Genomic DNA, 53,178 nt, shown 5'->3' with positions numbered 1-53,178 from the left:
CCTTGGGATGACTGGTTAAGGAATCAGGAACACAAGTAGTGTTCTTCTCTATCCTTCTAGTTGAGGGAATGATGGCAAAGAAACAGGAAGAGGCAGCAGATCAATACCTGGCTCTGACCCTGGTGTCACAGGCAGAATTTTTGGGTTTTTGATTATGGGTTGGTCTACACAACACTAGGCCTGCTGGCAACAGCCAGGGTACACCTGTGTCAAAAAGGAAAAAGGATGTTTGTACAGGAATCAGCAGGGCTTATTAAAAGGGCTTTAAAATAGATTTGAAGAGGAAAAGAGATTATCTCTTAGAGATAAGCCTGGGGGTGGCACACCAGTGTTTGAGGGACAGTGTGCTAGTGAGGTCCTTGGTCTGCCATCTCAGTGATGAAGGTGATAGAGATCCACGCGGCAGCAAAGACACAAGGGTAATTGACGTGTTGTAAACCATGGTAGCAGCTGAGAACACTCACATAGGAATTAGGGCTTCTTCCCCCAAAAGATAGTGGGACCAATAGCCCAACTGAAGGGCATCTACATCAGTGCACGCAGCATGGGCAACAAACAGGAGGAACTGGAAGCCATTGTGCAGCTGGAAAACTATGATAAAGTTGCAATCATGGAAATATGGTGGGATGACTCACAACTGGAGTGCTGCAAAGGGTGGCTATAAAGTCTTCAGAAGGGATAGGCAAGGAAGTAGAGGTGTGGCATAGGGGAGTGTTTTGACTGTCTAAAGCTTGACAATGGGGTGAAAGGGTTGAGTGCTTATCTGTGAGAATCACAGATAAGGCCATGAAGGCTGATACCAAGGTGGGAGCCTGTCATAGATCACCCAACCAGGATGAAGAGACAGATGAAATATTCTGTAAGCAGCTGGGAGAAGTCTCAGGATCGCTAGCCCTAGCCGTGGGGGACTTCAACTTACCAGATGTCTGTTGGAAATACAATACAGTGAAGAGGTAGCAGTCTAGGAGGTTCAAGTGTGTGGAAGATAACTTCCTGACAAAGCTGGTGAGGCAGCCAGCTAGGAACATGCCTTACTGGACCTGGTGTTGGTGAACCGATAGGGACTTGTGTGATCACCCAACCAGGATGAAGAGACAGATGAAATATTCTGTAAGCAGCTGGGAGAAGTCTCAGGATCGCTAGCCCTAGCCGTGGGGGACTTCAACTTACCAGATGTCTGTTGGAAATACAATACAGTGAAGAGGTAGCAGTCTAGGAGGTTCAAGTGTGTGGAAGATAACTTCCTGACAAAGCTGGTGAGGCAGCCAGCTAGGAACATGCCTTACTGGACCTGGTGTTGGTGAACCGATAGGGACTTGTGTGTGATGTGATGGTTGGAGGCCATCTTGGGCACAGCAATTGTGAAATGACAGTTTTCAATTCTCGGAGAAGTAAGCAGGGGGGTTAGCAGAACTGCCGCCTTGGACTTCTGGAGGGCAGATATTGGCCTGTTTAGGAGCCTGGTTGACAGAGTCCCTTGAGAGGCAGTCCTGAAGGGCAAAGGAGTCCAGGAAGTCTGGACATCCTTCAAGAAGGAAATCTTCAAGGTGCAGAAGCAGGACATATCCCGCTGGCAGGGAAGAAGACCAGCCTGGCTGAACAGAGGGCTTTGGGCAGGAACTCAGGGCAAAAAAGAGAGTTGATGACCTTTGGAAGGGGCAAGCAACTCAGGAGGACTCAGGATGTTTTGAGGTTATGGAGGGAGAAAATAAGAAGGGCCAAAGCCCAACTAGAACTTAATCTGGCTACTGTGTAAAAGACGATTAAAAATGTTTCCGTAAATACATTTGCAACAAGAGGTGGGCTAAGGAGAATCCCCATCCTTTGTTAGATGTGAGGGGAAGCATAGTGACAAACAATAAGGAAAAGGCTGAGGTACTTAATACCTTCTTTCCCTCGGTCTTTCACGGTAAGACCAGTTGGAGTTTGACAAGGCCAGGTGCTGGGTCCTGTACTCAGGTCACACCACCACCATGCAGCGATACAGGCTTGGAGAGTTGTTGCTGGAAGGCCACCTTTTGGAAAAGGACCTGAGGGTGTTGGTCAACAGCTGGCTGACTATGAGCCAGCAGTGTGCCCAGGTGGCCAAGAATGCTAACAGCATCCTGGCCTGTATCAGAAATAACATGGCCAGCAGGACTAGGGAAGTGATAGTTCCCCTGTACTCTTACCTCGAGTGCCGTGTCCAGTTCTGGGCCCCTCACTGCAAGAAAGACATCGAGGTGCTGGAGCATGTCCAGAGAAGGGCAATGAAGTTGGTGAGGGGTCTGGAGAACAGGTCTTTTGAGGAGTGACTGAGGGAGCTGGGATTGTTTAGTCTGGAGCAAAGGAGGCTGAGATATGACAAGATAGGACAAAAGGAAATGGCCTCAAGCTGCGCCAGGGGACATTTAGATTGATTATTAGGAAAGAATTCTTCACTGAAAGGGTTGTCAAAAATTGGAACAAGCTGCCCAGGGAAGTGGTTAAGTCACTATCCCTAGAGGCATTTAAAGGATGTGTAAACGTGGCACTTGGGGATGTGGTTAGTGGGACTTGGCAGTGTAAAGTTTGTGGTTTGACTTGATGATCTTAAAAGATCTTTTCCAACCTATATGATTCCGTCTTCCTAGACCTTTGTAACAAATTTCCCAGAGAAGACTGAAATAAGCCAGTGGCAGCCAATATAAATAAAAAGGCTTTGTACAGAGTTCTGCCATATCCCTGTGGATTTGCAGATCACTTCATCTTTCCAGGCAAGAGACTGAGCTGTACAACAAAGGATGTCCAAGGCCCTCTAGCCTTTGTGAAGTTTCTTCTCCAAAACTTGGTTTGGCTGCTCCTGCTTCTTTTCAAAGGGTTCTGTTTCTGCGTGAGCTGCAGGTTCCCGGGTCCAGGCTGTGGCTGTTGCCTCTTTCTCTGTGTGCAGTTTCTGTGGTGTCTGGAGCCTACTTTCCAAATGGTGATCTTCCCAGAGCAGCAGAGATACTTCTGCTATAGGGAGTCTCAGATGACTTAGTCTTCACAAGGACTTAATAGTGTAACAACCGAAGGGGCCATAGTGGGGTGGAGGGGGGTAAGGAACAGATGGCACAAATGCTGTCCATCATGTAGTCTCATTCTAGCCCTGCGTTCTTAACCTGACCAACGTGCCACGCTCCTTCTTTGGTATGAGTTGCTAGAACAAGGCATGTTCCTTTTGTTTGCTTTGAAGTAATAGATTCCCAGATGTTACATATCCTGAGTCACCTTTAGACAGACATTGGGGCTTCTTTTAATTTCACAATCGTATTGATTTTTATTTCTTTATTAAAGATACATGACTTGCAAATGAAGGAAAAGGTATTACGAGATTCCAGGAAGAAGGAAGCAAGACCTGAGGTAGTGAAAGGGAAAAAAAATCTTCTGTGTGGAAAATGCAAAGCATATGCCTGCAGTACAGATGACATCAGAATTATAAAGGTATGTCCCTGTATGGAAACCTACATCCATGAACATCACAGAAGTGAGCATTATTGAACTAGCAGCATTGATTATCAGTGTGGAAAGTAGGCTATTTTGTGCAAAATGGAGCATAAATTCTGAGTGTGTATTATATATTGTATACATATAGTATATGAAGTATTCTTGGTCATGTCCAAGGTGTGTAAATATGTGATATGATAGGCACTTCAGTTCTCCTGTAGCCCCTTCTGCTAGAAATTGATGAATTTTGTGGAAAACCATGTGATCTTCAATGACATAATCTACTGGTGTAACTGCCGGATATTTACTTTCTCAATTAGCATAAGATTGGAAGTCTTCGTGCAGCTGAGAGATTTCTTCCACCATTTCTGTTGACTAAAAATTATCTGTACAAAGTACAGATCCCTGTTTAGCTCCTAATATGAGCTCACTGTTTAGCTCCTTGGCTTATGGGCCAGTTTTCAGTTTTGATAGGCAAGGCAAACCACAGTTTTACAAGAGGAGCCCTTTTATTCTTCAGTATTAGGTAGTTCACATTGCTTCTACGTATCTCATGGGGATATTTTTATTGTACTCTTTCTGAAACGGAAGAATTTCTTCATTATGGAAGATAGCCTTTTCTGGGCACTTTGAGCCTTCTAGTTCTGAAATTTGTTCTTTTGAGCTGCTTCTATTTGTGCTACTCTGAAAAGTGCAGTTGTGATGTGACATGGGGCTTTAGGCCACAGCTGACCATTACAGAGTGCTTGCCTAAAGGCAGTTCCCTTTTTAATCGAGAAAATCTTTTTTTTCTTTACCAGCTGTTTTTGGAACGTAGATGGAGTTCACTACTCCTCTGCACAGGGAAGGTCCACAATCAAGGAGCTGGGAATAGCTCAGCCTTGTGAAAACCTAGTTACATTTCTTTTACAAATAACACGGGAAACGTAATACGCACCTCTGATCCTTACTCCATTTTATGCTGCTGGCTTATCACCTATACCTGTGCAAAGAGACCTGAAAGTTCAAAAAACTATTCAAAAAGAGGTCTGGGTTAGTACTCTGCAAATAGTCCCTCACAATATTTTAAATAATCCCTACAAACTGAGTTGTCATAGTTTAGCCTACATATTTAACTGAAGTTGCATTTCCAGGAGGAAGTAGCGTTTTCAGCTCAACTTGTACATAAGCTTTCAAATTAAGTTATTTATTAAGTTGTTAATTTTTTAAATCTTGATTATATGTGTTACAAACAACAACTGTAACTCCTTTACCTTGTTAGGGTTACTTTTTCTACCACTCCAAAATAATTGCCTCACCCCTCATGGAAAGCTGGGGTCAGACAGTTAAAATCAGTGGGAAGCAGAAGTCTCTCAAGTTGTCTGTTGTCTGGATGACCGGTAGTTTTATGCACAAGGCTCAAATACTGCAAGCATGTTTTTTAGAGAAGCTAAATAAGTTCAAGTATGTATAAGATGGTGATTGGTGATATATAGTAGTTTTGGTTTTGATAAGTCCAGGCCTGGACCTTTGTAGTACCTGGTATTCAATGAAGGGGGAAAAAAAGAGCAATGAGCCAAAGAGGCTGGAAGGTGAGCCTCCTGAATGACAGGACGCACTTGACCAGGGAAATGGTATTTGTGAGGGGAAAGGGAATGTCAGGGGAAAAAAAAAAGAGGAATGATGGTTTTACTTATTAAGTGCTTCTGTCCTGTGTTGTTTCAGGAATCACATCACACTGTCCTAGGAGACGCGTTCAAGGCGCGCTACATAACAAAGCCTCACCACAAAGCAATCCGCTTTGATTGTTTTGAGAAAAAATGCAAGATGCATTGCCAAAATGCTAGTTGCCAGCATGACTGGGGAATCACAGTGAAGTACAAGACATTTGATAATCTACCAGTGATCAAAATCAAAAGCTTTGTAGTAGAGGATGTTGAAACTGGGACACAAATGGACTTTCAGAAATGGAAAAATATTAATTTTTCTTTGAAGAATTTTGATGAAGAAACATACAGCTGAACTCAGCAGTTTAGTGAGTGTATCACCCTACTGCACTAAGCTGAAATAGTGGGTGATCTATCTATGATCTATGAAAAAATTCTTGTTCTTTATTCTGCCTGATATGCTAGGCCCCTCAAGAGCATCTGGTTAGATTTTAAAAGGCTAATATGACCATTAAAAAAAAAAAATTGCTATCATCTAATGAAATGTTTCACTAGAAGTTTTAATATAAGCAGAGACAAACAAGTGCCTAAGCATCTAGATCTTAACCCTTGCTGCTAAGAAGAAGTTGGTACTGAAAAAACAGAAAATCAAGTTGAATGACTGAAAATCTAATTTGAGGTGGCAAGCCACAACTTCAAGCTCTTCTGTGTGAATCAGAATCTTCTTTGTTACTGGTAACTCCTGATTAGATTGTACCTCCATGCAGACAACAGCGCTTATGCATACGGACACTTTAAGCACTGCTTTTGCTATTTGTAAAGCTTTTTTAAAAATTACTTGTAATGCTTTAGGCAATTTGGTATATAGAAAAGCGAGAGAAAATTTCCAGTAACTTTTCTGCAAGGAAGATACTGCATCTTTTAAACCCATCTTTAATAGAGAACGCTTCTGCAACAGTCTGAGAAAAGCAGCAGGGCTTCACCAACCCTCTTGGAGGAGGCATCTTCCAGATTAAAATGGTAGCACTGTTTTCTTCTATCACTGCACATTCATCAAGTTCCTGTTGCTGAAGTAGCAGAATGGACACCTTTCTATGTGTTGCTTAACTGAACAAGCCCCAAGGGAGACAAGGCAAGGCCCTGTAAGGTTGGTGAAGGCTTAATTTAGATAGTGATTAGCATTTATTCTGGTGTCCTGTCTCATGAATTGTCATCCAAAATCTCTCAAGACACTAAAATTAATTCTGCAGATTTCCTGCCAGAGCTGATCTCGAATTGCAACAAAGTCTAGGCATTAGTGTGTTTAAATCCCTCCTCCACACCCAGATCCCCAGACTTCTCTCAGAAAGACACAGGTATGAAACGGTTAGACTTTAAAGCACTTGCTGATTCTACATATCTTCAAGGAGCTTAACCTTCAATATTTCTGGACCCAAGATAAAGATATATTTTGTGTTCACTTTATGCATTTGATAGCGTAGTGAGGTATGTATGTAGAAGAATTGTGTCTGAAACACCTGAACTGAAGAAAACACACCACCTTGAACAGGAACCTAACTCAGAGCCCAAATATTATTTAAACTACCTAAACCTTAGTCAACGAGACTTGTGGTATTCTTTTAAGCAGTGTTTTGCGGCACTAAAAGCAAAACAACTTTTTAAGCACTGCTTCATATTCCACCCCTGTCCGTGTCTTTTACAGTGAAAGCTGTACACACTGTACAGGAAGCCTTGATCTTAGTCCTACAGTAACTTACTCTGTGCTTAGTTTTTACCTAGTAAATTTGCTGTTCTTATAGCTGCTTCCAAAAAGGAAACACAGAACAATGGATAAAGATGATTTATAGTTGGATAATGCTTCCCCTCCAAAAATACTAGGTCTCAGGTTGTCCTCATGAGAGATGCTCCAGACCCTGCAACATCTTAATGGGCTTCTGCTGGACATGCTAGAGGAGCTCCATTTGTTGCAATCAAGCAGAAGTAGCCTGTTGCAGGAACAGTACAATCTCTATCCCCTCCTTAAACCTCTTGACTTCTTTCAGAACTATTTTCATTGTTTTTTTCCAGATACAGCTGGAGTGAACTGCACTAAAAACACATTAGGAGATTACTTCACTATGTTGTTGTGGCAGTTACTCTAAATAAAGTTAAGAGTAAGAATTGGTGTCATAACCTCATTTATCTCTGAGTAAAAAGATATTTGTTATCCCTGTAAATAGAATCATGTGGTATTGTCACTGACTTCAGTGAATGCATTAGTGTAGTCCCTGGCTGCTAACTGCCATAAACATTGATGACAAGGATTGTGAAGTTGTGCCAGACTGTCTTCTTGAGGACACAAAATGGAGGGAAGTACATCACAGCAGTATTCTGTTGGGATACAGAAGACTGGCAGTATCTGACAATATTTGTATTCATCTTGTCTTGTGCAGATTATTCAAAGAAACAAGAATTAAAATATAAGTCAAAACTTGGATGACTCTGTTCCTACAGGGACAACGAAAAGAGTTTGAAGTCAAAATTTTGTTCTGCATCTCAGTACAGAGAACAACATGACAAAAACCACCAAACTTCTTGAAAATAAATTTAATTTTATGCATTAGAAATATTATCCCCAATAGGTCCGCCTTTCCACAAAGGCTTAGATTTTAAACAACAAAGTTCACATTTTTTAGAGTGAATAAACAGCTAAATAATTCATTTCAGTATTAGATTCAGATTCTGGTCAAGTGAGTAAGAAAGCGAGTCAATATAATGTAATCAGGAAGAAACAAAAATTATTTTTTATACTGTCAGTTAATTTTTGGACCACTGATAGAGCATAGAACTTAACTCCAAACTAAATGGACCAAATATATGAAATCAGCACATGATCTTAAACAGTTTCACATATTCCAGCAGTATTTTAATGACTTTTGCACTGTATTCTAAGGTAAGTCAAGCCAACCACCATACAAAACAAAATAATAAATGCTGTTCACTTTCATTGGGCAAGAGTGTCCAGTTTCCTGATACACAGAATAATTCAGCATTGTAAACAAGCCTCCTAATACAATCCATGAAAACACTGTTTACTTTGTGGTTCACACTTTCAAATTTATGATTACCATAGTTTTATTGCATTCACCAGAAGCAGGCTTGTACCTGGATGTTTTTGCTTGATGTTTTCACTTAGGATGCCATTTTACGGATCATGTAGTTCAGAATGCCACCGTTGTGGAAGTAAGTGAGCTCCACGTCAGTGTCAAATCTCATGATGGCATGAAAGGTTTTCCCAGTATCCAGCTGTTGGGGTCAAAGAAAGTCAGTCAAGCAGCAGAACCTTCCATGTGTTACATGATGTTCACAACAGTAAAATAAGGACTATTACAACTGTTTGCCATCTTAACCAAACATCATAGAAAGCTAAAGTGAACAGGCACTGGGCATCAGTGTTTCTTTCCACACTAGACTACAGCCAGCTACTTAAGGGGAAAGCGGTTTAAAACAAACCGTAATAAACATGGTATGGAGTCTCCTTGTATGGCATTTTCTGCTTTGCCTCATTTAGATTTATTGTTGATATAAGCCTAGAGGCATGAAAGATGGCCATGCTTTCAAGTGGTTATACTAATTCTTGATGTTCATTCTCCTGGCTTAGGTACAGCAGCAATACTAATTTCATTAGCCTTCTTTGAGGCTATTGTTCGGGAATCAGAAAAGCACAAAGACAAGTGCATTAAGTGAATAAAATCCATGTGTTTTACTGAAGACTCCCCTAGTCATGTACTTCCAGATGAATGCAGAATGTTCATCTGTGACTGATAAGCTGACCAACTCTTTGGGATACACTTTCTCCATTTCAGGGCAATTAATGAGGCACATGTAAACAAGTATCACTAGAAGCTAATACAGGAAGACCACCTGCATTAAATGAACATGCAGTAAGTAGATAGTTTTGCTAACAGTAGTAAAAAAGCAGACTTTGGTGCTATTTCATTAAATCATACAGTTTTACAGATGCTCCACTACAAGAATAAACAAAATTTTTGTCGTACTCGCTACTATTTTTCAAAAAAGGGCACAGGCTTGGAAGCAAAGCTAGACAAAAAGCCGTCTTTCAAATACAGGGTCTGAAGTTTAGCTAGATTTTATACTGGGTATGCTTAGACTTCACTTTGACAATTTAACTGACAGAATACTGTACGCCGCAGCATTCAATGAATTTGTTTCAGTTCATTTACATAAATTTGTTTATTTAATTTCATACTTATAGTTCATTTTTCATTGTGCTTCAAATATTTAACTCAGACAGAAAAATTTATAGTGCACTTTGAAAGACTGGCCCAAAACACAGGACTGCTGCATGCTAAATAAAACAGTTTGGACATGCTGTTTATATATTCCATTATAGCAAGTCCCTATTACAGTGACTCTTTTCATCCCCTTCACCATCTCAGTTCTTCCCCCTTGCTCAAGTGAGAGAAGCTTACTGCCATATGAAAGTGCATTGCTTAAAGAGACAGTTAATTTTGAGTGAAATAACAGTGATGCAGAAAATTCAGCCCTTAAGCGTCTCATACCTTAATCTGGATGTTCATCTGCGGTTTTAGTTTTTCAGGAATTATAATCGTGTAACGCTCCCGTCCAGTGAGTCCTAAAGTCCCTGCATCCTCTCCAGGTAAGTACTGCAGAGGAATCACTCCCATCCCTACTAGGTTGCTCCGGTGAATCCTCTCATAGCTTTCAGCAAGCACAGCCTTGACACCCTGGGAAATACACAACAGGTATAGTTATCTTCATGGCTCCAGACAGTCTTTCTGTGCTAACAGGAGGGAAATTTGCACGTTTGTGCAGGTCTGTCTGACAGCACACTGTCCGGGATGATTTGATTATACATTAACTTTCAAACATCCTTAAAAGAAGTCTGATTGTCAAAAAAATACACACGCTTTCTCAGGAATCCTGCATCCTCCTTTAACAGGTCTCACGTAGAGCATCATTAGTCATCTCTGTAACTCCTGCTAATTCAGTGTTGGCCTCCTACACTACAAGCTCCAAGGATGCATTTTAATTAGCTTCTGAATTTTTACATGTTAATACAGTTAAGACAAAAAAAAATCACCACTGGAAAAAAAACACCACAAAACATGAAAGTTTAGACAAATGTAATCTTAAACACCCACTCTTCTGATCTTTGTTTAACAATACACACAGTATTTCCTTCACAAATTCGATACCAAGAAAGCTTCAATCAGAGTTCAGGCTGGTAAACTGTGTAGGGCAGGACAGACAAAGAACAAAACAGGTATTTCATTGTATGTGGATTTCTATTAGGCTCCTATAACAATACTGCTAAACATCCCTGTAATTTGCATGGTGAAGCCATGACAAATTTCATTTTCTCTGATACTACTTTTCTCTTACCATTTCTATCTTCCCTGCTAAGTGAGCTGGAAGCAGACTGGCCTTTCTGGTATAGCCTCATGGATTTCTAGCTGGAGATCAGTCCAGGCTTCCAGTCTGAACAGGATCTATTAATATTTAAATAGCTTTTGCAACTCTGCTGTGGCTGTTGGAGGCAGCTGAGATTTCAAAATAGCTCATTCACAATTTTGGTAGCAAGAGCCACCCAAGATGTTGGTCATAAGCGAGTCTTCCCGACAAATAACGCACTTTCAAGTATTGTCCTCCTTCCAGTTTACCATAGTTACTCACCAAGAGGAATGGTCCTTTAGCTGCCCAGTCTCTGGAACTTCCTGCACCATACTCCTTTCCAGCCAGCACAATCAGAGGATGGCCAGCCTGCTTGTATCTTTCTGCAGCATCAAACACATCCAGCTGGAACGAAAATGCCAAACGCTTTATATACTTTTCGGGGGTGGCATCATAGTTCAAGGGCAACACAGAAAAAAGTGTCCCCACATAAATAGCTGAAGCCCACACTTTCTGCCAAACAGGATATTTAAGGATATTAACCATACAGTGCTTCGTGGCTTCTAACCAGATCTCTCTCACAACACAAACCTGCACCTACAGACGGTGGTTCCACTCTCCACCGATACACCTGGTAGCACCACACTACCTCGGTACGTGTGACCTGCTTCCCTAGGTCAGTACAGCTCCTGTCCCCTCATTAGCTTTACTTAAAACCTAAGCTGTAAGAAGGAAAGCCAGTACTAATCCACTCTGCTGCCAATGAGCCTCAGTTTAGAGCCACATGTGTACTTACAGTTTCCCCAGAAGGGAAATGGATGGTCTGAGGTCCCTGTTTATCGAGAAATTTGTTCACCAAGCGAATGTTTGCAAATGTTCCTCTGGCCATGACAGCATCGTTCCCTCTGCGGGAGCCGTAAGAATTGAACTCTCGAGGAGTCAAGCTGTTAAGCGAAAAGAAAACAAAAAATGAAACTCTGGTGTTTTCAGACTGAACCACTCCGGGCTTTAAAAGAAATTTAAGTAATGCACTGGTGTTTCTGAGGCAGGTATGCACATAGTTCCCATCATGGCAGTAGCATCCAGTTAGCTGATACTTTTAAGATTTTTTTGAAGGAAAAAAAATTAAAAAAAAAAAAGAAAGAAGCTTGCATACAGCTTGGTCACAGAAAGCAGCTTCCATAATGTTCTCAGCCCTCGTCCTAGAAAACAGTATCTGACAGTGATGCAAAGATACAGTTCATATTAGGTCAGAAGATGCAATACAATTCTTCTCTTAACAGCTGGCTACTGAAAATCCTCCTCATTATTTATATTACCACAGCATCTTGAACAAAGGTACAGACGCTACTGTGCCAAAAGGTAGAGAGAACCCCTGTTGCAAGTTAGAAATAGAAAAGAAAGAGTTCATTTGCAGAGATATGGGAATAAGGGGACACTCCAGCCTAACCAGTAAACAAAATATCTGCTGGAATGTGACAGAAAATTGGACTGTTTACATTGGGCTACATCCAAATAGCAGCTATGATGTTCAACATCTGTTTTGTAATGTGTGTAGGACTATTTAGATTTCAAAGTAACTGACAGAAGAGGGCCAAGGAGTCCACAGCAGATAGTTTTCAGTATATCACACTGGTTTAATCAATTCCCTCTCCAGAATTATTAGGTCTAGTGAAAATATATATATATATTAATAATGTTAGTGCTGTTCCTCAAAACACCACTGAAGCTGTAAGAAGTGCTAAACCAGAGAATAGAAGTATTATATTTTCTGTGAAGACTGAACAGGTCAACTCAGCAAGTGCTAGTCTTGCCTTAAGTTGAACCCAGAGTACTAAACTGACACACTGGCCATAAAAAAAGACCAACATTCTGCAGCAGTTTGGACTCCCAACTACAACAGCTTTGGCAGTTTTCACAGCTGGGCTGAAACCTAAGCAAGAAGAGGCGAGTATAAAATCAACTTTCCACATTAAGGACCATGATCATTTTGCTTCAATAGGGAGACAAATCCCGATTTCATTTTTTATGAATAGAATTACTGCAAACTCTAGCCTGGAAGTATCTCCTCCTCTCTCCATATAAAGGTCTTCAGCTTTTCATTGCAGCAGACATGCACACTCTATGCAAGTTCTCACACTTGGTCAGAGCTGTTGCAACAGCAGAGAAAGAAATGCTTTTCTTTCTTCTTTTATGTATTCTTCAGGGATCCATCAAGGTATACAAGCATATGTGAACAGACAGCAGGTATGTATGCTTGTAACATGGTATAGTAGCTGTGGCTCATTTCCCCTTCCCAATTTATAAGAACAAGAAGAAATAGTGCTTACCCTCTGCTGGTCAAGTAACGGGCTGCAGGACTATTTCTTGCTATATTCCCAGCTGGAGATATGTGGTCAGTTGTCACAGAATCCCCAAAACTCAACAGGACATAAGCATCTTCTATTGTTTTTGGGGTTTGAAGAGCCAGAGTCTAAACCGTCATAAATACAAACAAAATCATTAAAATATGACATAGAATTGCTTTATCTTTCTCAAAAGTGCAAATTGCAAAATAAAGTCTCCCTTTCTATATAAGTTAAAACAAAGAAAAAAACCCAACCCTATTATAAATGTCTATGTTCTTGAACAAAATATGATGTCCTGGCTGTCTATCAGGTAGTTCATGCATGAAGAAAATAGATGAGGCAAAAAAATTAGTTGAGGCTTCTCATGGTACGTTGGATGACGCATAGATGTGATCTACATGTCTATATAACCTGTAATAGCCATCTATATATCCTGTGATACATAGACGAAAAATCCAGGATTCCCAGACATCTGCATATATTGAAATCTGCATTTGCTGTTAAGTGGTATTGAAATAGCAACCTGAACACTGACCTATTTGCTGCAAAATGCAGACAGGCAGAATTGTGAGGTTTGTACCCTGTCCTTTTCCCTCACTTGCTTTGTGACTATTTAAAAGGACTTCAGCTTAAAAGGAAAAGGAGACTTTTCAAAAGCCCTGAAGTGACAGAGAATCCCTACAATTTTCAGATTCACTCAAGCCCCTCTATTAAAATGAATGTAATTCTAACATTTGAGAACCCAGGCCTCAATAGGTTATAATGGATACTCCCAGGCCCCTTGAAGTGGCTTTGTTTCACCTTAGTCAGTTAGTCAAGGTCCCTACTCACTTGGCCTTGATTCAAAGGGAAAGTGTGCACGTACCAGACCATCAAAGAAAGGTGGAGACTTGATGTAAGTTGACTTGGGATTCCAGGTGTATAGTTTATCTGAAGGAGCATCTAAGGCATTCCAAGATTTGTTTACTGTCTGAAAAACACACAAAAACATCCCATTAATTTTGAAGTTTCAGAAGCAATGGAATTACCTCAGAATCCAGGTAAAATTACACGTTAGACCCAAGGTAAAAGCCTTGTATATTTCTCAAAGCACTTCGGAAATAATACATTATGTTTGGGTTTCTTTTTTTTAAAAATGATTTTATCTATTAAAAGAGTTAAGCAAACCCTTACTTCATTACAAAATAACAGCTGCTCATCCAGTTTTCTTACAATAACCTGTATTATGTACACAGATAACACTTGATAATTCTCTTGTTTATCAGTAATCTTAAGAAGCTTTCCTAACATGTAAGCCTTAAGAATATTTTGTTTCAACACCTGAGAAAGGCTTGCAGGAAGACATTACCAAGTGCAAGTTTTTTTCTTTTTTTTCTGATGTGAATGCTATTAAGTAATGCAAATTAATTTTATGTCAGGTGAAAAAAACCAAACATCTGTGCAGCTGGAATACCTCACTTTCTAATATCAGCCTAGGATGACTGTTTAAAACACATCACCTATATGTTACATTAAAAAAATCATTAAAGAGCAATTTTCAGGACATGACTGTCTGTAAGAACAAACTGATTAACCAGAAACCACTGAAAAGAAAATCTCATTTAAATACTTGTCAGAACAGAAGCAACAGCAATACAAGGAAAAGGTTAGTTTCATTATCAAGACCAGCTTATTTAACATCTTCAGATTAGCACAGTACATCCATCAGACTACTGCCCAGGGGATTAATTCACCTCTATTTTTTGGTAGACCTCCTTGAACATCCCAGGAATAACAAATTGACGCTCAACAGCCTGAATCTCATTTCTTGTTGGCCAGATATCTTTCAGGAAAATCTTCTTCCCTGAAGCATTTATTCCTGTAGAAAATGGTATTGTTATGTTTGTTGCAAAAGTTTTCCATTAAGAAAGAAAGAAAAAGGTTATCACGGTGTCCTTCAGCTAGGTTTTCCTTCTAACCTTGTTAGCACTCATGACATACACTTTATTTCTCTTACAGAGGTCTGACAGAAGAGGGCCTCATAAACTTGATGATACCTGTACGTATGCCTTCTTTTGTGATTTCCAATGGCCTTCCAGATTAATTTACAAAATAACTGAGGATGGAAAGGATCTTTGAGGGTTGTCTAGCTGAACTATCTGCTCAAAGGAAGTTTACTAGGGCTCAGGAGAGACTGCAATCCAGATAAAAGCAAAAAGATGCCCCCGGGGAATTAGAATACTGGTCAGGTTTGGCTTCCCCCTTTCTCCATCATACAGACTCCTTGCTGCTCTGTTTCTTAACAATTGCATGCTTTGTATCCCAGAGGTACTCGGTCATTTGAAGCACCTCCCCAGGACAAATGTTTCTGAAGAGCTTATTTCCAACCAATTTAGTTTATAAACTGTGCAAGGAAGCACCCTTGACACTGTCTTACCCAAAGGCTCTTTCTCGAAGTCGATCCGGATAGTCCCTGCGATTGCATAGGCTATGACCAGTGGCGGGGAGGCTAGGTAGTTAGCACGGGTGTTGGGGTGGACGCGTCCTTCGAAATTCCTATTGCCAGATAACACGCCCACCGCTACGAGGTCTCCCTGCAGGAGAGAGTTTGAGACAAGGGTAGCTGAGATGCCTGCTGACTCCACACACCCAGCAGGTCTGCAGTATCAATGCTGTAATATCAATGACTGGACAGTCACAGAACCGCCTCCTCCCAAGCAGCCCCAAAGCACTTCCCACAGAAAGGAGAATATAGGCTGCATCCACTTTGCACACAGCTGAGAGGAGTTAGTGCACAGTACAGCACAGCCTGGAACAGCACAGAACAGAGGACAGCTCACCTAAGTAAGCTGCACAGCTGTAAGCTGCATACCTGTGTAATGGCCTCAACAACAGGCTCGGGCAGGGGTCCGCTATTGCCAATGCATGTCATACAGCCATAGCCCACCACATCAAACCTAGACAGAGCACAAAAACCATCCGTGAACAAAAGGCTATTTTGGAGCAAGACATTTAACCCTAAGGGGCAGTTGGCTAAGGTTACTTTCAGAAGATGTACTGTTTCAACAAGTGAATTGCTGCTGAAAACAGCATTTTTGAGAATGCTCAATTTTTATCATCGCAGTGACTGTCCACGTACACAGAATGAAGATCTGGGAAATGTCTTATCTCGGAAGACAAACAACAACATGGTGTCATTTATGCAATTTTAAAACCATTAGTCTTGAAAAATAACCCATTTTCCCCGCTTAAGAACATGAATCTTCAAGAAGCTATAGCAGGCAACAGCCTGCCCTCTCTCATTTGCACCAAGTCAGCCAGCACAACAGCAATGAGTTAACTCACGCAGGATCACGCCGTAGGGTACCTGCCATTTATTTTAAGCTGTACAGAGAAACAGTTATTCTATTGCATCACTTGTTGTCAATGCTTTTAGTTAGGCAGCCATAGGACAACAGTAAGAAAAGCACTCTTACCCTAGTTGGGAAAGGTAACTCATAACTCCACTCTCCCTCAGATAGTAAGTGACAACCCCGCTTCCTGGGGACAGGCTAGTTTTAATGTAGGGCTTCACTGTCAAACCAGCTTCAACAGCTTTCTTAGCAAGCAATCCTGAAAAATGCAAAGGATAGTTGCAGTTTCTCCTGTAAGTGGGACAGCTTGGTGGATCAACAGGTTAACAGAAGTACCATTAAATAACTGGAAAAGAGAAAAGGCTCAATTTCCAACAATGAAATGGTACAGCGAGCCAACAGCGCTAATCCCAGAATAACCAGCTAGCGCTCAAGTGTTCTGTTGAACTGCAGATCCAGTCTGAAATATCTCCGCCACGGGAAAGTCGTTCAAAGTCACATATAACAAGATGAACTCACACTGGGGCAGCACGTAAACATTCAAAACTCAGAACACTATTTGAAAGACAAGTATCACCAAAAAAAATGCAATGAAGAATTGTTAACTTCCCGCTTACGGTGGTCTAGTGACCCCGTGCTGAAACAACTGCCAACGTGTGACTTGTTGCCCTCAGAAGCAGATGGCTATGAGAGCACCAACTCTGGCCCTTGTCACAAACGAGCTATCTCACAATCTACAGCTGGTTGCAGGAGTGCTGTTTTACCACTCCTGGATGTGGATTCTATGTGTTGCCAGAAACATTTATCCTGAATTTATTCCTTTTAAACAAATTGCCTAAGAAAGATGACGGTTCAGAAAACAAGCCCCCTCCAGCCCTTTTCCAGGATGGACATAAAAGAAGCAGCAGCTATGCAAACTATGCAAAACCTCACAGTCCCATGCCTCCTCCTCCTCTCTCTCACACATCCGCTTAGATAAGAAAAATATATGTCAGCTCTGCTTTGATCCATCATGATCTCCAACTGGCAGTCATCATCGAACTGTTTTGTCTTTGCCAGCTGTTTGGCAGCTCTGCTAGACATGAGCTGAAGACCTCCACTTTTAAAAGTTGTCTGAAAAGACCTACACAGATAGATTCAGAGTCCTACAGATAGGTATGTGAATTTAGAAAAGCAGCCCTATCTCTGAATTTGCTGAGGCTCCTTGGCAGCCAGACAAAGCTGTGGAAACTGGAGCTCTTGGGATACTTCTGAAAATGTCACCATGAACAAACGATCATCCTACGACGTGAGAGCCTGACAACCTGTTTGAAAGTTTTCCTTCTGTTTTCCTACCAATACCAGTTCTGAAAAGATTTAAACCCATAGACTGTTCTTGACTGTCCCTCTGCTTGTGGCTCTGACTTTTGACATACTCTTCTCAGCTCTATATAACAGCTTCCGTGAATTTAAACAGGTGTCAGAGACGCTGGTTAATTCAGTTCCAGCTTGCCCTGGAAGTGCAGGAAGAACACATTTTCTTCAACCCATATTTGCAGCTATCACTTCCAGAATTCCTTCTGCTACCCCTAGGGACTAAGCTCCATTTCAGCACTCCAAATGACAAAACCAGCATTGTGCATGTAGAATTACATCAGTGTTGTATTTGTCACACAGCCAGAGCCACAGAGAAACTCCTGCAAATTAAACAAATAAACTTACCTGCTCCCAACATAACTGAAGGGTTACTGGTGTTTGTACAGCTTGTAATGGCAGCAATCACTACAGAACCGTGACCAAGCTCAAAGTCACAGCCCTCAAAATTAAATTTGACTATGTTGTTGTGTCGATCTGGGGCAATTTGGAATCCCTTGAATCCTTGCTGTAAGAGGAGAAAATAAGAATCAAAATGATGTAGTTAACATAAGTGCTTTGACTGGAAATTAGTATGGGCTGGAAATTTCACAAATGAGAAGGGCCTGTCAGTGACAATCATGCTTGCACTTTTAGGTCTGGTGGTAAAGGCTTGCATCTCCGGTCAGAAAGTGGAGGACAAAAATGATTCTTCTGGGTCTATTCTATTCTCCGTTTACCAGTAAAGAAGCAGCCTTTGCAGCAAAATGTGTTTGTATTTTCTTCCCGCATGACTATATCCTTCTTCAGATTACTCAGATCCTTCTTGCTCCCATATACTCCAGATTCCTGACCACATATAGTCTTGTTACACAAACTAGTCCTGAAATTTTAGCCATACTAGTTCAATGAACACCTTTATGTGAGAGAAGCGTCACCCCAACTTTAAACTACCCATGGTTGATGTCATCTTCTAAGCTTCATTCAGACATCCTCATTTACTTATAAATAGGCAAACGAACAGCACACAAGTTAACCCTGGAATGTAGTTCCTGAACACTAGACAACTTTTAGAAGTGTGCATTAGTTTGTATGCCCAAATGTTCCTAGTGCCTACCTTGGCTCCCAGGCAAGCCTCAAAGTCATTCTTCATATCTGACACAGCAACTTTGTCCTGTGGCCTTTTTGGTCCACTGCAGCAAGGCACGACAGTATGGAGATCCAGCTCGACAACCTATTCAGTAAGAGGAACAGAAAGCAGTTCAGCATTGCACAACAAATTGAAGCCAGTTAAGCTACAGGTATGCTTACCTCTGCTGTTGAACCAAGGCTAAGTCTGCACATCTTTCTGTTTGTTTGTAGAAATTATCAAAGAGAAGGGAAAGATCAGAAGAAAAGGAACAGTTCTACTTTTAGACCCTGACAGCTCCCAGGTATGGCTCCCAAGAGTACCCCAGTTCCTGAAAACCCAGTGTGTGACTAAAGCCTCTAAACAATACAGATGTTTTTCAGAATCCTTGTCCTTCCACACACTAGCAGCAGGGATCTCTTCAGAAAACAATGATGTGAAGAAATCCTGGTACTGGCATAAACCAAAGCAGACTATTCATCTTGGTCTTGAAGAAAAAAGAAGTCTACTATGAAACAGAGATTATCATATTTTCCTATTCCTCACCCATGTCTGAACTTTGTTTTTATAGTGACTTGCATCTTTCCATATTTAATAAGGTCTTTGAACGATTGTGCAAACTTGAACTTAAATTATAAGATAAATTCGTATGGTAGAGAAAACCAGGAATATTCTTTAGTTTCCTGGATACAGAAAAAGACATTGATTTTCTTGCATAGAAAACGGCTTGTGTGGTCCACGGTTACCACACAAAGTTTCTAAGTGTCCTGATTCACATAGTAAAATAAGTTGCTGAACAGAAGAAGGGTAAACTGGGACAAGGCTTACTCAGACAACATCCACGCCATCTTCAGAGCTGTGTTTGAGTCTGAACTGGACTTTTCAAAACTACATGGTTCAAATTGCACAATCTGCACCTGCTAGAGCTCAATTGAGAGCCAATTTATACCTATGCCCAAGTTTTCACACCTGGAGAGCCAGCTGACTCATTCCACTGGACCCTAAGTTAAGACAGCTCTGTGGACCAAGCCAAAGTGTAAGAAGTCACTTGACTATTTCTTAGTTTCTGTGAAAAACAGGCAATTGTCACATTAAAGTAGAGCAGGGCATAAAACAAGGAGCCAGAAGACAGAGCAGTTTCCAACCTGTGTGAAATCTGGATCCTGCGAGGAGTTCTTGAAATCTCTGAGCATTCCCACAGCCTCAAGATACTTTTTTGTGCACATAACTTTCTCTTTATCACGGCCTACGGTGAAAGCCAAATATAGCAAAAAACAAAATGCAAATGAAACTAAGGAACTACTATGTGACAGAAAAAGGAAAAAATGCATAAACAGTCTATTTCACTGTACATTGCACTACATGACCCTTTCAGCAGAAATATTAGACTCACTAGAAACAAAGCGATTGAGCAGACTTAGCGGCTTTTGCAGAAGGAAAACATAGATTCCTGCATCTGTCATCCGGACAAGCTATGCTTGGGCAGGGCTAAGCAGACAGTTAGCTGTGAAACAGTCTAAAAGTTGGCTTTTCCTAAGCATGGATCCTTAGAGCAAGAAACAGCTTGAATAAGCAAGTATGGATAAAAAAGGCACTCAAGCTCAAAAGGCTCCACCTGACTGAACTTCACTGCTGACTACACCATATAGTTCTGGAGTCCTTGCTTTAAATTACACCTTTAACTTGTGGTCTTTTCTTACACTCACCAGTTTGTATCAGGTACCCAATGCTAATATCATCCACTGGGAAATAGGCAGCTGTTGCTCCGTACTCTGGACACATATTGGCAATGGTGGCTCGGTCAGCAATTGACAGCTGGGCTACACCAGGACCAAAAAACTCGACGAATTTACCCACGACTCCAACCTGGCGAAGATGCTGTTATAAAAATACAGTGCCTGTGTCAAACGACCTGAGTATGTATGTTATGAAATCCAGCTTTTGACTTCAGAGAAACCTTTTTTGAAGGTTTCTAAAGCCATTTGAAACTAGGAAGCTTTGGTAAACTAAATCACAAAGATGAGGGCACAGCAATGTAAAGTTTCAAAAATAAGGCACAACACAGGGAAGTATTCCTTCTAAATTTGCGCTTTATCTCATTTAAACTAGAGTCTATCTTAGAACAACTGTATTTTTCTCAACATTACGTTGTAAGGAGAGGAGAATGCTCTTTAGCCAGCAAACCCAGGAAGATAAGGAAACAGGGAGAACCAACTGCACAAGAACATGAATTAACTGTGAATGACTGAACAGACACAACATTTACATGAATTCATAAAAAAACATTGGCTTTCCCCATTTGAAGGTTCTCTCTAGAGAAAGCATCCCATGGTGAACATGTGTACCAGATTTCTGACTTCCAACAACATTAATCCTGACCCAGTCACAACCCACAGAGTGAATAAACGTATTATGAATATATGACATGTGACCCAAACACCTGCAGATCAAAGAAAGCAGACTGCAGCACTTACTGTCTGTTTTCAGGTTTTACATTGCCTTATTTTAAGCGGGGACTTCAAAAAAGAAAGTCGTGTTTCTTCTGAGGTGGTACAGAAACAAGATACTTTTACAGGTACTGTTGATCCAAAACAGGTGTGCACATTAATATTTCAACAGGCCATGAGATATCAGCTCTCTATTCTGTTTTGTCTGGCTTCTGGGGAACAGATTTGTCTAGCAAATTTGCAGTTGTCCTTGGGCAGCAGATTCGAACCCAGACAGAGCAATAAAGCTTCAGGAAGTCCAAAATGACTACATGGAAGCTCTTAAGCACGCAGTGGCTCTGTCCTACAGAACATGCATAGCCTTCAGCAGTACTGTAAAAGCCGCAGACGTGTTCATTACCTTGGTAATGGTGAGCACAATGTCAGTGGATGTTACCAGTGGCTGAGGGTTTCCTACCAGCTTATAGCCAACCACCTCAGGAAGCACCATGCTGATCGGCTGGCCCAACATCACTGCCTCTGCTTCAATGCCACCGACACCTGTACACAACAGAAGTATTCAGAGAGACAGTAATGTACCAAAGATAAACCCATGAAGTACAATTGGATGATGATTACTCGATCTAAGGTGTGAAAGGGAAGGGAAGGCAGACAGCCAGCAGGCTTAGCCTTCTGCCAACAGTCACCTTGCTGCAATTTCTGCAAGGCTGGCGTTTCAATTTTTTTTTCTCCATTTCAAACCTTCATCTTTGCTCCTGAGCCTTTAGATAGGTTATTAGTAAATCTAAGTAACTTACTTTGAGGGCACTTGGCTTTTACAATAATGGATGTAAAAGTTTTATTTAATGACTTAAACATGCAACATATAAACAAAAAACAACTGACACGGCATTGAACATGGTGTGCTTGAGTGAAATGTATGCAGACCATGACTACTGGTCACCAAAGAAAAACTTAAATGCTATTTTGAAGGAAGGAAAGAGTTATTACTATTATTAGAGTCAAGAGTATAGACTGTTTTAAAGAACACTAACAGAAAAGCTACTTGTTAAAAAAGAAGTATCTTCCTTACATCTATAAAGTTTCAACAGAGCTTGAGCATGTGCAGGTGGGAACCTTTGTGTAAGCACACCTTCAGTATTAGAGCAATATAATTCAAGTGACTACTTCATTTTGCTAATTTAATATGGTAAAGTATCAAGATGCCATAGTCAAATGCAATCTAAAAAAACCATTATGTTTACTAGCAATCTGGCATTAGGCAGCAGTTTTGTAAGTTTTTGCCTGTAGAAAGTCCCTCTCATGTTTATCTTACACTTTCAAAATCCTTCTACCTTTTGTTTATCTCAATTAATACTGAGCTAGAACAAATTGCCTGTATTAGTTGCTTATGTATGCCAAACCATCACTATTATCCTTTTTCCCCACTTAATCCAATAATGCTTCTGAAAAATAATTTCCAATGTATTTTATACAAAATTATATACCTATGTTAATTAAAAAGATAATTCTGTGACAGATCCAATCATGTGATTTCTTTCACTAGGTGTTAAATCATTTTGAAACAATCAAGTTAGTCAACACGACTGACAGGCTACCACAGACAGACATGAAGCAAGTTCAGCATTACCAGCCACTAGCAAGAAATGCTGGATCCAAGAGTGTTAGCTTCGAGCACATATGGTATGGACTACATCCAGCCATACTGCTCAAATTCTGAAGAAAAACGAGGCTAAGTTTACAGATACACTCTTTCAAGCAGCTATTGGTGTTGCAGCATCATCTAAATGACAGCTCCATGTGCAAGGTGCAACGAAATATAGAATAAAAGAGACATCTCTTATCTCAAAGATGTAATGATTTAAATACAGTTAACTTGTTTTCATTTGTATTCCAAGCCAGCAGGAATTCTTCTACCCTTGATAGAAAGTCTCAATCAACCAATATTGCTGCAGTAGTATAGCCTGAAGTAGAAAGACCACAACGTCCTACTTCTATCACACGTGGTACTCAAATCATGAAAAGCATCTTTGTTAACAACTATCACATGTTGCTTAAAAACTTGTCTTCTGTATTTGTACAGTATCTATTTCAATAGGACTTCCATCACCATTATAACAGGAAGATAAAAAGCTCAACTGAAGTTTTTGCTACCATGTATGTGATGACTGCAAATACTTTCATTTCATATCTACTTATTTAGTCAATAATCCAAATGCCGCAGTTTGCCACTACAGCAGGAAAAGGAATTATTAGTACTTATTTTTGTAACAATTATTCTGCAGACCACTGGCATTAGAACATACTTCATAGTGCTTTTTTTCACAATGGCCTCTCTGGCCATATTTAACTCACTTAGATTTAATTTCCAGCACCTTCATTCTAGCAGACCATTTGCAGTAGTTTTGATAAGGCAACACTTTGAAAGTAGCTAAGTGACTTCAGAACAAATGGATGTTCAGTGATGCTTCAACTCCCTTGCCTTCCCAAATGATTAAGAAGCTTCCAGAAGTCTTATTTAATATTTCCCTTGCCTGCTTCCTTGTGATTTAAGTGCAGAACACAAAATACATAAAAGAAAAAAACAAACAACACCACCTGCACCAGAAATCATCTGAGGGCTGCTATCAGAACAGGGAGCTTGGTTACAAAGTCCTAAATAACTGTAAGAGACCTTATCACGCTCCTCGAATTTGGGGTTAGCCTGTGTACTGTGGCTGGCAAGGAGATAACTTTTCTTTACAGCAGCCCACAGCATTGTGGTTTAGATTTGTGACCAAACCAGTGCTGATAACACACCAATGTTTCAGCTGCTGCTGAGTAGTGCTCACAACAGTCTCAAGGTCTTTTCTGTTTCTCACTCTGCCCCTCAGCAAGTAAGCTGGGGCGGGCAAGACTCTGGGAGGGTACACAGCCAGGAAGAGCTGACCCAAACTGAGCAAAGAGATATTCCATGCCACGTAACATCATGCTGAGCATTAAAACTGGGAAGTAGGATAATTTTTCCAAAGTAGCTGTGGCCCAGGGACTGGCTGGGCTTTGGTGTGATGGTGGAAGGTGGTGACTGATTTGTCTTTGCATCACTTGCTTTTGTTTCCTTTCCCCCTACCCCCACCCCTTCACTTATTAAACTGTCTTTGTTTCCACCCATGAGGTTTTTTCCTGCATTTGCCCTTCCAATTCTCTTCCCCGATCCTGCTGGAAGGAGGAATGAGTGAGCGACTGGGTGAGGGCTAACCTGACAGCCCAGGGACAGTTGGGTCACTGTGACAGTCACAGTGACAGTTGGGTTGACAGTGAGGGTCAACTCACCAGAGTGGAACACATCTTATTCAGGCAACAGACCACTCGTGATATGCTACTGCACATACCCCAGCCAAGCACTCCCAAGCCGTCTATCATGGTGGTGTGCGAGTCAGTGCCCACCACACTGTCTGGGTAGTAGTAGCCATCCTGATCCATCACCACTCTTGCCAAGTACTCCAAGTTCACTTGGTGGATGATCCCAGAGCCCGGCGGAATAATCCTCATGTTTTTAAAAGCCTGAGAGCCCCACTGAAACAGAAGGAATTGGAGTAAAAAATTTTCAGTGCACATGAGCACTGGACAAACTTTTGTTCATTGCACTTTTCCCCATGCAAATAGGATTAATTCTTTCGGTACCTTTAAGAATTCAAACCTTTCTTTGTTCCTTTCAAATTCCAGGTCCTGATTTTTTTGCAAGCTGTCTGATCTGCAAGTGAAAATAATCAGCTGTCAGAACCAAAAGCTTCCACCTGAAATTTATGTTTGGTCAAATACACCCAACCACTGAAAGAAAAGAAGACTTATTAGTTAATGTTAATACTGATCGATCTCATCTTTATAATCTCATTGCAGCTCTGAACTGCAGGCAACCAATGAAAAGGATTTAAGAAAGCTTAAGAGGTAATACCTGAAGTCTGGTGCAAATGTGAGCGCTAATCTGTGTATTATATATGTGGCAGGCCTCAAACTTGTAGCTTGGGAAAAACTACACTACATGTTAGAGCAGTGTGAAGTTTCCAACACCCAAATCAGAAGCAATCAGCAAAGCAGTAAAGGGAACTGGAACACAACTGCCCTGCAACTGCAGCTAAAAGAAGGTTATATAGCGTCACCTGAGGCCCCTGTGTTTCAAAGTAGACAGGGCCAACAAACTTTTAACTTGAACCAGCTGCCTAACTTAGGCCTGAAGAGTCTGAAAGAACTGAAGTGCAGGACTGGCCGATGTTCTCTCCACATATACATCAGCCTAATAGAAATAAAATAAGGCTGAGACAAAAAAAAAAAAATAGCAAAGAAATTATCTAAATGAAGTCCCAGATATTACTGATAACAAAAAATGAGTACTATTAAAATAATACAGAAGAATCATAATAGTTGATTTTGTCCTATGGTAAAGATTAAATCCCATCTTCTTCACAAAGAAACACTGTTTCCCAAAGATCCTAAAAAATGATGTGATGCAAATTAAAAAAAAAAAAAGTTAGGCATCTAATTTAATAGATTAGTGCTAGAACACCCATTACCCCAGAAATCAGACTTCAGATGATTATTTTTAACTTTGCATCTGCCTCTAAACTTAATCAGAATTGATAAAGCATCTCTAGAAAAAGCGTTAAAAGGGAGTTAATTTTCAACAGTTACGTAAGACAAAATTTTTGGCCCTTTTCCCCCTCTGCCAACTATGAAATGGCATCAGTGAGAATTTGTATCCTTACTAATCTATAGTTTAAAAAAACTAGGAAAAAAGCTATCTTTGTCTGGCAACATTTTTCTATGAAGCAGGTTTCACAATACATTTCTGCTCAGAATGTTTAGTATTTTTATGTTAAAGAAGCCTATAAATAGTGGCACTGAGAAAAGTGCTCTTTATGTTCTTTAATTTCCACTTTCTAGGAACTCCTTCTTTGCAAGGCTATAACTTAAGTGGCCTGCTTCAAAACTGTCTCCTTTAGAACACAATAAACACACAAAATATTTTAGCAGGCAAGGTAACTGCAGACCAGAAAACACCAGGAGTTTGGAAGATGGAAGGAAACCACCAAGAAACTTGTAATTGCAGGGTCTATTTGGAAAACTAGATCAGTATGCCCACGTTTAGTTACCATGGAGGGTAAAAGGAACCTTGTGCAGTGGTCTTGTATTCCATTGCGAGGTCTAGGGAGTGCTGATCTCTTTGTAGCATGCTGAGGACCCAATAGAATCATAGAATGGTTTGGGTTGGAAGGGACCTTAAAGATCACCGAGTTCCAACCCCCCTGCCATGACCAGGGACACCTCCCACTAGACCAGGTTGCTCAAAGCCCCATCCAGCCTGGCCTTGAACACTTCCAGGGATGGGGCATCCACAACTTCTCTGGGAAACCTGTTACAGTGTCTCACACCCTCACAGGAAAGAATTTCTTTCTAGTATCTAATCTAAATCTCCCCTTTCAGTTCAAAACCATCATCCCTCATCCTATCACTCCACTCCCTAATAAAGAGTCCCTCACCACCTCTCCTGTAGGCCCCCTTCAGGTACTGGAAGGCTGTTATAAGGTCTCGCTGGAGCCTTCTCTTCTCTAGGCTGAGGAACTCCAACTCCCTTACCCTGTCTTCTTAGGAGAGGTCCTCCAGCCCTCTGATCATTTTCATGGCCCTCCGCTGGACCCATTCCAAGAGGTCCATGTTCTTCCTGTGGTGAAGACTCCAGCGCTGGACACAATGCTCCAGGTGGGGTCTCACCAGAGCAGAGTAGAGGGGCAGAATCACCTCCCTGGACCTGCTGGCTACGCTTCTCTGGAGGCAGCCCAGGATGCAGTTGGCTTTCTGGGCCACCAGTGCACATTGCCAGCTCATGTTAAGCAGCTCATCCATGAGCAGTCCCAAGTCCTTCTCTTCAGGGCTGCCCTCCAGCAGCATTGTGTTTCTTTCCTGTACTTATAGAAGCCATACAAATGAGCATCTTCTGCTCTTCTGTATGGAGGCACTGAACTCACAAAGAGTTCCTCAGAACTGGGCTAGGGCAGCTCAGGTCTGTTCTTAAATAAATAAGGAGATATTCTGGTTTGTCCTTTCTAAAAAGCCTTCTGGGGTCAAGAAAGTGCATGTGGAAAAAAGCTATTTCTAGGCAACTAATAATAATGCAGTATTATTATGGAAAATTATGATCACCGCAGGTCTGGACTGAGCTTGTTTCCTTTAACATTTAGTCCAGGCTTGCGCTGCTGAGATGCACCACAGAAAAACCAAAATTCCCCCATCTAATTCACAGCAACTGATACAACAGTCTAACCTAAACACTGCTTAGAGTCTAGGGCGTTGTAGTCCAAATGCTAGGAGTATCACCGATGGAACTACCTTTATTATCAGTAACTGGATCCATTAAGAAGGGTTATGTTTTGTATCCTTACCGCCTGTTAAAATCAACCTGGATGGAGTGATCTATCACTAGATCAGCAGGACAGATAGGATTGATTTTTTCAGGGTCGCCCCCAAGTTTCTTCACAGCATCACGCATTGCAGCAAAGTCAACCACAGCAGGCACCCCACTAAAAGAAGAGAAATAGGCAAGGTGAAACAATTCGGAAATGAAAAAAATAGCAAAACACACACAACTGAGATCCTGAGATGCAGAACAGACTCCTCCTGTCCCATACAAAGCAAACTGCAGCCTTGCCCTGAGTCTTGGGGTCATTACTCTATGGTAGAGACAGTACCCTTGGGAAAACACAATCAGAAGAGCAGAAGGGACTGAACTGTATCTATATCCTGAGCACTGTAAGAATGAAAAGCTAAAACCAAAATATATCAAGTAACAGAAGAGGTTTAACATGCTTGGCTGGGAATCTGGAAACTTAGTCCTAGTCAGCATTCCTTTGGGACCTTGAACTGGTTTCTCTTCTTTTGCTCTGTTCTCTCTCTCCTCCCCATCTATTTAAAAAATAAGGCGGGGGGGGAAGAAAACAATAATGTCCTTTCTTTGATTCTTTGCTATGTTTATTTAGCTGATTTTAAGGCAAGGGTCATCTCTTCGAAGTTTTGCAAAGCACAGGAGAATCTTCTCCATAATTAGGGCTGTTTGGTACCTTTCACACTTCAACTAAAACCTGTGAGAGCCGGGCAACAGATTTCTTAAATTACAAAGGACATGACTACAAAATACCTTTGCAGAATAACTATTTTCAGTTCAGTATTTTCAGAAGGGGATTTATCTGCCCTGGCAGATCATTGGACAAACATGAAAGGCAGAAATAAGATGTACAATTCATCTTCACAAACAAATTCTTTTACTTACAACTGAAAAAAGACCTTATATCACAAATGACACTCAAACAGCACATTTTCAGGTTATGGGTCAACATTCACATTTCTGCCTTCTCACATATCTTATGATAATCCTGCAAGCCCTTGAACTCCAAGTGACTCAGAAAAAAGTTAATAGACCTTTTTCTCTATGTTTCTATGTCTCTTTCTTCCAAATCGATTTTAAAATCCCTAAATTAAGCCTGCCTTCCTAAGTAAAGGTAGGTAAACTATGCAAAGGGTCTAAGTAATGCACTTTGAGAGTCTTTTGTCCACCCACCAATTCCAGCCCAACTTTAGTCATAAGCAAACCAAAAGTAGCAACCAGAAGTTCTGGCACTTCAACATCCGCCTTATCTAACAGATCATACACATTTCCATATTTAATTTAACAAAGCTTCTGGTGCTTCTCAGCACATACATTCTCAGCTTCTACTGAGGTATGTACTGCCATCAGTTTGGGAAACCCTCTTGCATACCAGCCAATCTGATTTTGCTGGCTACTGAGACAAAATGAGCTGTCTGTGATGTGCCCCTAAGGATCTGGCATCATTCAGTCACCCACCGAGAACACCAGGTTTCTGCAAGAGCAGTCCAAAGCAGTGAGAGTTTAGGTTTTCAAGTCTGTTTATAAGGAAACTATCACAATTTCACAATATATCAGAAACAATCTAAGAAGTGAAAAAGCTTTGTAATTCCCACAGAATTTTACCTTTAAAATCCTCAGTGTTTACAAAAACAAAAAGAAAAAAAGGCCCAAGCTACGTAACCTTGACATGACTAACTGATGTTGTTCAGCAGTTTGAAGCAATTTGTTGTCCCAGGACACGAATATTCCACAGAAAATAGCAAATGCTATTATGCTCCCTAGGTGGATTTGGGGAAAGCAAGGATGGGAGGAAGGGAGTGCAAGAGTTATTTTCCCAGCTTACAAACGTTATGCAATTGAAAAGGAACAGACACAACAGCCATCTACAGTCTTAGAAGAACTCAGGATAATTACAGAATGATCAGATCTAGGAAATTCAATAATTCAAATCCAGGACATGTGAATGTAATTGTTGTATGGCTTCTGGAAAGTTGCCAAAGCCACCTTGTCCAAAAGATCCCACTTTGGAGCCTGTTCAAGAGCTCGTTTTTCATGAATGCAGCTGCTCTGCAGACTTACAGGCCAATTTTTTAAAACTCAGCAGGAGATAAGGGGCAAGAAAGAAGTGCAGTAACAAAAGGAACAATGTTTGCTTGAAGATTTGGCTTCCTCTGTGCTTCAGCTTTTTCAAATGTTAACAACAGCTGGTGGGTAAAAAATAGCTAGGAAATTGCCACTTTTTTCAATTGAGGTTTTGCCAATTTTTTCTAATATCTTAGGAGTTGAGCTGTACTGGATCTGCAGCACCTGGCCAACCTTTAGTAAAATGCAAAACAGAAGGTATGTTACTGTTCTGAGAAATAAAATCAACTGTCGGCTTAGCATAGGGCTTACCACAGATGAACTAAACTCTCTTACAAAGGCAGAGGACAAAGGTACAAAGGACAGTGGACTTACAAGCCAAATTAAAAAGTTAGAAGTTACTGTTCCATCTGAAAATTGACTTCCCGCATCTATCACAGACTATTACATGCTGACACATAGGGATTAACCACACTGCAATAACAAGACTGAGTTTTCAGAATTGATTTGCTAGGGATCTCAATTCGCACTTCTGGGAAAAAATAGATGTTAAGTTTTTCAACAGCAGAGATAATATTGACTTGCAATACGTCCATCTATTTTCCTCTCCTATGTTGTGAAGAGTTTTATAAAGATATTTATTTCTCCATCCCAGAAGCACTTCATTTAATGTTTTTATCACCAGCATTTGCCTCTCCAAGTGTTGTCTGTAGCATGACAATCAGGAAAGCTGGAAAAGGTCTTTCCAAATATTTCACTGCTATTCTTTCCCTCAGCTCACCCGTCCACACCAAGCTGAGCATTGCCGCACTTTTAAGAGCCCCTCTTTCTAGCTCTGAAGAGCATCAGACTCACGTGAAGTCTTGCAGAATAACTCTTGCAGGCTTAAACGGAACTTCAACATTCTTGTGTTGCACCACTTTCCAGTTGAGAATATTCTCAACATCTTCCTTCTTCACTAGGAACTCATCACAGTTACGAATCGCTGCTTCCAAGAGGACTCGAATAGAAAAGGGCAGGCGTGCTGCATGGGTAAGAGGCAAGAAACAAATTCAGTTTTTACCTTAGGGCATATGTCAGCAAGTGCAGAATTCCACATCTGGGGCAGACAGGTCGTCAAGTGCTGTCCTTGTATTCTCACAAGGCTTTATCACAAACCATCAGACAGCCTTGTCCACTCCAGCTAACTGACCTGTTCCACTCATTTCTTTGAGCAGATTTATTATCTCAGTCCCTGTGAGACAGCAAGACGTCTTTGCTGAAAGAACTCTTTTCCACAGCTCTTCCAACCTGCACAGCAATATTACTCTGCAAACACACTGTGCTCACCTCGTTTCCTCTCACTCTTGCCACTGAACAGAGTCATATAAATGCACTAGAAAACCGCAATTTTCTACCTGACATGTTGGAAAGCATAGCTTCAGTGGTCTCGGAAGTCTCTTCTCCTCCAGACATGGAGAATGAAACAGAACAGCAGTAAGACTGTGCATCTGCTAATATTCTTTTATTTCAAGACAGAAACACTTACAGAAGATGACACAAAATTAGAGTAGCACTGACAACTTTACTACAAGCAATAGGTGTGAAGAAAAAAATAAAGTTCCTCTGAACTTCCTCCCCTGGTCCACTGTAATAATAGGTGTTTCATTTCCTCTCATAATATTTACAGTCAAAAATCTCTTGAGAAGTTGTTCCCAGCTTTCTATACAGGGCTGCCAAGATACGAAAGTTGACTTAATCACAGCAAGACCTGATTCCTGCTATCATAAAATAAACTCAACTATTATTCAAGGAACGGTTATTCAGAACTATTTGGAGGGTTTTTGATTGATTTTTGTTGGGTTTGGTGGTGGTCTCAGGTTTTCTTTAATCTTCTCCCCCCACACACACACACCCTTCCCACCCCGTTCTTCCGCTGCCAAGTTATTCCCTTTTTCTGCTGGACAGTGAGAATTGTATCCTTTCTTCTTTAAAGAATCTCTGGTTTATCACTCTTGGAATCCTGGAATGGATCAACTGATAATACCATACATTTATTTATCTATTTCTTAAGACTCATCTCTACTTTTCACACACCAAGTCTGACATTGATTTCACTGTCTGAGCCTGCAACAGATAGGCATTGCTGATGCTTAGAGAAAAAAGTTCCTCCTCTTGCTTCCTGAATTCTTCTTAATCACCTGCTTCCTTTCTGAAAGAAGAAAAATACCTAACAAAGACAACTCTAAGTTACAGATACTCGCTTTGCAAGTCAGTGACACGGACTGTAAGATTTTTAGCAGTGCCACATGGAAGATTCCCAAGTACATGCACAAAGTGTCAGAAGAACTACAGAAAAAGCCACAGAAAGTATTTTCTACCCACCACTCCTGGATGATTCAGCCATATCAGTGTTAGGTTCTTTCCAGCCTGTCACAGTAGCACAGCAGCATATGAGAAAACTTGTGCTCTTAGTTTTGCTTAGTCATTCTCAACCACTCAAGAAAAACAAGACTGTTGTGTGCACAGCATGTTGAGAAAACAATACTGTGACCATGCCAGTATTTCTGTAGTTTTAAATTTCCAGAATTAAGTTTTGCTAAAATTTTGTTTTCAAGAACCATCTTTTGAATTAATAGTTTTGTCCAGAGACCAAATATCATCCAATGCTGCAATATCTCTTCAGGTTCTGTTCATCAGTGATAATAAAATGCTTTCCTTATGTTGTCAACATACCGTATCTCACATCTTCCAATTTGCTCAGATTAAAGAATTTCTTCAGAGGTTGTTTAGGGTCCAGTGGCTCCACAATCCGTACAAAAGGGTTGCTCATGGTTATACAAGACCCTTAGTGTCCCTAAAACACAAAAGAAAAAAAATCAAAGCCATTTTCACATCATCTGTCCCGCATGTGAAGTATACATCCCATAGTCCCACAATGTATCTGTCCCACATAGAAGGTCTATACCAGGCAAAAAGGTACTGCACAGTCTGTGTTAGTCATGCCCTTTCCCCTACAAATCTACTTGTAACACGCTATCAGAAATAAAAGGTCTGCAGGAAGATAAGAGCATTGTGAAAAATATGGACAAACCACGTGGTTTACAAAGGAAATTCAATATCTGCACTACTCTCTTCTTTATGCTGCTTCTAGGCAGCCTTTTGTGCTGCTGTGACCCACAAACTACCACACGACAATGTGGTCCCATTTCTTAAGTGGCATTGGTCTAAAGCTAAACAGACAGGCATTTTCATTCAAAATTTAAAACAATTTAACTAAAACACAAAACTCAATAGTTTTACTTGAGCCAGAAAGTGCTACAGACTAAGATTACAAACCCTGACTATCAGAGACACAAGGAACTCTCCTGATTTCAGGAAGATTCATTAGGGTCACCACCAAAAAAAAAAAAAAAAAATTAAAGTAGACCCTATTGTAAGCATCATTTTAGTTTGAGATCTTTTCCTTTTTTTGTGGCTATCCTAATGGCTTACTGCAGAAAGTATTCCACTGGGACCTGGGACTTTTAGGGTTCACTTATATAAAGTTAAAGTGCCCTGAGATATTCCAAGTATCAATGACAACTAGCATAGAGGGGTCTATATTCACTCTAGAAACATCTCTTCAGTCCCAGGAAGCGTTAATTGCATGCAAACTGCCTAATGGAACAGTTCCTAGGACACTCTTAAGACCTGAACTCTGCTCTTTTGTGAGCACTGCCTTAGGACAACACATTCCAAGGAGCAAGCTAAAGATTTAATAGTAAGGACAATTCTCTTCCAGTGCCTGGCAACATTCCCAGTCACGATTAAAATTTTTTTTAGAAGAGAGAGAATCACAGGTTGGATTCCCAGATCTCTTGTTTTCCCACAGCACTGTTCCTGTCTTCGCTGAAGTAACATTACGTTCCCTTACCCCAGATTTTCAAACAAAAAAAGACCCAAACCCAACAAGCTATGAGACATGCATCCTTTCACAGGCCTTGGAGACTGGTGCAAAGGGATGCACAAAGCCCAGCATTTGTTAAAAAAAGTTAAGGCCAAAGAGTGAATTAATTCATCTCACATGTCAGTTTCATTGACTGTTCAGGGAATACTACTATATGCAATACATTTGTGGGGGATTTTTAAAGTATTCCAGCACAAATCATATTTCATGTATTTTGAAGACAATAGCCAAGTCAGAAGTTAGATTGAGATGAAGCAAAAATGGTGACAAAGGAAGGCCCAAGGTATAAAGCAGCAACATACTGTAAAAGAAAGGAAAAAATCCAGAATTCTGTCAAACAAAACAATGGAAGTTTCTAGTAAAAAAGCTGAACGCCCAGGGAAGGCAGAAAGGTAAGCAAATTAACAGACTGCAAACACCACCCCCCTAAACGTATCACTCTCAAATTCCCATCTACAAGTTATTTTCTGAGATTCCTTTTCCCAGCTTCGCACATAGCCATTCTGCACACGAGCCCATCAAGTTTTAGGTGCTGTCTTCTTTAACAACTCAGCTATTCCTCTTCTAAGCAAACTCTGTGCTTCTACGACCGATCATGATCAAAATAAACTGCTTCCTTCCTCTCCTTGGCAGCTATGCTCCTGATGAGCTTTATTTTCTGCCTTCCAAGCTGAGAACTTTATTTTATGCACAGCCACTTCTCATGGGAAAGTGTAGGGGTAGCTGAAGGTAGAAAACGCTGGGATATTCCCTGACAGATAAAGCAGGAGATCATTACTTTCATAGGACCATAACGAGCCCACTGTACTCAGTTCACATTTTCTCATTTAAGTATAAATTGCAGCTCTAACATTTCCCACCCAAGTAAGCATCTTGGCAAACCACAGCAGCAATTCAGGATGCTGTGACACATTATCTACTTGTTACCATTTCTTTGCCAGCCATCACCCTCTGCCCTGAACATGGCTTTTTTAGTTCACAGTATGAGATACTTCAGTACGGACCTGCTTTCATCAGTGAGTTACAGATTAGGAGGTTAATATGCCAAACCCTGGGGTGACCAAAGCCTAAACACTGACCAGCCTGCCTGGTCACACTGATAGGACCAAGCCTGTTAGAACCTTGCAACCATCTAGAAATTCCCCCGCAAAGAGGTCGAGTATTTAGAAAAAATGCCAACTTGCATCAGTGTGGTGGCAAATTTCACAGAGCCAGAGAAGCCTCACTCTTACCAACTATTTCCAGACAGTAAATTATAAACCAAGTGGTCACAGCACAGAGCTTAAGCTAACGATCTGTCGCAAACATGCAAGTGAGCAATACTCGGCCAACTGAGTACACTGATTTATTTTTTTTTTAACTAATCATTGCAATAGATACAGATTAACTTGTGATTGCAGCACAGAGTATTTATTGAAGTCTTGCAGGCAGCGAAATGTAAATATGCAGGCAGGCCAGCAGGCAGGGGAGCACACATCTGTCAGCCCAGGGCCGGCGCAGGGCCACGTGCATTGACCATGGCCACCGCCACGCCACCATGCTAATCGCCCAGCACACCTACCAAAGAAACCACTTGATCTTCAGCCTAAAACCCACAAACCCGCTTGCCTGGAGGTCATATCTGAAATGGAATTCCACACCGGTGGCCCTCAGGAAGACAGAAGTACAGATTAAGAGGTTTCTAATGATAACGGCCACGCACACAAGCTGTGCTCATCCTGGCCTTGGAAAACAGCAGCAGCCCTAATCCAAACTATACCCCCTCTGCAATGATCCAGACACACGTTCTTTGGTGTTTGTGCAATTCTGGGCACAGCCCTAGGACTCCAGGGGTTTCAGCTGACTGAAATCTATGAAAATGGTTCAAGTGGGGAGATTAGAAAAAAGAAACAATGGAACAGCAGAATCTCATTACTGGAACCTTCTCAGAGGGTTGCATGATTTGTACTTTTCCTAAAGTGTACCAAAAAAACAATAGCTTTATTTCAGCCCTTCCTGTGCCTACTAATACAGTTCTGTGAACACTGATAATTTGACTCATACTAGTGCTAATCATCTTTAAGGTATCTACACTTTTAAACTATCCACACTGCTCTCCACTCAGCGTGTCACACCAACGCAGCTGCTTCGCACTGTGCCGCCCAGCTCCATCTCCTAGCAGAGCATGCCTCCCATTCGCCCCCAGGCTGCCCACCCACTCATCACAGAAGGTCTGTCTGATGGTTTTGCCCTCCTCCACCTCCACTTCTCTCTGCCCCAGAGAAGCAAAAGTGCAGAAGGATTTTAACTTATTTGGAGGAGGTTGTAACTTTCCAAATATAAAAAAAAAAAAAAGGGAGAAGCTGTTTTTTGTGCACGCAACGCTTGCCCTTCAGAGCAGAGAACAGAGCCTTGGCTGTAACAGCTGTTCCATACTGACTGTACTACCCCTAGACGCAACACAGGAGGCTTCAAATTCCTGTGGCAACACAAGTGGTACGCTGTGATATTCTTAACAAAGCATTTGCACCAGCAAATTCCGAGTACAACAACGTTCCTCACTTCGTCTGTACGGAGCGGGTGAGCAAACTCAGCTTTTACCATGAGAGCTCAGATGCTTACCAGCGACAGGAGATCAGTGCAAAAATGCCTACTGGCTGTCCTCAGTGTGCGGATCTCTGCGGCGGCCTGAAGACCACACCATCTGGTGATCATTACATAGGATCCTTGGGCACAAGCCCAAGGGGACAGAAGAGAAAAGGTGTCTGTACCCTCCTCTTTCCTTGTCCTCTCTTCTAAGTTAATCAACTAAATCAAACATACTCAAAGCACATTAAAGTCTCATGCAGATCTCCACAACAAGGATTAAAGCATGTAACTTGAAGTAACTTTTTTTTTTAAAAAAACCCACCAATATTCATGGGAGATTTAAACATCTGTTCATTTCAAATCTTAAGTTGATGTAACTTTTCTTGAGTACCCAACATAAACACAGTACTACTCACATCACAACATATTCTCTTGGAAAATGACTCAGTTCGGTAATTGAGGCACTATTCAAAGCATGTTTTTGATTGACTTTGTGCCTTGGACTCTACTTCAGAACCCTTTAAAAGCTGCAGTGTGACTTGGAACAACTTCAACAAGCTGAAATTTTACTGAGATTAATGGAACTGAGAAAACACCTTGATATATCCTGCAGTTTTGCACTTGCAGAAATTATCTCATGCAGACCATAGAGAGGAAAAAGGTATGCTGTTTAGCCTCCCACAGTACCCCAGAAAGAATCTGAAGACACCAAGCTGTTCTAGACATCACTTTAATATATTATTCTACTCTCTTCGAGCTGCAGGAGAGCCTGAAAGCAAAAATGAATACAGCTAATTAGGCTAAAAGCAATCATGTCTTTCACACAACTAAAAAAAAATATATTTTTTAAAAGCTTAACTGCTTCTATCTTCAGCTGTTGTACCAGATCAATACCAGCTACAATATTGTTTTGAGGTTTTTTAGGGATCTCAGGGGAGCCCACTCATCTCTCACTATCCAGAATAACTGAAAACATTATCACATGGAATACTTTTCTGCTAAAATACATGCCGATATCTGTAGTACATGACGTAACAATCACATTTATTACAGAAGTGCCCAAGGACAAACCAAGGACACAGATTTATTTTGTTTGACCTGAAGAAAAAAAGAAAAAAAGAGCCTCTGGATGAGACAACTTTTGTCTAAGCTTCAGGCCATAAACTAGGAACAGAAAAGGCACAGTCATTCAGCATTTTAGTACAGGCATATTAATTCCACTCAGGGAAAGGGAACATGCCTCCACCACTGCCTTTTCTAATTAATCTTTGGTTTCTTAATTGTTGTCTTTCAAATTATGGGAGGGTGCCTACATTATTAACAGGAAGAGTTTATTTTAAGCATCTATTCATAAAACTAAACACCTAATAGCTTGACTAAAACAGATTTCAAGTACTAAAAGCTCTTTTTCCTGGAGAGTGGCTAAAATCTTAGCCACCGCAGGGAAGCACACATTCAGCACAGGAGCAGTTTCATTTGAACACTCTACCAGATGCTAGAAATGCTAGAAAAGGTTACACTCAGCCAAAGCAAAGATGGTATTTTATCAGCCATCAAGAAAAAGGGGAAGGCTCAGACTTGCCGGTACTTGCAGGAAATCTGTGAAGAAACTTGCAACTGAAAATGGGGAAAAGGAGAGGTGAGCTGGTAGGACTGCTATGATAAAAGCCCTCGCCTGGTGTTGAGGCAGAAGACATCAGGAACACTCATGGCCTTCCTTGGCAAATACAGCACTTTCCACTCCTGCTGAATCTGATCTTACCACCTTCCATTGCTATTACCATTCCTTCTCCTGCTCCCCCAAGTTATTTCCCTTAGTTTTGTTAATTCAACTGATTGACATCGTGTGTGTGTGTGCGTGTGTATCCATACTTAGCTACCAAGTATGTGATAAGCACCTCAAAATAGCAAGAGCAAGTAACTAAAAAAAATAAAATCTAAGGGGAGCTGAAGCAGAGCAGCAGGCTACTGAGTTGCAAATCCATAAAGACAATACAGAGCATGCATATACTGACATTACTAAAATTACATATAGCTGAACTGCACTTAAACTGAGGGCTGTTGCCGGGCTCCCCAACAGAAAATGAGTCTCTGTAACTTACACAGGTCTTCTTGTGGTTTCACATTCTACTCCACAATTACTCCACAAAACTTCCAGTTTACCTAAGTTATAGATCACTTAGCTACGAACAAAGATCTCTTAGTAGGTCCAGCACGTAGGAAAGTCTGTCCTATCGGAATCGCAGCGTGCTCTATTTAAAAGCAAGGAAGGAAAATATCCACATTAACCATGTTGCCAAAAGTCTGCATTTTTGATATGGAAAGACAACCTCTCCAATCTTAGTCAAGCGTCTGCAGCAGTAAAACTTTGGCAAATAAATCCATCCATAATTTAAGACAGTTTAGGAAATAAACTAATACAGGTATTTGTCTGGTAGAAAAAAAATGTAGTTTAAATATCCAAGTTGCCTAAGAAAAACGTTTTTGTTACCCTGGGAAGAACATCACTACCACAACAAAAACACACATACACACACATACAAAAACTGGCAAGAAAAACCCAAACAAAAAAACAAAAGCCCCCACAAATGCCCCCAGCATTTGGATAGAGCTCAACACCGCTACTAGAACAAGCAGAGTCTTGTTTTATAATGTATCTAGCTATAATTACTTTTGGATGCACATAGGCCAGATGAGTACAACTACTGTTGCAATAAACACAGGTCTCTTGTTTTAAGAGAAGCTCTTACTATTTAACACTTACTCTACCTGTGACAGATAAGGCCACTCTAAGAGAAATACACAGTGCTGTATTGCTGTAAGCAGTTGGTGACGAGATTTCGGTGCTAACAGAGATTTGAGAAAGAATCTTTGTGTTTCTCTGTTACACAGAGATGTCCATCATTATGTATAGAACCTTAAAGAGAAGTCCACTAACAATTTGACAACTGAGCAACTATTATGCTGGTATAAACTACACCACTATTGCACACTGGAAGAAAATGCACTAATGCATAAAGGAGGTCTTTTTAAACCCTCTCTAAACAAAGTTTCAGGAAGCACCTTCCAACTTCAACGCTCAAGAGGAACTCCGTACTGAACTCAAACAGGACTCTGGATTTCATACTTTACTGCTTTCTCCTAATGCCTAAAACCTTGACCACAATGTTAAAATATTTATTTATTCAGAGCTATATTTATTCAGTGCTATGCTTCCAGTGCGCTGACAGGTTATGATTATTCCTATAATCTATATATTTAATAGGCTGTCGTAAGCCTTCTGACCATTTCACTTTGTTAGCAGTGCTGTATTGCACATAAGGGAATTGAAGATTTAGTTCAGAGATCAAGCTTGTGAAATCAAACCTTCAGGTCTTAAAGTACCTCCAGCTCCAAATGAGCTGCAAGTTTAGATGCGTGCCCAATTCCAACATGTGGATATTAAACTCCAGCAAGTCATCCCTCTGGAAAGCCAAATGCCACCTTCTCCATCACTTCAGCACAGTTAGTTCACTTAGTGCTTAAGGGACAGTCAAAGCACTTCTCTCATATACATCTCGCCAGCTTTTGGTGAGCCAGGCAAGCACACATATGTAGTACCCTCAGCCAGCCTCTGGAATGCAATCTAGCCTTACAGTGAACAAAATCCAGATCCTAATTAAGCAGGCATAAGTGTTAAGGGAATGCTGTGTCAGCAGACTCACCATTAAGTGTCCTAGTTAAAAAATAGAGACTAGTTTTCTTTTTGGTGCAGGAAAATGAGCAGTATTATGCCTGAGAATACAGGGAAGTTTATTTGGAGGCTACAGAATGCTGAAAAATGAAGCCTTGGATATTTTTTCCCCCTGAAAGAGCAACTCTGAACTTTAACCTACTTCCTACCTCCGTACAAACTTGCTGCTCATTTCCCCTATGTTAGCAGTCTTAGACTGTTCATTAACAAACACACACCACCGACCAATTTTAACAAAGAACAAGCTTCCAGTGTTAGTAGGAAAAAAAAAAAAAAGTAATAAAGAAAAAAATCCAGCGCAACACACAGAAACACGTTCCAACTGATAAGTTAATACGGAAGCGCTGCAAGAAGTCTGGGATACAGCGAGTGCCATAAGTGTGTACAAAGGTTTGGTCTGAAACTTGCTTTCAATTTCAGTAGGCAGGATTAAGAGACCTCTCAGCATTGGTCTGTTGGTTTCAAATGGCTCATATGAAGGGGGTAAGGAATGCTGCAGAGGTGCAGGGGAAAGGGAAACAAAATGGAAGTGCCATGGATCAGCCCTCTAATCACGCCATTACCACGGCACCAGCTCTGTAAACTGCTGTCTCTGCACCCCCAAAAAACTCTTTTTGTGCAACTTACCACCTGAACTGTTTCAAAGCTACCGAAGATATGTAGGTGGAAGGAGTCCTTTCAGGATGAAGAACTGATGAGAGGATTACTACTGTTGTGAAATAAATCTGGCATTGTGGGTGAAGAGTCCTAACTTTTCATGCTGTTTCAAGACAAATCCTGGATTTGTGCTCTGGAAACAATGGGAAATAATTTTCTCACAACAAAAATTGCTGCCTGCAACCTCAGCAGCTATTAAGCTATTTGTGTAGATGAATCCAGCTTTCAAACGCCCCTGGCTTCAATCTACAGAAGAACAAGTGTGTATCTGATAAGATTTCATCAATTCCAACTAGCTGTTACCGGAGTTTACTAGCCAAGCTCCCTGGGGAGGCAAATTAAGTATCCACGGAACATTTTTAATTCAACTGGCTTTTTCACAACAGTTTGCCACAAAAAGGCTGGGGAGGCAGGGGGAACCCAACAAAAAACCCAATCAAAACTAAACACCTTCTTTCACAGGCATCTGGAGTCCTGACCATAAAATTGTGGGATGACACAATTCCTGTGAGGATGTGCCAAATACCTAGAGGAAATCTTTTGAACTAACCACTCCGTAAGACAGTACGGAAGGCAAGAACCCTGAAAAATTCTTACCTCCTACTCACACAAACAGAGCAGACTGGAAATGAAGACTCCTCTCTACCTTCCCTCTGTTTCAAAAGAAGGAAAGGGACCACACTTCAACTCCTGTCCTTCCAGTGATCTTAAATGGATCATTACTCCAGGGAGGGACAAAATTTCCAGCTATTATGAGGTGAAATCCTACAGTGAGAGTCTACATTGGAAAACACTAGCGAAAGAGATTTGCTGCTACTCTTACTATTTAAATATTAATACTATTTCTTCTGTGGTCTTCTGCAATTAATGTTTCAGCCCTTCCACCATTACTATAAAAACTTCATTGAATAATATCAAAATGGGAGTGTATTATCCTCTGGCTAAAGGAAACCAGACCAAATTGCAAATATGATATGACAAAAAATGCAGTTTGGAAGCCCTACAGTCTTCAGTTCAGCAGTAGTCTGCACGACATACTCTGCAAGGCACTGCTAAGGGATCAGACTCCCTCATACACCAAAAACCTCTACAGAAATTTCCTCTAGAAGTCCAGGATGAGTAGAGTATTGACAATTTTCCAAATAGCTCCTCACACACACACCACAGATCCTGGAGGGCACAAGAGTCAGCTGCACTTCCTACTCTATGCACATTAAATTCCTCTTATTTTCTTTGAAGAAGTAACAATCCCCAGAAGTTTATTAGGACATTCTGATGCAGTACAATTGCTTTTAAGCAAAGCAATACTAAATAAACATTCCAGTGTTAATATTTCTCTAGGGTGGTCTTCCTTTACCTCGGTATAGTGGATTGATAATGAGCCAGTCTGAACAATAGCAACAGCACTCAGTGCTCTGAGATATTAATTCAATTCCAGTTGTTTGGAGAGAGAATCCTCTGTTTTAGACCAAGTTTCCTGCTAATACTAAAGAATAGCGAATTCCAGATCTCCCTGTCTTTTACCCCCCCCTCCCTCCCACCTATGCTAGCTTTAGAGCTGGAAACCAAGTATCAAAGTACAACTTCCAGTTAAAAAATAAGAGGGAACCGTGGTGGTGTTATGAAACACGGCGATGTGCTGAACAGACACACAGAGACTAATCTGAGCGCACACCTAATCCAGGTCCTGCAGCCGCAGCCCTCAGCCAGGTGGCTACAAGGCAAATACCTGTGCCACAGCCTCCATGGCTGTTGCCCTGACGGGGCACGTGCACCTGCCATCCCTGCCCCGAACGCAACACAGAGGATTTTGTCACCCAAAGCAAAGAAAAACATCAAAACCCGTCACTTCACCTTAATACAGGCTTTACCTTCTAACTGCTTTCCTCCCGTCCCTTCTCTGTCGTACCTACTCACCTTATGGTTTTATTGGGCTTTTGGGGTTTTTTTTGCAACACAGCAGGGTCGCTGCGTGCAGTGTGCGCTATCCTCTGCTGGTGAGACACCACCGAGATACCAACAGACACGCCTGGAGCTGTTTTCCAGCAGGAGGGCTAATGGAAAAGCTCAGACAAGGACAGGACAGCACACAACTTCTCCTCCATTCCCGCTCCCCTCCTCAAGCTGCAGCTCTTCTCCCTTCTCAGCGCTGCCGAAGCCGAACCCTGTACCTGCTGCCAGCAGGTCCAACGCCAGCGCCCCCAGCCACCCGGCTTGGGCCACCCGGGCCCGGCCTGCCGCCCCGCTCCCTGCCCCCTTGCAGCCCCGATGCTGCCACCGAGCCGCCCGCAGAGCCGCTTTCCGACAGCCGCCTTCCTCCCGCCCCACCGAACAGCTCCGACGGCCCCTTCCAGCCCCCACCCCGGGAGCCGGGCCCCGCCGCCGCCGCCCCGACCAGGCCTATCCCTTCCTTGCCGCCGATCCCCGCGCTCCGCCCGGGCCCGCACCCGCCTCCGCTCTCCCCGGCGGGGCGCCCCTCAGCCCCCCACCTTCCCCCGCAGCCGGCAGGGTCCGGCGCCGCCGCGGCGAGGCGAGGCGTGGGGGTGAGGAAGGTGGGAAGCGGCTTCCAAGCTCCCAAGGCGCCGCCGCTGCCGCCGCCACCGGGAAGGGGGGAAGCAGGGCGGGCGAGGCCCGCACTCACCGGGGAGCGAGGAGGAACGGACAGCCGCTGCTGGCCGTCAGGAGCCGCCGGGCGCAGGGAGGGAAGGGGCGGGGGCGGGCTGGCTCCACCCCTCCGCCCTCAAGGCCGGCCGCGGCGGCATGGCGGCCCGTAGCGGGGAGGCGGGGAGGGAGGGCCGGGCCGGGCCGGGCCGGGCCGGGCCGGGCCGGGCCGGGCCGGGCAGCGGGGGCGAGGAGGGGGCCGAGCTTCCCTTTCCTGCCCGCAGGCCTGGCCGGGGCTCGCCCCTCAGGGAGAATTCCCCGGGGAAAGGGGAGAGGAGGAAGGAGCGGGAGGAGCGCTGTGCTGTATGTGGAGAGGTGGCCCCCCGAGGGCAGAGGGGTGGCCAGGGTGGCGACCACCGGCGCCGAGAGCAGATGGGGTCAGGCCTGTGCAGTGGGCTGGGCTGTGGCAGGGCCAGGCGCAGTAAGATGGCAGCGCGGCCGTGGGCTGGTTTGTACATGCCGTGGGGCGCCCCGTGGGGTCCCCGGCTGCACGCTCACTCGGGCTTCCAGGGGGTTCCCAGAGCCCCATCGCTGGGGCCAAAGGGGTCTCCTTGGGGACACTGCCCTGCTGCTGGGGACACACCTGACTGGGGGGGACACTGCTTCCTCGTGGCAGGGGGATGGGAGAGGGACCTTGGGTGGGAGAGAGCCCCCGGGCCTGGCTGTCGGCGAAAACAGCTTGTTACTTATAAACCGGTTGAGATCAATATCGTGACGCCAATAGTGAAGAACGCTGTCAGAGTACAGGGTGTCCCAATTAACATCACCCCCACAGCACTGTGGGGTGTTCTTCAGTGCCCAGTGTACCTGCAATACAACAGTGTACAGCTTGGGCCTGCATAAAGTGAATTAAACAGCATCTAATCCTAAGAAAAACATCAGATAAGTAGGAAGGGAGTCACATGGAAAGGGCATAGACGTGTCCTACAAGTCTGGAGAGGGTCTTGGAGAGCAGTGGCTAGGAGACTTGCTACCACTGAGTGTTGGAGGAAAAGGTGATGTTTTTCCTCCGAAAAAAAGCTCAGGCTAAGAGCAAACATGGCTGCTTGTTGGCTCTGGCGCAGAGGAGCAGGTCTCAGAGCAGCAAGCTGATGCAAAGAGTGAAAACTGAAGTGCTTTGCTCTGCGCGGAAAGAAGGATGAAACCTAGAAAATGCCCAAGATGGCTCTTCTGGTTCTTTGGGTATTGGATTCCTGCTCACCAGCCTGTGCTGGCAGATCCTTCTGCCTATACACTGTCCAGCTGGATCTTGCAGACCAGGGAAAATCAGTGGCAGGATCTCAGGGTCTAGCAAACAAGATATGTTGTGTAGGGTAGTTTGGTTTTTTTAGCTAAATACTGAAATCCTGGCTTTAGTGCAGCCGTTACTGATTTCACTGGTATGGTTAAGACTACCAGGGCACCCCTGTAGTTAAACCTACTATTCTCTGGCTTGATAACTCTAAATGTCCTGTCATCTACAAAATACAGTACTTTTGAGTTATTCAAAATCTTTTCCAGATTGGCCTGTCTGCTGTTCAGCGTAAGTGTCTCATGGAGTATTTCACATGCACTAAGTTCTCTTTGTAGAATTGAGGGAGTTTTTAGAACATATGATTTGCTTTAACAAATGGTTAACATGGACATGAAACTGGACATTCATTAACAACATTTTTCAAATATTTGGCCAGAAACGTTCACAAGACTGAGTTCATTAGAATAAATTAATATTTGTAGTTTGGCAGTGGAGGGAGAAGGCCCATGTTTTCTTCAGGACACAACAAAATAGTAGATGACTCTGGTGATTGTCAGAAGCCGGAGAATTTCTAAAACTTCTTATTGCTTTCCTTGGAGGTTTAGATGTTTCACTAATTGATAGAATTTTTTTATTTTTGTATATGTTTAGTTAATAGTAATAAAAGCATTTCAGTGTGTTCCTCTTGGTGAGATAAAGTTCTGCAATAACTCTCTTGTCACTTCCTTTAATAAAAAGGACTGAGATTTTTTTTTTTTTCTGTTGTTTCTGACAGAACAGACTTCCAAGGCCCACATGTATCACTGACTTCTGAAGCATGAATAAAATCCTTCATACCTAGATACCAAAGCAATTGCTGCAAAATCCGGTTGACCTAAAATCTCTTGGGCAAAGAGTAGTGCAATAGCAGGTCAGCAACAAAAATGGGAAATCTGACTTCTCCCAGTATCTGCAAGGTTTGTATTTTCTGTTCTGTGTGGAGGGGAGGCCCCAGAGGTTGGGGGGTGGGAAGAGAAGATTTCTTACTGCAGGAAGAGAAGGAGCAGTGCTGCAACATCTGCTGGTTATATGGAAGGACGCAGAGGCCACGGTGGGATTGGAAGACAGGCACTTCATGCAAGGGTTTATGGTAATGCTGTCTGAAGGTTATCGAATGCTGGTGTTTGCAGCAGGAGTACTTCAGGCTGTGATTCTTCTCAGTGAGGCTGAATTTACAATAATGTGGCTATTTAGCAGATGATTAAAAGTTTATGGGTTTGTCTCTCTCCCAGTACTGCTAGGAGGTGAGCACTACATTAGATCCATTGTTTGTAAGGAAAATGTTTACTGAAATGGGTTCTTGGTTTTAATATCAGATTGCAACAGTTTTCTTGGGCAATCATGCATTGTGCTGAATCATGGTTAAAGGAAATGACTTTCAGTTCTTGCACTAAAGATGGACACAAATAGGAGTAACAATGCCTTTCATGTTGTAGTCATGAGCATCCCAGTGCTTGTGATTTCCTGTTTTTTAGGGTTTTTCATTACATCATTTCACAGCAGATGAGGAACTGTGTACCAGTCCTTTCTCCTTTCTGTCTTAATCCATTTACAAGAGGCTTGGCCTAACCTCAGATTCCTTCTAGAGTGTTCCTTGAGGTTATTCACCAAGCAGTGTCCTGGAAATCCAGGGAGTGCACCATGTCTGTTCAATCCCTAGCTGATTTAGTTGTCGTGCCTCTATAAACACATTTCACTCATTCTGACCCTACCAAGAAGTTACAAATACTTGGGGTTCCCAAGGGGTAGCTTTCAGCTCATTACAGCCACTAAAGCCTTAATGATCAGCAGTTAGTAGACTTCTGTGTTGTGGTAATCCTCCCTGCAGTCTCAGCCGGTCACTGGGATTGCAGCAATCCCAGGATTGCTGCAATCGGTCTCAAACTGGGCTAGGGCTGGGATGAGGGAGATACAAGGAGCTAGAGCTGTCGGCCCAGTGGACCCAGATCTGTTAGGCCTTTGAAGTAATCATCCCAAGGAAGCATCCCTCAGTAGCACAACCTGCATGTGTTCTCCTGCTTTTCCTGGATATCTGCAGTATAATGAAATTGTGTGATGAGGTTTGCTCTCACAAGCAGCACCTTATGGTACATCATATAACATACTGTGTTCTGCAAAGCATGATAGGAGTTAATATTTTCAAATGAAGTCAGCACTCAGTAGAAGTGTTTCACTCCAGGAAGCCATCTGCGAACGAGTTTGGGAAGGTGGTAGCTTGCAGGTGATGGCCTACAGCTTGTCCTGGGTACGGGAAAATAAATTTGTTTGGCAGCTCGCAAAAGGAGTTCATGCTCAGATTTCATCACTGGTCGTATACACCAAACTGTAGCATCCCTCAGAAGACTGGTTAGAAATACCAAAGTGGGTTCTGGTTATTTAAATGATTGAGGGACTGCTGCTTCTGTGTCTTTAATGAGGTGGTTGTGCTTCCTTTGAAAGAAGTTCTGTGGTCAGCATATTTTAAGAACTATATTGTAATTTGCTTCTGGTCTTAGCACTGATTTACTTAAATGCCTTTCTGTGAACAAGTCTTCAATTGCAGTAATACTTCTTCAACTTTGTAGTTTAGCTTTGGTGTCAAAACAGAGCTTTAAGGTCTGCCACCTGCCAGTGAGATGGGGTTTGGCAGAGGCTCGGTGCCATTCCCTGCTGGTCATAGGGCATTGACTTGGGAGCTCAGATCCTGGTTTTGCTCCGGAGTGGAAACTCATAGAGCTCTGCTGTCAAGGAACCACATGGTTCTCATGCAGAAAAAAAGCCCTTGTTTGATTCCACCACGTGAACTGAAAAAAAAAGGGAGATGAGAACGGAATTATTTACCCAAAATGAAAGCATAAATTGAGACTGAGACAAGTAAAACTGCTGTCACTTGACTGTCAGTGCTGTGCCTTCAACACCAGAACTACATAATGCTTTTGCAGAATTTCTTCAGAAGTGGATAATCTCTGATCAGCTTATGTAGCTGTGTTGCGACGGAGGGAAGACATGAGCACTCAATATGAGTGACCAGCAAGCTTCGTTTATTTAGACACACTACCATTCTTTTATGCACACTCATAATTAGCTCATACATATTGCAAAATGAGAGCTCATTATTGGTTAGTTCTAAAAAGACAGTTCCGCCCGAAATTCCTTTCTTACAGTTACATGTTTACCTTATCACAGACATTCTGTTGTTGGACCACAGCTGCCTTCAAGGCCAGAAGAACAACTTCAAGGCCTTGCAGTTATTGGGAGCTAGATAAGCTGAATACGGTGCTTATTAAGCTCTTGCTGGACTAGCTGACCCTTCTCAGCTAGCCAGTCTCCCACAATTCTCCCGTTTTTATTTTGGGCGATATAAACTTGATTAATAATTCTCATAAAAAGAGTTTTGATACAAGAAGACACACAGCTCAAGCAGAGTAATACTATCACTATTATGATTAAGATCAACAATCCTGTTTGTAACACACTTTTAAGCCATCCACTTAATCCCATCCAGCTTCCCAGAGCATCTAGACCAAAGAACACAGTATCTTGCTGTACCTTCTGGGAGTGCCCTATGAGATCCTGGATTTCTTTATGAATAGATCTAGAATGGTCAGATAAATCCATACAGCACATTCCATCAAAATCCTCACAGCCATGCCCGTGGGCTAGTAACAGGAAATCTATCGCGGCTCTGTTCTGCAGCACAGCATGCTGTACCATTGACAGGTCCTCTGACAACTCTGAGAGAACTCTGCTTGTGGCATTGGATTGCTTCACAACCCAACATGCCAAGTTTTCTATATTTTTATGAGCTCGAGCCGCAGCGACACCTGGTGTAAATAAAGATGTGAATATAATCTTCCACTTACTCCAAAGTGCAACATCATCGTTACAGGTTGATTGTAAAGCCTGTGTAAGACCCCTTTTAAAGCGGTATCTGTGAGTCGAGTTAGGGTGGTGTTGCGGCGCGCCTAAACTGAGTTGACCTATTGTGCATGGCCCTCCCTGAGGGTTGGAGGGAATTCCTGCCCAGGCACGGTTGCCACATATTAAAAAGAATCCTTTAGGGAGGCGCCTGGGCAGCATGGTGCCAGGGGCCGAATCGCTCTTGTTGCGGGCCAGTCTCTGGCACCATGTATCTTCCCATGTAGTAGAATCGCCTATTGGAGTAAGGCTTGTGGGGACTGACTCATTGACCCAGCGCCCCTCCTTTTCATCACCTGACCAGTGCCTCAGACCAATATAGATACAACAGCTAGCGTCAAGGGAGTCCGCTAGATCAATTTCTTGTGGCTCAGGACCTATTGGGAGTTTATCATCCCAACTATCATACTCATCAAACATGTCGGAGGTGTTGTTCCAATTGAACGGAAGTTTACCAGCCACATTATATTGCAATCGCAATTCTGAGAAAGATTGATTGAACATCACAAAGGTGGCACTGGTTAAAGGCACTCCTGTAAGACAGGTGGTGAATGGGGATCTGGGTGATGCCAGGCTGGCACAGAAACTGGTTGTATTGAGTGACCGGGCTAAAGTCACCCATACATTCTCGCGAGGATCAATGAGATTGTGCGGTGTAATTTTGACAGCAGTGCCCTCTATTTCGCCTTTGATGAGGATACATATTATTAAAACGGTGACATAGTCTGTGCCAGTCTTGTGTGCTAACAGCCCATAACTGTGAGATTTTGATGCTATTCTTACACCTTTTGTCTAAAATGTCCAATACAGACGAAGTAGTGCTCTTCTGTGGAGTCCCTCGTCGTCATTAGGCGTGGCCGTAGTCGTCAGTGCGTTCGACAGCAGGCCTCACCCATCGGCTGGGAACCCAAATGGTACCTGTGGTGGTAGAAACACAGACATAACCACGTCCTACGTAAACCACCTCTGCAGGACCCACCCATTGTCCTGTTTTTACATCTTTATACAACACTTTCATGGGTGGTGGCTTGAGAGTTTCAGATCCCGCATGATGCCTTACAGTAGGCAGATCATTACCGTCCCCAAATACACATAAATGATTAAGCACAAAGAGAACCTTTTGGACCCTTTCTCTTGGGTCTACAATGTCCTTAAACTTTTCCAAGCAACGCTTTAGAGTTCCATTGGCTCTTTCTACTACTGCCTGCCCAGTGGGGGAATGGGGAACGCCAGTGAGGTGGACAATGTTCCATAATTGCATAAAGCGCTTCAGTGTCCCACTGCTGTAGGCCGGGCCATTGTCAGTCTTGACTGTGCCAGGCACCCCTAAAACGGCGAAGCAACTAGTCAGGTGCCGACACATGTCCCGAACTTTTTCCCTGGTTGTGGGGTGGCCCATATCATGTGGCTATAAGTGTCTACAGTCACATGCAAATACTTCAATCGACCTAACACGGGCACATGGGTAACATCCATTTGCCAGACCTCATTGGACTTTAGCCCCCTAAAATTGACCCCACATCCAAGTCCTAGACCCGAATTATGATAGCTACATATAGGGCAGGCCTTGACAATGGCTCGGGCCTCAGCTATAGACAGTTTATAGGCTCGAGCCAGTCCTTTTGCGTTTTGGTGAAAAAATAGAGTGAGCTTCTCGGGCCCGGCAATGTGGTGCTAGGGGGGGCTCAGTTGTGACCGCGACTAGGCGGTCGGCCCTAGCATTGCCTTCTCCGAGCCCTTCTTCCCATTGGTGGCTCCTGTGAGATTTTGATGCCATTCTTACACCTTTTGTCTAAAATGTCCAATACAGACGAAGTAGTGCTCTTCTGTGGAGTCCCTCGTCGTCATTAGGCGTGGCCGTAGTCGTCAGTGCGTTCGACAGCAGGCCTCAAAAGAGTTCCAGTGTCTGTAGAGAGTCCCCTTGCTGTGCCTGCAAGATTTGATGCTGCCATCCCTGTCCATCTTTCCAAGTTACAGCAGCAGTCCTGGGGCATCGGCCTGCATCGGTGAAGGCCGTGAGAGCCTGCGGGATCGGTTGTCTGGACCGCATTGGCTTAACTATCCAGCCCAGGTTCTCCATCCATGACAGGATGGGTGATGGTAGTGGCTTAGCAACCAGTGCCGCTCTGTCGTTAAGCAGTGCAGCTTGTAGCTCCTCAGAATTCTGCAAGTACCATTCCAAGTCGATTTGCTTTATTGGCACCCACATTGTGCTTGGCGGGGTGCCATCCACCTGTAGGATGCGGCACCGACCCTTTCTGATCAGATCTGCTAGCGTGGCAATCTTTTCCTGTATTGTCCGCCGTGGTTGTAGTGGAGGGGCTATCCATTCCAATACGATAATGGTGGACCCCTGCTTCTCCCCCATTTTTATTTTTTTGCTGAGTTAAGGCTGCCATAAGATACTGCTTATCACATAAAACAGTCAAGTCAATGGGCAGACTGTGCCACCTTAGTGCCTTTAGCTGTGAAAAGTGGTGGAAACAGCGTCTGAGCCATAATTTGAATCTCTCCGTAAAAGTCCTTATCAATCAGTCCAACCAAAACATTAAGTCCCAACATAGTGGCAGATGAACTATAAGTAGTGCTCCGACTGGTTGTCCATTAATACAGATTGGTCCCTGTGTGCCGGTAGCAATTTTGACAGGCTTTGAGTCCAATAGGGTGCAATCTACTGCTGTTCCCAGGTCAAGTCCGAGGCTTCCGCTTGTGGCTGGCTGGAGAGGAAAGGGTTGTGCTCTGCTGGGTAGGCAGCCGCTTTTTGTGTCGGCGCGGGGCGGCTCTTCCCGCTGGGTCGTCCGTTTCCCAATCCAGGTCGATGACAGGCAGCTTCGTTGTGACTGTCTGATCGACAGTTCCTGCACCACACGGAGTTGGCATTGCAGTCCCGCCTCAAGTGTCCGGTGACGCCGCAACGGTAGCACGGCAAACGGGGTGGGCTTTAGCTGTGAAAAGTGGTGGAAACAGCGTCTGAGCCATAATTTGAATCTCTCCGTAAAAGTCCTTATCAATCAGTCCAACCAAAACATTAAGTCCCAACATAGTGGCAGATGAACAACCAGTGCCGCTCTGTCGTTAAGCAGTGCAGCTTGTAGCTCCTCAGAATTCTGCAAGTACCATTCCAAGTCGATTTGCTTTATTGGCACCCACATTGTGCTTGGCGGGGTGCCATCCACCTGTAGGATGCGGCACCGACCCTTTCTGATCAGATCTGCTAGCGTGGCAATCTTTTCCTGTATTGTCCGCCGTGGTTGTAGTGGAGGGGCTATCCATTCCAATACGATAATGGTGGACCCCTGCTTCTCCCCCATTTTTATTTTTTTGCTGAGTTAAGGCTGCCATAAGATACTGCTTATCACATAAAACAGTCAAGTCAATGGGCAGACTGTGCCACCTTAGTGCCTTTAGCTGTGAAAAGTGGTGGAAACAGCGTCTGAGCCATAATTTGAATCTCTCCGTAAAAGTCCTTATCAATCAGTCCAACCAAAACATTAAGTCCCAACATAGTGGCAGATGAACTATAAGTAGTGCTCCGACTGGTTGTCCATTAATACAGATTGGTCCCTGTGTGCCGGTAGCAATTTTGACAGGCTTTGAGTCCAATAGGGTGCAATCTACTGCTGTTCCCAGGTCAAGTCCGAGGCTTCCGCTTGTGGCTGGCTGGAGAGGAAAGGGTTGTGCTCTGCTGGGTAGGCAGCCGCTTTTTGTGTCGGCGCGGGGCGGCTCTTCCCGCTGGGTCGTCCGTTTCCCAATCCAGGTCGATGACAGGCAGCTTCGTTGTGACTGTCTGATCGACAGTTCCTGCACCACACGGAGTTGGCATTGCAGTCCCGCCTCAAGTGTCCGGTGACGCCGCAACGGTAGCACGGCAAACGGGGTGGGCCACGGGCATTTGACCGTCCAATGGAGATTTGCAAAGGAGCAAGGGCTGCTAAAACCTGACTGCGTAGCCTGCGCGTGTTCCTTTAAACTATTCCCTAAGTCCTTTACTGCCTCCACTAACATTGCCTGTTACCCCACCGGTACCTGTGCCATTCTTTCTAGTCCTTCCTCGATGGTCCATGTCCCTGGTAATGTAGCCAAGATGTTACGAGTGGCCGGATTACAATTTTGTATAGCACACTGCTTTAGTATAGTGCCTTTGAGATAGTCAGGCACCCCGGCCGCCTGTATGGCATTTGCTACTCGATCGATAAACAAACCAAATGGCTCCTCCCTTCCTTGCTTAATACCCATATATGAAGGGATTCCTCCAGGCTCTCTTATGCGGTCAAGAGCTATTCTAGCTAATCTCATTGTTTCCTTTGCCTTTTCTGCCCCCATCAACGCTTGTGCTTCTGTTTGAAAATAAGGCCCTAGACCCATCAACTCCTGAACAGTGACCCCGTGTAGTGGGTCACCCGGTGCCCTAACCGTTGCTGCCGACTCCTGACAGACGGCCTGCCAGTGCGCATTAAATAATAGCTGTTGATGTTGAGTCAGGATCAACTTTGTTATACTGCGTATGTCGCCCGGGAGTAAGATATTAGTACCCCAGATATAGTCCAACATTTGCCTTGTAGGTTCTCCTTTAAGTCCCGACTCATTCACTGTGGATCGCAGCTGAGTTAGCAGCTTCCAATCCAAGTTCGTAAGAGTAACAGTAACAGTCCCTTGCGCATCCAGCTGGGAGTACGTAGCCGGAAAAGCCTCATGCACGACATTCGCGGCAAACTCTCGGTCCCCCTCAAGCACAGCACTCTCTGCTCTCTGCCGCCACGCTTGCTGTCTTCCTTGGGCGACTTGCAGACCCTCCGTAAAGGGATTTGTACCTTCCCTGCTCTGCACTGGATTTTTACACTCCATTCCCTCGCCTGCTTCCTCATTCCCTGATGGGGGGGCCGCAGGCA

General features: G+C 42.9%; 2 protein-coding genes across 3 annotated transcripts in view; both read right to left on the bottom strand.

The window, feature by feature from the left end:
* Positions 1-7,661: 7,661 nt before the first annotated feature.
* ACO1 (aconitase 1) lies at positions 7,662-43,229 on the bottom strand. 2 transcript variants are annotated; one of them, XM_014959226.1, is made up of 21 exons: positions 43,100-43,229; positions 32,288-32,408; positions 30,428-30,596; positions 27,510-27,647; positions 24,757-24,826; positions 24,465-24,648; positions 21,494-21,633; positions 20,353-20,524; positions 19,792-19,892; positions 18,635-18,751; positions 17,887-18,046; positions 16,309-16,444; positions 15,705-15,789; positions 15,270-15,426; positions 14,587-14,711; positions 13,719-13,823; positions 12,836-12,978; positions 11,302-11,449; positions 10,788-10,910; positions 9,653-9,838; positions 7,662-8,375 (listed from the first exon to the last, which is right to left on the bottom strand). In XM_014959226.1, exons 2-21 carry the CDS (start codon positions 32,382-32,384, stop codon positions 8,262-8,264), a joined length of 2,670 nt encoding a protein of 889 aa, XP_014814712.1. In that variant the 5' UTR covers positions 32,385-32,408; positions 43,100-43,229; the 3' UTR covers positions 7,662-8,261. The 2 variants fall into 2 exon arrangements, with proteins under 2 accessions (XP_014814712.1, XP_014814713.1); XM_014959227.1 differs by lacking the exon at positions 43,100-43,229 and adding an exon at positions 42,948-43,077.
* Positions 43,230-47,407: 4,178 nt separating this feature from the next.
* The window catches only part of LOC106898123, a 7,307-nt gene continuing 1,536 nt past the window's right edge, over positions 47,408-53,178 (bottom strand). Inside the window, exon 2 of the mRNA XM_014959214.1 lies at positions 47,408-49,207. Coding sequence (XP_014814700.1) covers positions 47,630-48,793 — 1,164 coding nt within the window. The 5' untranslated portion in view covers positions 48,794-49,207 and the 3' untranslated portion in view covers positions 47,408-47,629. The remainder of the gene's footprint in view (positions 49,208-53,178) is intronic.

This window comes from Calidris pugnax, unplaced genomic scaffold (genome assembly GCF_001431845.1).
Source record: "Calidris pugnax isolate Ruff unplaced genomic scaffold, ASM143184v1 scaffold404, whole genome shotgun sequence".
NCBI lineage: Eukaryota > Metazoa > Chordata > Aves > Charadriiformes > Scolopacidae > Calidris > Calidris pugnax.
This window is presented reverse-complemented; position numbering and strand designations above follow the sequence as displayed.

Bases quoted from the DNA above. Each gene is read 5' to 3' on its own strand.
- ACO1 (XM_014959226.1), bottom strand. From the start codon at position 32,384: ATGAGCAACCCTTTTGTACGGATTGTGGAGCCACTGGACCCTAAACAA. The intron at 13,824-14,586 runs GTGAATTAATCC...TGTGTTTTTCAG, and splicing joins AGGTCTACCAAAAAATAGAG to ACAGTAAACAAATCTTGGAA. The intron at 9,839-10,787 runs GTGAGTAACTAT...TGTATTTCCCAG, and splicing joins CTAAAGGACCATTCCTCTTG to GGTGTCAAGGCTGTGCTTGC.